This window comes from Hordeum vulgare, chromosome 1H (assembly GCF_904849725.1).
Source record: "Hordeum vulgare subsp. vulgare chromosome 1H, MorexV3_pseudomolecules_assembly, whole genome shotgun sequence".
Taxonomy (NCBI): Eukaryota; Viridiplantae; Streptophyta; class Magnoliopsida; order Poales; family Poaceae; genus Hordeum; species Hordeum vulgare.
The window spans coordinates 493,172,223-493,244,311 of NC_058518.1; the positions used below are offsets into that span (position 1 = coordinate 493,172,223).

Consider the following 72,089-nt stretch of genomic DNA (forward strand, 5'->3'; position numbering starts at 1 on the left):
GTGAGGGACTCGGGAGGGCTACGAGTCTATGACGGTACTATGAAAACGTCTGTGGCAATTTTGCCAATCTAAAGTTAATGTGCCGGCTCAGTCTTTCATAAGTACTCATAAAGCTATGGTGTAAGTTCATAAAGATGAATGTATTTATCTTTTAGAAAAACTTATATATATATATATATATATATATATATATATATATATATACATATATGTCTTTTGTTTTGGTTGTACTTGGTAGTGGACTATTCCTCCGTGTACCTTGTTCTGTATCTTTAATATATATATGCACTCCTCCTACATGCATGGTTTAAAGAATTTTTTTGGCCGAAAACAGAAAGGAAGCAATAATGTAAGATTGTGTCCCATGGACTGGCGTGGGTATTTGAATATTCCTATGCAGAAATTCTACCATGAGACCTTCCTTGGTTCATAAGAATTTAGTAATTGTGAAGGATATGAACTTTGTAGATTTTCTTTAGCTAGCCTTTGATTTGTAGGAATGGATTCATATTACTATATAGGATGGGGGTCAATCCTTCACGTTCCAGGGGTAAAAAACATTAATCTAGACTCAATGAAAAAAAATACTATCCTATGCATCAATGACATCTCCCTATAGGAATTAAGATGCATGTCATTTCACTTCCTACGATTTTCATATTCCTATGCAATTTCTATCCTATGAACCAAATGAGTCATGAACTTTAATTGTGCAAGTCTTAGCCGTTTCTCAGTTATATCCTTCACAACACCTACACGTGCAAGTATATAATTTTGAGAAAGGATGAATTTTATTGTCTCGAAAGGAAGCATCAAGAGATAGAAACATAATGAACACACCCGACCTTTGTATAGCTAGCTAGGATGCATACAATCAACACGAACACACGCACACGGAAAACACATCAGCGAATAGCAAAGTCATGTAAGACCAAAGTTATGCATATGCCCAAAAAGCAAAAAAAAATAGATTCACCATGGGCAAACTACATTAATCACCATATCCGCAATATCTCGTGAAACCACATAGATGTCAACGTTTTTCAACATCAACGCCTTCAGAAAGGAAAAACTCGAGAAAAGTACGCGTTAGAAATAGAGATTGCAAAGATGGTGATGGTTTCCCGAGAGTCGGTAGTTGGTGCTATCCTACTACTCATTGCTGGAGGTTCGCACATAGAATCCTATTGTGCAAAAGGATCACAATAGCGCCACCCACAAAGAGCCCGCAAAGTGCATGCCAACTTATTCCACCATGACTTGCTACAAAGGTTAATACTTTGGGTTTTATCTTGCATGAACAAAGCGATCACCGGGCTTCATACAAACTCTTGATTACTTCACAAACTATGAAGGCTCTCAAGTGATTCCTAATCATCTTGGAGGTGCACACCGTACAAAAGTAAAAAACAAAACAAAGTCACTTAGATGAACTTCTCTATAAACTTTCAGTAAATCTCTTTCAAGAACCCATATGACGACAAAGATATGTTTCAAGTGTGTGGTTGAAGAAAGCGATGGTGTTGGACTTTAAAACACTCAATCATCTGCTCTCTTGACTTTGGCAAAGTCTCACACAAACTCTTAAAACAAGCTCACTGCTAGTCCCCATCCTCCCAAGGGGTTTGTGTGAGTGTGTGTGTGTGTGGGGGGGGGGGGGTCTATTTACCGAGGAAGCATAAATTTGGCTCCTACTATGAAAAAGTACTAGTCTCGGTGCTACCGGACATTGAACTATCAGAAGGGAAATACACATTCCTGGAAAGGCAAACACTTGGAGGGTACCAAGATGCCCATTAAGTCTCTAAGAATTCAAATACCAAGGTATATCGGAAAGAAAACAGCTCCGATGTGCTAGACAAACTAGGTAGCTCATTTTCGCGAAATACAAGAAGCACTGGAGAAAATGTTCGGAGGTGTGTGATCGAAAAAAAGATGGTTTCATAGGAAGGCAACTCGGTGATACCAGAGAAAAATTCCCGGCAGTTCTGAAGTGAACAAAGAACAGACTGCGCATAGATAGAAACACACATTCCTCACAGGATTAGTAGTATCAGGTAGAGATTCTCAAAATTGGCAAAAACAAAGGACTTTGAGTGGAGATAGTTGAAAACTTGGTAATTTTGGTTGAGGATCTTAATTTAGAGTTCACCCAAGATATTATTCTTGTTCCCCTCTTTGCAGTATGGTTTTCCTTAAACTCATGGTTAATTTTGGATTCACCTGAAGCATACAAAGATGCAAGCTATGAGGTCAAGGACCCTCTTAATTACCTGCAAAAGAGGGCCCTCTTAACTTCATTACCATTAATGGCCACAACCCAATGGAGGTATACGATTCACTCTGAATCTCCCCTTTTTGGTGGTTGATCACAACACAATTAGGGCATGTTTGGGACTGCTCTACTCCACAAAAATCAGCTCCGCTCTAGAAAACATAAGCCAAACGGGGTAGCTTCACGATGTACAACTTCACAAAAAAAACTAGAATCTGGGGTCCAACTTCTTGTTTTTTATGAAGCTAGCTCTCTAGGAGGTGCTCCATAAAATTGTAGAAGCTGGAGTTGGACCAAAATTACCCACCACTGCCATCAGTAAGTGGATACCCCTTCGTTTCTCCCCTCTCATCCAATCAAATAGATCCTTTTCATCAAAATTTTCATTCGTGAAGTTGGAGCTGGATAAAAGCCAAACATTCTCTTTAAAAAGACCTACAACTCCTATATAAAACTGCTCCAAAATGAATTTGGTGGAACGGAGCTATTTTTGATGGAGCGGAGCGGTCCCAAACAAGGCCTTAGATTAGCAATGTGAAAGTTCAGGTGCTTATTATATGTTTTGAGCTCCCCTATTTGTTGGCACTACTATTTTTTTGGGGGGAATGCAAGTGTTACATATTACTCTTTTCATAATATGTGCATAGATTTTTTGTAAGGTCAAACTTTGTAAACTTTGATCAAGTTTATAAAAAAAACTATTTATATCTACAATACTAAATGTATAAAATGTGAAACTACATCTTATGATAAATCTAATAGTAATCCCTCCGTGTCGAATTACTAGTTGCAAAAATGAATGTATCTAGACTTATTTTTAGTTCTAGCTAGATACATCTATTCCTATCCATTTACGCGACAAGTAATTTGAGACGGATGGAGTATATGCTTAGCTTTCTAGATATAAATGTTTTTCTTCATAAACTTGATCAAAATTTAAGAGGCTTGACTTTTGAGAAAAAAAATAAAAATGCACTATATTATAAAACACATGGAAAGTGTGTGAACAACACACATATGACGCATTCCTTGGGGTGCAGCGGTACGTCTATGGCGGTTGATTCTGGATTTTGTTAGCAAATAACAATCCCATTTTATAAGAAGCGGTAATGTTCATAGCAATAGTTACAATATCATGCGGCATCATTAGCCACACCACACATGTCGGCCTAAATCAAGGGACAAAGCATGTTTTGCCAAATTATGGGCGTCATACTTATTGTTCCGGCCTTCATGGACATAACTGCATTCATCAAACTTCAAAGCTTTGGCTGGCATTGATCTTTCAGTTGAGGCGATTCTGGAGGGCCCATCTGAGATTGGGAATGTATTTCTTCCGGCCCGCTAGAGATGTGCCGCCGGTGATCATGACCCGTTCTGTTTAAGCGAGGGTTCTTTTGGACGAGAGAATAGGCTTTGGGTTTTGTGTCATAGCTTGTTTCAGTTATTGTCATTGTAACACTCTAGAATGAGGCAAAGGTTTTGCCTCCACTTTGAAAAAACAGCTTTGCTAAAAGTCAGTTGACTGAGACTTCGATACTATAGTCCGTTGATTTTGCATTAAGATTCATGCAAATAATTTTTTCTCAGTTTTTTTCTTTTTGCATACTATATTACTTGACTTAGACTTCACAACCTAGACACTCCCTTGAAAAAATTCCACCTGTCAAAACATTACCTGACCTTAGCGTGTCTCTAAATGTGATGCGTGGGTAGTTAAATAATAGGAACCGACGAAGTGCCATTGCCACTAATCCAAAGGTCGTTGGCTTAATGAAATCGAGCAATTGATCTGTTTATCCCTTTATACTTTCTCTCTATAACATGTGAACACGTCTATTTTTTGGCGAGCAAGGACGCAGTAGGCATGAACCCGTCGGTGAGTACAGTCGTTTCTGATATGATCAGAACGTGGGACACGCAGCCGAGCTCAACAAACGTTATCATGGGCATGCCGTCCACCCAGCCTGCTTTTTCTATGGGTTGTGACTTGTGACACTTGCAGTTTCAGAGCTAATGCATGTGGCTTTGTTGTGCTAGTACTTGAGTTGCTTTCGGCGTGACCATTATGTCAGTTCACCATTAATTTGTAGTAGTGCGTGGACCCATTAATTTCCGTTCCATCATCATCATGTTTTCCATAAACGCACACTTGTACTGCACTACCCAATGCCATTTGGCCCGTAGGTGCCTGGACTCTCTTGACCGAACGTCCATAAATAACACCAATCTCACCCCCTAACACCCACACCATCCAAAACCATCTTTGCACAAGCCACTAGCTCACTAGTCACTACTCACTACTACCAGCCGATCTACATTTCTTCGTCAGAGTTCCAGAGACGCCATGAAGTACTTGGGGCAGCTGGTGGTGGCACTCCTGGCCTTCTCGGCGGTGGTGCTGATGATGGCGCCGGCCGGAGCCGAGGCAGCGACCTGCAACGCGCTGCAGCTCACCCCGTGCGCGGGGGCTATCATCGGGAACGCGGCGCCCACGGCGTCGTGCTGCAGCAAGATGAGGGAGCAGAGGCCGTGCATGTGCCAGTACGCGCGCGACCCCAACCTGAAGCAGTACGTCAACTCCCCCAACGGCAAGAAGGTCCTGGCCGCCTGCAAGGTGCCCGTGCCATCCTGTTAAATCGACGCATATGGTCAGAGATGAGAGAGCAGAGCTGGTGGCCTCCCTCTCTGGACGCTGCATGTGTTGATGTGTGAGTGTGTTCGGTTGCCGTGTGTGTAGCTACCCCGACGTATCTGTATCTGAAATTCTGAATAAATGCAGTAATAATGATGTGTGTTGTTTGTTTAAGGTGTCATCGTGTTTTTTTTTTTTTTTTGGTTCCTCTCGGATGGTGCTAATGTGAGAAGATGAGGAACCACGATTTCTGAAAGCCTCGGGCTAAACCTAAGCATTTATAAAAACGCCAAATACCACTAATGGAAAACGGGGCTTTAGTCCCGGTTCGTAAGGACCTTTAGTCCCGGTTATTCAATCGACGCTACTACATATAGCAATGAAGGAAAGAAGTGACTTCTTTCTTCATGTTTGGTCGAACATTAGTATAAATTATGGAAGAACAATATCCAACATCAGTACAAATTAGATCGATGCAAGAGGCCAGGTTAAATTAGAGGAAAATACGATGTTGCGATTCACAACATCGTATTTTCCTCTAATTCAACCTGGCCTCTTGCATCCATCTAATTTGTAAACATCGTATTTTCCTTTAATTTAACCTGGCCTCTTGCATCCATCTAATTTTATTAGTATACATCATATAAAAACTCATCATCATGTTATGAACTCCTCGTCATTCTAGTTGTTATCACACTAGATAGTTAAACAACTCTTCATCATTGTAGATAAAATAACATAAAAAAATGAACTCCTCATCATTCTAGTTATTATTATACTAGCAAGTACCAAGTTATCACAAGTTAGAAACACTAACTATTGTTCTCTCCTAGGTAAAATAGCATAAAAAAGGGGAACTCCTTCATCTTCACATTGAAGAATACAAATCAACCTATCTCCAACTTGTAGCATGCACAAGTTATCGTCTCCAAGTGGTTGCGTGGATGCTTTTACCGCATTGCTTCATCCTTTGATTTTCAAGGTATCTTCACTTCGAGATATTCTATATTTACCAGGGTAACCCATCCAAATTGGGCGTAAGCTAACCATATGCAAATCACCATTGGTAAACATCGATTTTGGCACGGTCTCTGGCGCAGTACCTGTTAGAGAACATAAGTAATAATAACATAGTTAGCAAATAAGGTTTGCTTAAGAACAATATATGAAAAAGATGGACTAGTGACGCAATGGTAAAAAAATTCTTAGAAAGTTGTCTGAAGTGATGTTATAAGGGTTCAAGTGGAGCACTAGTGGCACATATCCATGATAAATGCTGCCAGACGTGTAATATTTAGCATGATTCTGAACATCATGAATAAATGATATCAAATGATTTTTCTCCAACCAAATAAGCTCGGAGCCATAACTGTAGTAGGTCCGATCTATTATCTACTGAGTAGTTCTTGTAGCAGAGAAATAAGCTGATAATTTAAAATAAAAAAGTTTAGTCGGGATGAGTACCAAATGCTTTCCAATAATAAATATAAATTGCCTAACAAATCTATTGACAAACTCACCTGAGGTAGAACTGAAAACAAATCATCCGCATGCACCTAAATTTCTATATTATTATCACAAACATCATCATTATCAAGATCTAAGGTAATGTTCATGTCCTCATCCAACCCATAAGCCTTGCAAAATGATCTCCAATTAAAACAACCAAAATATTCTGATCTTCTTCATTTTTTACCTTAACAACAAAACTGCAATGCTTTGTTCTTAGGTCAGCTATCTTAGGTTGGGTGCTATCCTTCTCTCTGAAATGGAACTTGTCCGAGACAGCGAATCTTGCATGGTAGGAAATGCAATAGTTGAATTATACAAAAGAAAATTAAAAGTTAATTAAAGCAAAAAACACACCTCATACTTCATTAACAAAGAATACATGTCGTCTTATACAATTTTAATATAAAAGTCATCTTTTACCTTGATGGTGAAGGACATATCGTTGTCTAGGTGAGGATAACAGTCGCATATACCCCTACCATCCCAGCACAAATGGCACTCAGGGATCGTCCCCTCATCGTGAGACGATGAGATTTCCGTGTACATGATTCTAAGATTAAAAATCGACGGCAATTATACAAGGAACTATTCAGCATGGGACTCCTCACCGGCGATCCTCGGGGACTCCTCACCGGCGATCCTCGGGGATTCCTTTGGCGATCCTCGGGGACTCTTCAATCGGCGACCGTCGGGGATTCCTTCGGCGATCGTCGTGGACTCCTCACCAGCAATCGTCGGGGACTCCTACGACGATCGTCGAGGACTCTCACCATCGATCGTCCGGACTCTTCCGGCGATCATCGAGACTCCTCACCGGCTATCGTCGAGCACTCCTCCGCCGATCGTCGGGGACTCCTCCGACGATATGAAATGTAATTTTAGACGATAAATATTTATGATTTATATATATCTCATAAATACAAACATATACATAGTATTTGTATACCAGAAATAATTTTAGCATTGAAAACTTTCTAAAAACTTGGAATATATTGGGTTGTCGACTTTTATAGTAAATGAAGATGATGGCAAACACTATTTTAATAGGTAAGATGGTTGGCTCATAAACTTCTATATTAGCATATATAGGAGCAAATCAAAATTTCACGATATATGTTGGCTTATTAAAGAACATACAAATTAGGATACATACAAGGTTTTATTATATTTTTTTGATGTCGAAACAAAAAAGAATTCAAAAATGAGAGAGGGAGAGAGAGAGAGACGCATTTCCGAGCATTCGAGCTCCTCTCTCCCACTACCTCGCACGGCTCTTCGCAGCCGCCACGTACGGCGGCCGATTTTGGAGGCCACCGACGGGGCCGAAATCCAACAACACTTCCTCGTTTCGCTCCTCCCTCTTCTCCATCCGCCACGCATGCCCGCCTCCCGTGGCTAGGGTTTCGGGCTTTCGGCCAACGCTTCGCCGCGTGGCTGCGGTGACTCAGTTTGGTCCCTCACTCCTCGTCGTCACCCCCGCTCATCTCTTCCTCACATCGTCTCCCCTCCCTTCCCAGAACCAACACGAATCGTTGCTCGAGCACCAAGACGCCATGGACGGGAAGGCTGCTTCCTCCCATGCCCCGACACCATAGAGCAGTAGTAGCAACAATAGCGAATTCGGTGGTCGGCGAGGAGGCGGACGAGGGCCTCACAATGACTTTCCATTAGGGCAGGTCCTCTAGGACTTTCCAATAGGGCAGGCCCCAAAATATAAATTTCTTCTTCCACATGTGCGCATGTCCGGTAGCGTCGTCATTCGGAATAGATTGACCTCCAGGACCATTTCCAAAGATTACTTTTAAATCCTTGACCATATCAAATATGTCATCAGCATTACAGTGGTGAGGCTTCTTCTAGTATTCCGCCTCACCTTTGAAATGCTTGCCTTTCTTTCATACGAGATGCTTGATCGGAAGAAATTGATGATGCCCGAGATACACAACTTTCTTAAATTTATCCAAATATGCATCTTCGGTCTCATCTAAACAGTGCGTGCATGACATGTATCCCTTGTTTGTCTGTCTTAAAAGGTTACTAAGAGCAGGTCAATCATTGATGGTTACGAAAAGCAATGCTCGTAGGTCAAATTCCTTTTATTTATGCTCATCCCACACACGTACACCTTTTTTATTCCATAACTGTAAAAGTTCTTCAACTAATGGCGTTAGGTACACATCAATGTTGTTGTCGGGTTGCTTAGGGCCTAGGATGGGCACTGACATCATAATGATATTCTGTTTCATGCACAACCAAGGAAGAAGGTTATAGATACATAGAGTCACACGCCAGGTGCGATGGTTGCAGCTCTGCTCCCCAAAAGGATTCATGCCATCTGTACTTAGAGCAAACCATAAGTTACTTGCGTCAACTGCAAAATCCAGGAACTCCCTCTCGATTTTCTCCACTTTGACCCATCAAGGGTACTCTCAACATCACGTCTTTCTTACGGTCTCCTTTTTGCCATCACAACAACTTGGCATGCTCTTTATTTTGGAACAAAAGTTTTAACCGTGGTATTATAGCAGCATACCACATCACCTTGGCCGGAACCCTCTTCCTGGGGCACTCGCCCTCAACATCACCAGGGTCATCGCGACTGATCTTATAGCGCAATTTATCGCATACCGAGCATGCATTCAAATTCTCATACTCCTCACCGCGGAAGAGGATGCAGTCATTTATGCATGCAAGTATCTTCTACACCTCTAATCCTAGAGGACAGAGAACCTTCTTTGCTTCGTACGTATTGTCAGGCAAGTCGTTATCCTTTGAAAGCTTCTCATTCATTATTTTCATTAACTTCTCAAATCCCTTGTCAGATAAACCATTCTATGCCTTCCATTGCAGCCATTCCAGTGTGGTACCGAGCTTTGTGTTTTATCCTTGCAATTTGGGTACAACATTTTTTTATGATCCTCTAACATGCGCTCCAACTTAAACTTCTCATTTTCACTTTCGCATTTTCTCTGTGCATCAACAATGGCCCGACAAAGATCATCAGCGGACACATTTGGGGCCTCTTGATCTTCAGCTTCCCCGTTGCAGTATCACCGTATTCACGGAACATAAGGTAGTTGTCATCCTCCTCTTCTTCTTCATTGTCTTTCGTCATAACCCATCTTTCTCCGTGCTTGGTCCAACAATTATAGCTTGGCATGAAACCGGACCGGAGCAGGTGGGTGTGAAAGATTTTCGAGGAAGAGTAATCCTTCTTATTCTCATAATCAACGCATGGGCAACGCATATAACCATTCAGACTGTTTGCCTGAGCCACAACGATAATATTATGCAGGGCCGAAATGTACTCGGCAGTGCATCGGTCATCGTACATCCATTGCCGGTTCATCTGCATTGTATAATTAAGTATATCAAAAACCATTACAGAACATCATGAATAGAGAAATGACCAAATTAATACAAGTTCATCAGATTAAAATCAAAGTACAGTAGTGATCAAATGTTATTACTGTAAATATAAATACATAAAATTCCTATATAGTTTGTCAAACTAACATACATTGAAACTAACATACAACTATGTAAAACATAAAAATGTAACAACAAATGCGATCAAAATCGCAACTAGGGCAATAATTGATCCAACATCATAATGATACCAAGCCTCTTTAAGCGCATTGCATCCATCTGGATCTTGTGTAGATCGACGATATCGACAACATGCAACTCCAATTACAACTTCTCTTCTTCAATATTCTTTTCAATATTTCTTTCAAAAAATTGTTCTCTTTTTCAACTACCTTTAACCTCTCGACAAGAGTGTCGGTTGGAATTTCTTGTTCACATACCTCTTAGATAAAAATATCTATGTCAAGTTGGTCGGCATAATTGTCATAAACACTAAATGAAACAAATAGTTATAAAAGATAATATACCACATTCGAATCATAGACCGAACGAGAGCCAACGGGGCGGATATCAAAACCATGTTACTATAAAATAACAAATAATAATACAAGCAAGAAAATTATATAAGTAACTATCTGAATCATACAAGTAAGATTTTTTTTAAAGATAAGAGCAAGATGCTCACCACGGTGGCGACAGCGACGAGATTTGCGCGGACGATCGACTGGGGTGAGGACGGAGACGAACGGCACCCTAAACTAAATCTACTCATATGCAAAGAAAGAGAAGTAAGCTGAAGTGTGATTCGACACCTCATATCATGTTTGTTTTGCGTGAACTCAAGTGACATCATGCTCTCACGCATTTCATCGAGCACCTCTTGTGTATAAGGAGAAAAAACAAAAGATATGATGAGCAGATCGAGTATATGTAGACAACCTTTTTGTCTCAGTTGGTGTTTAAAACCGAAACTGAAGACAAACCTTTAGTTCTGGTTGAAGACACCAACCGAGACTAAAGGGTATTGCTCCTGCCGCAACCCCTTTAGTTCCGGTTGGTATCACCAACCGAGGCTAAAGGTGTCAAACCAACCGAGACTAAAGGGTATTGCTTCTGCCGCAACCCCTTTAGTCCCGGTTGGTATCGCTAAAGGTCCCAAGCCAATTGGGACTAAAGATGGCCGTGCCCCCCGTCCGCTCCCAGATTTGAACCGGGACTAATGCTCACATCACTCCCGATTCATAACACGACCAGAATTATTGCTCTGATCCGGTTAGAACGAAAACCGTGTTTTCTACTAGTGGCAGCTGGTTGTTAATCAGTGACATGCTTCTTTTCTCTCTCCTTTAAATCATTAAAAATATAATATTTAAAATATTACAACCTGGCTATATCATTCTGTTGTACTTTCTTTAATGTGATACACGTGTATGTAGCTAAATAAGAAGTGCTGACGCAGTGACATTGCTAACTACCGAGAGGTTGATGCTTAATCGAACGTAGCACCTGATCTGCCACCCTTTCAATTTCCTTTTAATAACCTTTGAACACGTTTATTTGTTCTGTGAGAAAGGATACACTATTTGTTGTCCAAGAACTCTATTTATTTTGCCAATGTGTACAATTTCTCTATATCTATATCTATACCTAATAATAAAGCGGTTATTGCTTTCGTCGAAAAATCCACCACTGTATTTTTATAAAAAAAACCCCTGTAATTTTTGTTATTCAACCCGCGCTCTATCATTTATCTGCAACGCAAAAGGAAAAAACGATTCGCTGCAAAAATTATACCCGTACGCATCGCCTCCTCCCATCGACCCTGGGCCACCCTGGCCTGTGCCCAGGCCACCGCCGCACCACTCGCCGCCGCGGCCGACCTCAACCGCCACCGCTGTCGATCTCAACCCACCCGCCTCCGCGGTTGTACCTCTCCCCGCTCACTGCCCCCATTGCGGCGCTCGAGCGCATCGCGTCGACCCTGGTCCACCCTGGCATGTGCCCAGGCCGCTGCCACACCACTCGCCGCCGCGGCCGACCTCAACCACCACTGCTGTCGATCTCAACCCACCCGCCTCCGCGGTCGTACCTCTGCCCGCTTGCTGCCCCCGTTTCGGCGCTCGAGCACAGCTTCTGGATCAAATCAACGCGACAGCTACAGCGACTTGGGATGATGCGTCTGCTCGATGCAGAACGGCGGCGGCGCGCGGATAAGGCGCGGCGGAGCGAAGTACTTGCAGGTGGAGGCGGGCCTGCATGGCTCACACGGGGAACTCCGAGGTTATGGCGCGGCAACGGCGACTCCTTATGGCCAGATAGAGGCGCCTAACCCTTGCTCCCCTCATTGTATCCCTCCTCCGGCAGGAACTCATCATCTGGTGAGATCCCCTCCCCATGCCTCCAACCTCGTGCCAAGCACCGGTAAGAAATTTTGTTTTGTGGGAATTTATTTGCTGATGAATGAATGTATTGACTGTAAGATTGCATTGTTGTAGAGAGAGAGAATGGAACACCATCTTCAATTTGTCATCTGATCCCACATTCTCTACCCCATGAGTGAAATAAGATAACAGTCCATTGATCAATTCACGTAGCCTCTTTGTTTTGCTTTGCTTGTCCCACTCAATTTTTCATCATGGTGGAATTAAAAATGGACGGGCTGATTTCTCAACAAAATAGGATAGGACTGACTACATTAGTTAGTTAGCTTATTATTGTAATAAATCAAAATAATTATAAAAAGATTAAAACCATGTGGTATTTTTCTCTCCCGTTACAACGCACGGGCCCTTTTGCTAGTTACTCCTAAACATAGCATACTACTGTACTGCACAGGGCAGGTATCGACGTATACAGCTAGCTGAGTTGCTTTCCGTAACAGATTCCAGTAAAAAAGAGGATGATAATAGACGATTATAAGAACAAGCGCGTTCATGCATGACACAATAATTTGAGAATGCACGCGCTATGGAATCGTAATCTTATTTTTCAACTCTGAGGGATTTGAGAGGCGTGATTCAGGATCATGGTTCAACCGAACTTATGCTTCAGGTCGTACGATTCAACATCCTTCTACATGTGGATGCACGTCATGCATGCCAACTTCATTTAACACTTTGTGTCATGCATTGTTTAACTTGCAAAACATCTTTCCTCATGCATTTTTTAATCAACCATGTATAGATCCACATGAACAGTGTTGAGAGATCAATGGTTTCAAACATAGGTTTGGCTGAACTGTGGTCCAGAAAAACATTTTCGAGGACATTTTTAACTGATTCCTTAAATGTTAGTGGAATAAAATTGGAGTAAAATTTTACTCCATTAACAGTGAGCGCACCTATCCGATCCCCAATAGTTAGCCGAGCAAAATCAAATTTATGGTTGTTTTGCATACTAGCTGCACAAACACATACACAACACATATCTTTAAATCATTCAAATTAAAACATGGATAGCAATAATCGTCATAACATAAAGTTTCATCACCGCGTTTTTCAAATTTAAACATGCGAAGTTCATCCAAAAAACATCACTTGAAACACAATGTTTGATTCAAAATCACCAGAAACATAGCATGTATATGTTATGGATCGAGCCAACCTTTGGCATGCACCACCACCCTCCCGGCCACCACCACTCAAATGAGGTCATCGGCAAAGAAATCAACGTTGGCATCCTCTCGGTGCAGCCTGGTTCACTTGGTCGATGCAACCGGACCATCTGTTGCATTGATCATGGATGGTGCTTCAACGATGCCCAAGCGAACCTTGTGTACGGCTTGATTGCACGTCCAGGAAGGTGTTGTGCATGGTCTTAGTTTGATCCGTTCTGGTCGTTGCATCCATGGAGATGGCACACAAAGTGTCGCAAAGCACAATGTCCTCCTTTTGATTGTAGTTTTGGGTGCGGTCCTTGAAGCCTTGATGCTTCCTTCGGCCACATCCACCACCACCTCTTGGACCTCCTCCTCGACTTCCTCCATGTCTTGGTGGACGAATGATCCCAAAACGATGGAGAAGATCTATACAATCTCATGCAACTACATAAACTATGCATACACCTCATACGACTATTATATACAACATGCCATTGGACTATCAAAATTTGACATGTTTGACTATGATGGGGAAGATCATCCCCGACCGCCCTTGCCCTTCCCAGTGCCATTGCCGTCCTTCTCGCGGCAGTACCGGTCGAAGATACAATACGGATTAAGCCACATTTGCTCCTCTCCGGAGCTGTCCTCATCGTCGTTGTCCTTCTTCTGTTGCTTTGGTGACAGTCCGATCATTTTATGGATCGCACAATTTTGTTCTCGGACGAGGGCACATGTATTCCTCCGCTACCCCTTCTTCATAATGCGGATGCAGATGGTTTCCTCTGCGTTCGCAGCGCCGCCGCAGTCGCCGCCATGTTCGCAGCTAGTCGGGCCTTAGCGGCCCTTATCCTCTCCTTCCTACGACAGGCACACCGGTCCAGGTGGGACTCCTGCTCCGCCCAACCGATGATGGGGAAGGAGAGATTTGAAGGCAGCCGGTTGAGTCGACGCTATGAAGTCGTGGCGGACAGATCCTGTTGTCGGCCAGGCATTGTCCTCTAGGAAGCGACAGAGTGCAATGCTGAGGGCCATTGCCTCCTTCAACTGCACATGATGACAACCCAGTCGATGGATCTGGACTGGTCAGAGTCAGATCCGCTGCCTGCCATGTCGGGGAAGACCGGAGATCACCGGAGGTGAGCTCGACTGGCGTAGGGGAGTGGAGTGAAGGGAACTGAAGTGGTTAGGGTTTGGTCCGGCGAGCGAATGAGGAGGAATATATATGGGGTCGGGTGGGCCACCGTGGGCCGGGTCCAACGTGGCGGACGCGCCCGGACGTCTCATATCTGCCTTATATTTGCGATGGATAGGAGGGATGTCGGTCAACCTGAATGTTTGAGACTCGTTTGAGACACCCATTTGGATCATTTTTTTTATGTCTGGTCAGTGATCGGACGACCTCTTTGGACTTTTGAGAAGTGTTTGAGAGGTCGTGGTGTAGATGCTCTAAACAAACTACGAGTGTTCTCGACCTTCTGATGTTTTTTAATAGTCATCAGTTAAGAGATTGATATGGTCAGAACATATCAAGGGCAGTCTACCTACCCTGATTTTTTTCGGTTGTGACACTATTTTTTAGATAAACAAGGTTATGACACTTGCAGTTTTAGAGCTAGTTCGTGCAGTTTTCAGCGCGACAAAAATTGCAGATGCTCTCCTCCTTTAGTTCTCCATCTAGTAGCAGTCGGTGGATTATTTTAGTTGATCACCATGTCTTCCATGAGCGCATCGTGCTCCTGAGAAGAAGGCACATATTAAATTCAGGCAACTTCTACGTTGCACACCAGTATGTACTGCACTAATCATGGCCATTTGGCCCATGTTTGCACTGCCTTGATGGAAAGCCTATAAACACCACTGCTCTCATCACATTTCACAAACGCTAAAACAATCCAAAGTCATCCTTGCACACACGCCACTGCTGCTAGTCGATCAGTCTGTTTCTCCCGTCCAGGTTTCAGGGGGAGGCGCCATGAAGTACTTGGGGCAGCTGGTGGTGGCGCTCCTGGCCTTCTCGGCGGTGGTGCTGATGATGGCGCCGGCGGGCGCGGACGCGGCGACCTGCAACGCGCTGCAGCTGACCCCGTGCGCGGGGGCAATCATCGGGAACGCGGCGCCCACGGCGTCGTGCTGCAGCAAGATGAGGGAGCAGAGGCCGTGCATGTGCCAGTACGCGCGCGACCCCAACCTGAAGCAGTACGTCAACTCCCCCAACGGCAAGAAGGTCCTGGCTGCCTGCAAGGTGCCCGTGCCATCCTGTTAAATCGACGTATATGGTCAGAGATGAGAGAGCAGAGCTGCATGTGTTCATGTGTGAGTGTGTTTGGTTGCCGTGTGTAGCTACCCCGATGTATCTGTATCTGAAATTCTGAATAAATACAGTAACAATGATGTGTGTTGTTTTTCCCTGTAAAAAAAAGTGTGTTGTTGGTTTAAGGTGTCATCGTGCGTTATGTGACCGACTTCGATTGTACTCTGCTCAAAAAAAGTCTCATCTTGCGTTATGTTCGGATGGTGCTAGTGTGAGCACCACTAGATAAGAGATGGGCGTTGACTGGAGAAATAACTGTTCGTTCAAAAGGCCGGCCATCATATATGGCATATGTTTTTCTCAAACAGGCATGTAAGAGGTGGGCGTTGTAATTCATGTTTTTTTCTAAAAAAAGGATAAGCCCGGCCTCTACATCATTAAAATGCATATAACTATATTTATTAAAACATAAGTATCATCATTCCATACACTCAAACCAACAAAAGTAGATACAGTGACAACTGAGTGAAAAATTGAAAAAATATGTATACAGTTTAACCTCAATTTGACCATGTATTTTAGGATTCCTATATATTTTTCTATTCCCACGAATCAAACAAGCACTTGTTAACATTCTTGTGTTAACACAATCATATGTTTTGCTCATTCTTGTGCTTTCATAATCATCTGTTTGCGCATGTCAGTCTGCAACGATGGACTAATGATGGACCATCTAGAAGCAAGCGGCGTCAGAATTTAGACAATGAGGTGAATTTATCTTCTGGTCTCAACTTTCTCTTATGTTTGCTCTGGTGCTTGGTTATGGAGATATGGACATACTATGTTGTGCTCCAGACATGGAGCCAGTGATGTAATGCTTGTGTTTGCTATGGGACCATCTTATAATTCTCATGTGGATATGATAGTTGGTAATTGGTTATTTGATTACTAGTATTCCATATTGAATGTGTTGAGTTTTACTTGATGCTCTTAAATGTTCTTAGTACGAAGAACACCTTACTGTTGTTGCAGTCCAATATCTTGCAAGCGAAAAAAAACCTCGCTCTCGCGACCGCGTCGCCCGCCGCGCCTAGGCCTTCCTCCTCCAGCTCTCCCCCACCCCTCCCTCCTCGCCATCATCGCCGGCACCCGCTGCCGGGCCTGGCCCGGGCGACGCTGACGGCGGCGGCCCCTGGCCATTCCCCTCTCAGTTGCTCTTCGGCGCCGGGCGGAGCGGCGCCAGAGGGTGTTCCTAGGCGGCAGCGGTCCGGCATGGCGGCGGGGTATCCTAGTGCAACGCGGGAGATCAGATGGGCGGCGGCGCCCGCTCGGCCCAGATTTGGGCCCTTCTGGGCCCCATCTGGGTCTGGGCGGGCCGACAGCGGGGCGAGTCGACGGCGTGGCTTTCGGGAGACGGGGGAGCGTCTATGGGCTGTGGGGTGCCGGCGGTGCCCTTTTGCAGCGTACCCGGCGGGGTTTAGCAGGCCCGATTCAGGCCTGGGCGGGCCAGAGGTGGCCTGGTTTGCCTTGCTGCTGGGTCCGATAGACGACCGCGACGGTGCCGAAGGCAGGGGCTTTCCGCACGACGACGGTGGAGGTGGTTCCCTCCCGCGCGGCTACGGTGATGCTACTCCCGTCGCCAAGCGCTCCTCTCTTCGTCCTCTTGGCCTCGTGGTGGTGATCTCAGTGAGGCAGCGTGGGTGGCGTCACGACCGCGGTGGTGCATGCCGGTGGGTGGCGAGTTGGATGGTTGGCTCTGGTCCGGTTGGGCGGTGGTGGAGTGCGGGAGAAATCCTTGTCGGTTCTTCCGGCTCCGATGTGGTGACGCCTGCGGGTGCCACCATTCCTTCCTGGAGGGTGTGGTGGTCTCCATCCCCCACTCCCCTCCGCGTACTGGGGAAACCTAGGACATGTCCGGGCAGCAGCGTCATCGCATCCCTTGTTGGAGGTGTTGCTTGGTACGCGGAGGACCGGAGCCTTGGATCGTGCTGGGTCGATTCCGGAGGGTGCGGCGGTTGCGGTTCACCCATGCTTTGTCCAGTTGTCGGTGTTGACATCGTTTCTTTTTTCTTTTGGCTTGATGTGCTGATCGCCACATCGTTTGCTCTGTAACCGGTGTTGATTGCTTTGTAATACAAAACGAAAAAAACCCTTTTTTGATAATATTCTTAGTACTATGTACTAGGCTCTGTTGATATGTACACATACAAATTTACTGCTGGGCATTTGTCATTGTAGATTTTGTAATGGTATGTAATGATGTGGGATTAATCTAATATAGATTCTATACTTGAGCTGAAGTGCGATCATATTGTGCACACACCTAAAAACATAGGCACGGTTGTCATATTTGATTTTCAAACCAAGAAAATTTTAATAGGTTGGACTCGATGATTTTTTATTCCGGATGAAATTGCCAGCAAGCGCACCATAAGATATCTTTTTATCCAATGCTACAAAGGAAACAATATTTATAAGAAAAACTCATAAAATTTTAAATTATGTACAATTCCTTGACCTAAAATCACTCAAAATGTGATGGCTTAATTGTGAAACTGATGACCCATGCTCACACTAGTCATACCGCATCAAGCCCCTGATAGTCCATGAACCAGGAGGCTCGATCGATTCTCTTCCTTAATCATCTGCGTCCCAAAGGATACGACCTGTGAACCGACGCGCGCGCATGGGCACGGCTAGCCGAGCGCCCCTCTACACTGTATTTTTATTTCAAAAGTACGCAAAATGCATATCATACCTTTATAGAAGAATAACAAAATTATACATACAAGACCATTCACTAGTAGAAAACAGGGCATTAGAACCGGTTGGTAAGGGCCTTTGGACCCGGATACACATCCGGTGCTACGTATCCGGGACTAAAGGCCCCCCACTTTAGCACCGGTCTCTTACAAACCGGTGGTAAAGGCATCCACGTGGGCGCCGCAGAGTGCGCGTAGGGAAGGACCTTTAGAACCGGTTGGTAACACCAACCGGTCCTAATGCTTTTTTTTTTCTTTTTTTTTCCTTTTCTTTTCAGGGTTTCCGATTTCGTATTTCGGTGTTTCCGTGTTCGTATTTTCCGTATTTCCGTTTACGTGTTTCCGGTTCCGTATTTCCGTTTACGTCTTTCCGATTCCGTGTGTCCGTGTTCCGTTTTTTACGAACACAGAATCGGAAACACGTAATCGGAAACACGTATCCGGAAACACCGATTCCATGTTTGCGGTTAAGTGTTTCCGATTCCGTGTTTGCGGTTAAATGTTGATGCACCAAATAAAATTTCATATATATATGTAACACGAAGTACTCGACCGATTATCATTACATAATTTGAAGTTCGTTTCCTATAGCTGTATACTTGCATAGAGAAGGGAGCTGGCTATTGGTTCATAGGATGGAAAAATTCTCCGCCTTTATCTATGACTTGCGTGTAGAGAAATCCTGCCAATTCCTCTGCAACTGCCTTGCAACGTTGGATTGGTCTGAGCATCGCCCGCTTTCGTTGCAGCTTTAAAAGAAGTAGATGAAAACAATTAAGTTATGAACAAAACTAAACATAATTGATGGCAACATAAATAAAGTTGTGAAGATCCGGTTACGTACCTCTAGATTTCTGGAAGTACGGAATTTCTCATTGATAATCCTGTGAATGTACTCGCAAATGTAGTATCCACAATAATCAGTGCCCCGTGGTTGTTGCGGGACGCTCTATATACGAGAACATAATTCAGTCAAATTAATAATAATCAAGAGAATGGTAATGGTATTGAAACCAGGGTACGTAGTACTACTTACTTTGTTAATCTGAAAGTGGAGCTTGTCTGCCCATGTACCGGGTTCTTCCTTGATGAACATTTGCCAAACCCTGGCCGACAAAGAAAAATGAATACAAGAGTTAATTATTACTTATTTGATATCAGGAAATGAACGAAAAAAAGGCCGATGAACGAAAGAGGCCGATATATATATACCTTTGAAGCATCTGACGCGCGCTCTTCCATGTGTCAGCGTCCCAGGTTAACGAGTCCCAGACTTCAACTTGTCCTTGATCGATTCTAATGATGAACAATATGAAGTGGGACCTGCGCACGTGTACACACGCAGTCATGCATACTCATCAATTACACTTAACATCAGGTAAGCAAAATGGAATGTGTACAAGAGAGTAACACTCACTTGAATCCGTAGGGCCAAAGTATTTCTTTTTTGGTACTTTGTCGCTTCAAAAACCTTAGCAAATCATCCGGTGTATCCTTGTTGAACTTTTCTATTGTATCTTGATGAAACGAATACGGGTCAATGAACCCAAAGTCCCAGATTCCTGCCAGCCTGCATTCACGAATCTTCATTCTACATAGTAGCGTACAAAAAAAATGCCTCGTGAATAATAATTATACGGGCAATGAACACGAGCTTAACTAAATAATTAAATTACACAAATAAATCACTTACAAACAGTAGCAGCTGATGATAGCTTTGTCGAGGGCACGTTGATTGTACATCTGGAAAAAATCATCGAACCCAATCTCCACACCGTACTCTCCGAAGTAGTGTTGATCCTGAACTGCCGCCATGATACAGTCTCTCTTTTGCCTTGCGGCCTCCAAGTACCAAACATGTAAATTCCATAGTTGGGTTGTTAGAGCACTAGGATTTTCGACCAGAGGGTGCTCGGGCTTATATTTATATACCACATCAGCAATAGCGTAACCTACGTCGCCCATGCGTGGACTGGACACTGAAGCCTGGTCAGATAACACCTTGAGCGGGGCAATTGACTGTGCTTCTTGTTGTCCGAGCTGGGGAACTTGTTTCCCGCATTTCGTCTGCTCCGCCTGCTTCATCTGCTCCGCCTCCTTCATCTGTGCGGTGTGCATCTTTTCAATGTACCGTTCATAGTCTGAAAGTTCCGGCGGTGGCGGCGGTTCAGGATAATATAAGTTGTCGATGGTGCGCTCAACTTTCCACTTTGGTATGTTCTTCAGAGTTTCTTTCCAGATGTCTGGAGGGGGCTTCAGGGGAAACCGTGCGAACCATGCTTTGTTTTTGGCTTTCACGGCCTCGTCTAGTTCCTCCGGAGTCATCAGGCCTGGTAACTTCGGGGGAGTCTTGACTTTCTTCGGTTTCCTTTCTCTCTTCTTGGGAGGAGTCCCGTTTCTTCTGAACTGCAGCTTCCGCTTTGCCGTACCCGTAGTGGGCGCATCCGTCGGCTCACTGGAGTGCACAGGCGATGGACTCTCGGCCTCGGGCTCCCAATCTTCGTTGTGGGGTGGACTTGGAGGTGCGTTGGGGGGTGGACTTGGAGGTCGTGCATTCTCTGTACGAAAGTGAAAAAACTATTAAAAATAGGCTTACATGTGGTGCAACATTCAGTAATTGTTGGAGGTGGTGCATTTGTACCTGGAGGAGTCGGTGGCCTTGGCGCCGCGTTAGGAAACACGATGTGTTTCTTCTTCCACAAGATGATACCAAGCTCCATTTCTCCCAGTGTCTTCTCGCCTTCACCTCCAGGAATATCAAGCTCAATTGACTGGCATCCCGGCGTAATTGTTGATAACCCGACACGAGCATGGGATGCTGGAATCTGACCACCATGGTAGGTTGCTCCAGGTTGATTCGGTAAAGCATAGCTTGACGCCACCATGAAGGATATGTTCCCCATTGGCATATGTATCTCACAGTTTGTCTTCTCCGTGACATCATCCACGGGGTAGTGAGGCGCCGACGGTTCGACTGCAGGACCGTCTTCTAGCTGCAGCTGCGTGGAACCCACGCTGCTTCTATGCTAAGATGGGACGGGATCTGCTACAGGATCGTCTTCTAATTGCTGGTGATCAGCGTCAGGTGCAGGATCTTCTTCCTCCTCTTCAGTGTCAGGTACAGGGTGTCCCCCTTTCTTCAAGAGAAACGCCACCTTTTCTTCTAATGTCGATATCCGTTCCAGCGCCTTCCTCTTGCTTCTACTACGGCTTCTGTAAGTGCCAAGGTCCGCCGGAAACCCTTGGTTCCACGGGGTAGTGGCTCCAAAGCCTCGTGTTCGTCCCCACTTTTCGGGGTTCCCGAGTGCCTTCGTCAACTCGTCGTTCTCTCTATCGGGAACAAAAGTTCCTTTTCGAACAGCTTCTATTGCCTTCTCTAGATCTGATACGACTTGTCTTATTTTTTCCGCCCATGGTCCCTCCGAAACAATCATCCCAGTCTCAGCGTCCAACGTTGCCCCATGCGCGAACAACCAGAACTTGGACCTATCGGGCCAGTCATGTGTCTGTGGAATGATATTTCTTTTCAGAAGCGCATCTTCATAGCTTCGCCACCTAGGCAGGGCAGTCATGTAGCCACCTGACCCCAAAATATGGTGATATTTCTTCTTCTTCGCATTCTCCGTATTTGTGGCTGATCGGGATGTAAAGACACCCGATTTCTTGTACGCCTTAAAATCAGGCCAAGCGTCTCTTATCTTCACTAGGTTCCCAGTGAAAACTGGATCTTCGTCCTTATATTTCTTCCACAAGTCTTTCTTCCACCTCTGGAATTGTGTGGCCATCTTCTTCAAAGCCCACTCCTTGACTTTCTTCTTCCTATCTTCCGCTACGCTGAAATTTAGCCAGACCGTGTCGCAAAGCACTCTTTTCAATCTGTCATCGACATAAGTAGCTCCAACGTTGGCGCCGGTCTTCGGCTTATTCCATTCTATTAAGTTGATCGGGACCAGGTCTCTTACAACAACTCCGCACTGATTTACAAATTTGCGATAAGTTTCTGGGGGTTCCAGTGGTTTGCCATTAGCAGCAACTTTATCGATCGAGTACCTTGCAGTATCTTTCAACCTTGCGGCCGGGCCTCGTTTCGACTTTGTCTCAGTACTTGCGCTAGCTGTTCCGGAGGGCGCCTAAATGGAAAAATAATGATTCGTTAGTAAGTGAAATACAAATTAATTGTTGCGTCAACAGTGACTTGAGATATACATTGGCAGAGTTTGTTCCGGAGGGCACTTATGCATCTACTACATGTTCTATATTCTCAGCTCCGTCACCGGAGTCGTTCAAAAATTGATTGCTAAACGCCTCTCCACCGTCGTCATCATGATATATGGCCGTTGCATCTTCAAAAATCATCTGGCACATGTATCTTTCCTTCTCCGCCTCACCCATTCCCGCGAGCTGATCGACGTGCTGATCATGTGGTTCTTGGGGATCCATAGCTCAACACCTGCTAGTAACAAGAATTTAACTTAGCAAAATATATGTTTTCATGCAACTGTTTCACCAATTTATCTTCACTAGTAAGCTTGCACGTGCAACGCACGATAACCAAACAAAATCTCATTCATCCACTTATGAATAAACAAAAAAACATCATACATAAATTTTCACATGCAAGATTCAACTGAATAGTTGGAGAGAAAATATTCCGGTAAGATTTTTGAAGCTCTCTAGTTGCAAAATCCAATGCATAATCAAAGAAGTACAATGAGAGAAAATATTCCGGTAAGAATATATTCACGTGATGCAGGCACAATGTTTTGTTTTGTCATAAAGAAGTACAATATTCCATTAACAAAATCCTTAAGTATGCACACATATTGGAATCAACTACATCCAAATTACACCGCAAAATCAAGTATTTCTGTAGTACATCTTAAAGAAAGTACACTCATTGTAGCTTCTTAGAACAAAGGAATTGGAAAACATGGAACTACATAGGATTATGAAAACATAGAAATAGGAAAAATACATAGGAAATCATCAAAATTAGACTGGAAAGAAATGCTTCATTAAGCAGAGTGCTTAATTTTTAAAATGGTTCCTATTTTTGACTTCTGGAAATCCTCTCATACTTCTTATTCATGTATTTGGTTACTAATGTAGTTAGTCATTGTAAACTTGTCCCTTCCCACCCCGTGTTGAAGGTTCTATTTCTTGGCAAGAGAAAGAACATTTGCTTATAAATCAGAAAGGCACAGAAAGAGAACAACCAGCATTACTGTGGCAAGAGAAAGAACATTTGCACAAAGACTCTATCATTTAGAAAACATAGAATATATAATATTAGTAAATAAACCAGTAATCTGTTTTGATGCTTATAAATCGGTAATATGATTAGCCTACTATGGTTTATCAAGAAGTAATTTCATTTCAACAAAAAATAGTATACTCCAATGGAAATTGCACACTCAGTTCAGTTCAGCCCTGTTCTTAAGAATATAAAGGTGGTTCCACTTCCACCATCAAAATCATACCAACATCAGTAGTTCAGTACTAACTGTAAATCAAACAATGCATCACGTCAATTCAACATAGCATTGAGTGAGTTTTTTCTGGAGAAGGTGGAATAACCATGAATGAAAATTCACAACAAGAAAAGGTCCTTGTTACAGATCAGTTTAGTGGACGAGAAAGATAGAAAAATCAAAGAACAAGATATGAAGATTAAATAACTCAGTATAAACTAGGCATACTACATATATAGATGATGTGTTTGATGCTTCCGTAGAATCCATTGGCTTGCTAAAGGCAGTGTGCCGCCGGCCAGTTCTACAACTCATAAGAGAACTCTTATATATGGATATTCATGATGCTATTGCTGACCTTGACTGGCTTACTCGTGAGTCAATTGTCTGCTCCATACTAAAGGCACATACTCATATCACAAAGTGTTTGATTTCATGGATGATGAAGCCTTGTTGTGTGATTTCGTCTTGGTGAAGAAATGTTTTGTCGGGTCTTTGTATGTGTATACTGAAGTTTGGTGAATCCGTAAGAAGAACCAAACCCTCATTTCTATCTTAAATGCAAAGTGTTAGCTATGTTAAATGTTATTTCAGTCTCATGTTTAAAAATGTGACTGATTAGAAATTGTGCGTGGTAAGCATATATATGTAAAGAGAAATCTTTACTGATTTTTGATTAAAAGGGTTTGCATTGGTACCCTAAGTGGTTGCTCACCGCTAGAGTTACTAACACAAATGCAATTATATTGAAAGCAATCATGGTTTTGAATGTGACTCTGCCATTTGGTTCAACCGGTCATCTAGTATAATACAAAGCAGCGAGATAACCAAAGTAATTGAGAATTTGAGATAAAGATGTAACTGGAAATTCACGTTCTCAAGGGAATGCTAATCTGTGTCAAAGAGGTAAATTCAAACGAATGCCCTCAATGACAACTGTTGTCTCACCCTTCTTCTCCCAGAGCGCCGACCAACCCATGACGGGGCTCCCTTCGGCACGGGTAGTTCTTATGGAAAACTCCAAACCCTCACAACAGGATGAAGGGAGGCTTACCTTGGCGGCGGAGACAACCGGAGCAGAGCAGATCACCGCCGCCGGAGACGGGCAACCAGAGCAAAGGAGGAGGAGACGCGGATGTGGAGGCAGTGGAGGCGACGGCGGCGACGGCGGAAGTGGAGGCGACGGCGGCAGTGGAGGCGACGGCGGGAGTCGCCGGAGTCGCCGGAGGCAGTGGAGGCGACGGCGGGAGTGGAGGCGACGGCGACGACGCAAAATCGGAGCAGGGCTTCGCCCGGGAAGGAGAGAAGACGCGCGCGCAAAGGATTTTCGGCAAAGGGACTAAAAGCACCGCTGAACAACCCTTTAGCACCGGTTGTTAACACCAACCGGTGCTAAAGACCCTTTAGAACCGGTTGGTGTTAACAACCGGTGCTAAAGGTCCTTTTTCTGATTTCTTTTATATTTCTTTTCTGTTTCCCTTTTCTGATTTCTTTTATATTTCTTTTCTGTTTTCCCTTTTCTGATTTCTTTTGTGTTTCCCTTTTCTGTTGTCTTTTATTTTTCTTTTCTGTTTCCCTTTTCTGTTTTCTTTTATATTTATTTATAAAATCAAAGTAGACTCAAAAAATTATAAAATCAAATATTTATGAAAACATATTTATATTTTCTGATATTTTGCGTAAAAATTGTCTAAATGTCATTTAAAACAATAAAAAAATAAAAAATAAGATATTTATCAAACTAATTTGAAAATATAAAGATATTTTTTTGTTTCCTTTTTCTTTTTCCTGTTTCTTCTTTTATTTTTCTTTTTTGTTTCCTTTTTCTGTTTTCTTTTACATTTATTTATAAAATCAAAGTAGACTCAAAAAATTGTAAAATCAAATATTTATAAAAACATATTTATATTTTCTCATATTTTGTGTAAAAATTGTCTAAATGTCATTTAAAACAATAAAAAAATAAAAAATAAGATATTTATCAAACTAATTTGAAAATATAAAGATATTTTTTTGTTTCCTTTTTCTTTTTCCTGTTTCTTCTTTTATTTTTCTTTTCTGTTTCCCTTTTCTTTTTTCTTTTACATTTATTTATAAAATCAAAGTAGACTCAAATTTGTTTACAAATTGTCTAAATGTTATTTTAACACTTAAAAAATAAAAATGATAATTATCAAAATGGTCAAATTTAGTGGAAACTGGTCAAATTTTTAATATTTATCAAAATGGTCAACACAATTACATAAAAGGTTTAATACATTATTACACATCACCAACAACACCCCCTATCTATTTTTCTTCTTGCCTTTCTTCTGATTGCGCCGTAACCATGGAGTATCTTCATCATTTAACGGGATGCTTGGATCATCTTTGACTTTGAAGGGAGGAATTTCATCAAATTTATTGTAATCTTGTGACATGTCTGTCTTGTCCTCGACTCCCACGATGTTTCTTTTCCCTGAAAGAACTATGTGGCGCCTTGGCTCATCGTCTGATGTATTCGCTTCCTTATCTTTTCTTTTTCTCGGTCTGCTGGACATGTCCTTCACATAGAAAACCTGAGCCACATCATTGGCTAGGACGAATTGATCATTGCCGTACCCAAGATTCTTCTGATCCACTGTTGTCATTCCGTACTTCGGGTCTACCTTCACGCCTGACAGGTTGAACCATTTGCACCAGAACAAAGGGACCTTAAAGGAAGGTCCGTAGTCAAGTTCCCATATCTGCTCTATGAAACCATAGTATGTGACCCTTTGCCCGTTGTCGTCTTTTGCATCAAACCGGACGCCACTGTTTTGGTTGGTGCTCTTTTTATCTTGGTCTGCCGTGTAAAATGTGTTACCATTTATCTCGTACCCTTTAAAGGTCAATACAGTCGAAGATGGTTGCTTGGCCAACAAGTATAGCTCATCTTCAACAATGTTGTCATTAATGAGACGTCTTTGCAACCAACCGCCGAAAGTCTTCGCGTGTTCTTTAGCAATGAAATCTTCAGGTTGCTCCGGGTATTCCGAGCGTAAAATATCCTTGTGTTCCTGGATATATGGAGCCGCCAAGCTGGAATTAACTAGAACTGTGTAGTGTGCTTGAGTGAAAGATTGCTCGTCCATACATGTTGTTGATTTCTTTCCTAGCGTGCCTTTTCCACGCAGTCTCCCCTCATGGCGCGACTGAGGAACACCGATCGGGTTCATGTCAGGAATAAAGTCAACACAAAACTCAATGACCTCCTCTGTTCCATAGCCCTTGACCATGCTTCCTTCTGGCCTAGCACGGTTTTTAACATAATTCTTCAAGACTCCCATGAACCTCTCAAAGGGGAACATATTGTGTAAGAATACAGGACCGAGAACGGAAATCTCTTGGACTAGGTGAACTATGAGGTGCGTCATAATATTGAAGAAGGTTGGTGGGAACTCCAACTCGAAGCTGACAAGACATTGGACCACGTCCTTCTGTAAACTTGGTAGAGTTGCTGGATCGATTGCCTTCTGAGAAATTGCGTTGAGGAATGCACATAGCTTCACAATGGGTACTCGCACGTTTTCTGGCAGAAGCCCCCTCAATGCAATCGGAAGTAACTGGGTCATGATCACGTGGCAGTCATGAGACTTTAGGTTTTGGAACTTTTTCTCTTCCAGGTTTAGTATTCCTTTTATGTTCGACGAGTAGCCAGACGGGACCTTGATACTGCTCAGGACTTGGAAAAAGATCTCCTTCTCTTCCTTGGTAAGAGCGTAGCTGGCAGGACCTTTGAAATTCTCTGGATTCATCAGGTCGTCTCGTTCGTGCATACGTTGGTGGTGCAGTCATGCTTTTGGTGTATCTCTCGACTTCTTCCCATGCACGCCCAATAAGTTTAGCAGGTTCACGCAAATATTTTTCGTCACGTGCATCACGTCGATCGCAGAGCGAACCTCTAGGAATTTCCAATAGGGTAGTTCCCAGAATATAGATTTCTTCTTCCACATGGCTACGTGGTTGTCGGCGTCATTCGGAAGAGATTGTGCGCCAGGACCCTTACCAAAGATTACTTTTATATCTTTGACCATGTCATATATATCAGTACCTTTAGGGAGGGTTGGCTTCCTCCGTGTATCTGCCTCGCCTTTGAAATGCTTTCCTTTCTTTCTTATGGGATGCCTGTCTGGAAGAAATCGACGATGCCCCGTGTACACATTCTTGCCTATATGTATACTTTCAGTCTCGCCTAAACAGTGTGTGCATGCGTTGTATCCCTTGTTTGACTGTCCTGAGATGTTACTAAGAGCGGGCCAATCATTGATGGTTACAAACAGCAACCCTCGTAGGTCAAATTCCTCATGTTTGTACTCGTCCCACACACGTACACCTTCGTCAGCCCACAACTCTAAAAGTTCATCAACCAGTGACCTCAGGTACACATCAATGTTGTTGCCGGGTTGCGACGGGCCTGGGATAAGCACTGGCATCATAATGAACTTACGCTTCATGCATAACCAAGGAGGAAGGTTATAGATACATAGAGTCACGGGCCAGGTGCTATGACTGCTACTCTGCTCCCCAAACGGATTCAGGCCATCTGTACTTAGACCAAACCTTAAGTTTCTTGCGTCACGTGCAAAGTCCTTGTACTTATCGTCGATGTTTCTCCACTGCGACCCATCAGCGGGTTGTCTCAGCATATCGTCTTCCTTACGGTCTTCTTTGTGCCATCGCAGCAACTTGGCATGCTCTTTGTTTCGGAACAAACGTTTCAACCGTGGTATTACAGAAGCATGCCACATCACCTTGGCAGGAACCCTGTTCCTGGGGCGATCGTCGCCCTCAACATCACCAGGGTCATCTCGCCTGATCTTATACCGAAATGCACCGCATACCGGGCAGGCATTTAAATTCTCGCGTTGACCGCGGTAGAGGATGCAGTCATTGATGCATGCATGTATCTTATGCACTTCCAATCCTAGAGGGGAGACAACCTTCTTTGCTTCGTACGTACTGCAGGTCAGCACGTTATCTCTTGGAAGCATCTTCTTCATTATTTTCAGCAGCTTTTCAAATCCCTTGTCAGATATTCCATTCTCTGCCTTCCATTGCAGCAATTCCAGGGTGGTGCCCAGCGTTTTCTGGTCATCTTCGCAATTTGGGTACAACAATTTTTTGTGATCTTCTAACATGCGCTCCAACTTTAACCTATCGTTTTCACTTGCGCAGTTTATTTGTTCTTCACGAATGACCTGACGAAGATCATCATCAGACTCATCAACAATGTCCTCAAGTTCAGGCTCGTCTTCCCCCATTTCAGTATCACCGTGTTCACCGAACATAGGATAGTTATCATTATCCTCTTCTTCTTCATTGTCTTCCATTACAACCCCTCTTTCTCCGTGCTTGGTCCAAGAAAAATAACTGGGCATGAAGCCTTCTTGCAACAGGTGGGTGTGTATGGTTCTTGAGTTAGGGAAATTCCTCTTATTCTGGCATTTTTTACATGGACAAAAAATAAATCCATTCTGCCTGTTTTTCTCAGCCACATTGAGAAAACTATGCATGCCATTAAGGAATTCGGGACGACGTCGATCACTGTACATCCATTGCCGGTTCATCTGCATTATATAAATTTATCAAAAACCATTATGCTAAATCATCATGACTAAATTAATTAATTAATACAAAAAGTTCATCACACGTTAAAACCAAAGTAGCGTAGTGACCATACATATATAGTTCTCATAAAAATACACACTGAAACCAACCATAAAAACTCTCTCTAATTAATGCATTTAAAAACAACAACAAATGCGATCAAAATCGCAACAAAGGTAAAAATTGACCCGATGGCATAATGATACCAAGCCTCTTTACTAATTGCATATTTTCTAATCTTTCTAATCTTCAGGCGCATTGCGTCCATATCGCTCTTGTGATCATCGACGACACCGGCAAGAACCTTTTCCAAGGTCATCTTCTCTCTTTCAGTTTTTTCCAACCTTTCTTCAGTTTTTTTCAATCTTTCTTTCAGGCCAACATTTTCTTGTTCAACTAAGTGTAACTTCTCAACAATAGGGTCGATTGGCATTTCCGGTTTCACTACCTCCTAGATAAAAATATCTATGTCAAGTTGGTCGGCGTAATTAATTGTCATATAATCAGGAAATGAAAATATGTAGTTATAAAAGATAATATACCACATCCGAATCATAGACTGGACGAGGGCCAACGGGGACGGATATCAAAACCATGGCGCTATACAAATAAAAATAATCTTACACAATAAGAAAATTATATACAAGTAAATATGTAAATCATACAAATCAAAATTTGTTTTGGTAAATAAAAACAATAGGCTCACCAAGGTTGTGTCGGTGACGGGGCGATCGACGGCGGTGAGGAAGGGGACAAGGCGCGCGACACTAAAAAAACAACAAATCATAATTAAATTTGAGCTCAAATTGCATATGTATACATAACAAATGATGAACTCTCTCTAGCTTAGGCATTTCATCAAACACCTAGCTAGCACAACAAAAATGAAATGAGCAAGAAAACGAGCAAAACTTGCAATGCCGGAAGAGGGAATGTTGATGCTAACCGTAGGACCGATGGGTGCCAACAATCTTGACAAATGGTGAAGAAAAATGGGGATGGATTAGAGCTCCCAAGAGGAAGGAGAGAACAAAAATGGAGTTGAGCTCGAGCTGGAAAAAATGGAGCTGAGCTGAGCTCGGGGGTGGAATATAGGGGAGGGCTTTAGGACCGGTTTGTGTTCAAAACCGGTGCTAAAGGGTCTGACAGCGGGGGCCCGCAGTTGCTGCAAAAATGAGAAAACCTTTAGCACCGGTTTGTGATACAAACCGGTTCTAAAGGTCTGTCCACTGGGCCCCCCTCCCTGCAGCAAACGGTCCAAAGTCCTTTAGGACCGGTTCGTGTTACAAACCGGTCCTAAAGGCCTTGCGGCCATTTGCTGCAGGGAGTGGGCCCAGCGGACAGACCCTTTAGAACCGGTTTATATCCAATCCGGGTCGAATATGGTTGGCTCAATGCCCTGTTTTCTACTAGTGATTACAACTTGCTCCAAAAGTAAGTGTAGCAGTAGTACTCACTTCACATCTGGCTATTTTAAAGACAACCATCATTAACCACGCAACTACAAAGCAAAGAGCTTGCCTAAAACAAAAAACCTCACAGCATCTCAATCAACGTCGCCACCTTCTAAGAACAGTAGCTCCCGTTAAGCTTTGCTTGTTGACGCACCATCCCTCTTAATGTCTAAAAGGAGGAGACAAGAGGATGGCAGGACTCCACCGACTCGAAGACTTCTGGATTCATCAGCGACGACCGTACATTGCGTCGCAGAAGAATAATCGTGGGCAACGACGAGCATGGAGAAGCACCACACATACACATGACTCCGTGCCATGTATCCCGACACGATGCTTTCAACAGACGGACGACGTCGAAGACGCCGTCATCGTACCAATCCTGCATGGATTCCAGGCTTTTGCCCGGAGACAACTGCCCCTCTACGTGTAACTCAGCAGGCAGCAGGGCACACGGCCGAGACTTTCCTTGAACGTTTCGGCACGCTCATGATAGGTTCCACTGACCCACTGAGATCTTCCGGGCGCCCCCATGTTCACACAGGGAAAAGCGCAACACGTCAACACGTCACCCCGGTCGGCACCGTCCGATGCGCCACGCGCCGTGTCGATCGGCCGCTAGTGGAGCTCTGTGCCCGCGTGCATGTCGGTAGTGCACGCATGCTTGATACTTCCGCGTTCCGCACCATCACCGCCCGTGTCGCGCGCCACACCTACTACCCGCTGCACACGGGCTATAAAACGCATCATCGATCACTCCCATTCTACACAACCCAGGCATCAGCCAGCTCCACACACACTACGCGAGAGCAGCTTCACTACTTCCCTCTCCCATCCGAACCCAAGAAGCAACAATGGCGGCGACGGAGGCGACCCTCGTCTGCTTCATGATCGTGGCGCTGCTGGCGGCGCCTGGCACGGTGGAGGCGGCGACGTGCAGCCCGACGCAGCTGACCCCGTGCGCGCCGGCGATCATCGGGAACGCGGCGCCCAGCGCGGCGTGCTGCGGGAAGCTGAAGGCGCACCCGGCGAGCTGCCTCTGCAAGTACAAGAAGGACCCCAACCTGCAGCGCTACGTCAACTCCCCCAACGGCAAGAAGGTCTTCGCCGCATGCAAGGCCCGCCTGCCAAGGTGCTGAACTAGCTAGTGCCACGAGCTTCATCGATCTCCCTCAAGCGTTGCACGTACACTACGTACATTTGGCGATGTGATGGCCGTTCGAGTGCCTGCCGAGTATGTGAGATAATAAAACGAGGGGAGTGCTAGGAGTACTTTATTTTCAGCATCAATGAATTGACAGCGCTGTACTATATTGGTACGGTGTGCCAGTTATGTCCATGTGTCATGTATACTCATGCCATGTCCTGTGTTATGTCAGCAGATATATGTCCTTGAAACTCCGTATTAATAAAGATTCTAGTAGTGCAGTAATAATCATAAATATTTTGTTATGTTCCCTGTTCGCTCTAAAAAGAAAGTAATCTTAAAAAAAAATAGAAGAAATACTATAGTAACTGGAACTAGAATATGTGAGAATAACACCCCTCCACATCCTTACCATATATCAAGAGACTCTATGGCTTAATATATTTCAGTTATAAAATACATTCTATGAGCTGGACAGCGCCTTGAGTGTCTCGCGTAGTACATGACGCTGAAACGTAACGCACAAAGCGAGGCGGGGAGCTATTGGCCCTGTTTGGATACTCTAACCTGGTTAGAGTTAGAGTTAGATTCTAACTTTTGAACTAACCTGAACTAACTCTAACGCTAAAGGTGTTTGGATGGGAGGGTTAGATGGACAATAAATGCTCTTTTTTAATCATTTGGTTACTTTGGACCTCTCTCTTTCTCTGGACCCCACCTACTCTAACCCAAAAAAGCACTTCTTGGGTGGGTTAGAGTTTTTGAGTGGGTTAGATGCATCTAACCAACTCTAACCCACCTGTTTGGATCTTTGAGGATTAGATGGTTCAAATCTAACCCACTCTAACTCTAACCCTAGGATCCAAACAGGACCAAGATCAATTAGCTTCCTACTACGTTAGTACGTGCACGTAGAAAGAAAAGAACTGATTGATCCCTTCCCATTCGTTTCTAGGTTAGCACGCGCGTATTCAGGGAGCGACTCCCAATTTTCTAGCTGCCGCCGAGGATCCGTCTCTTCGCAACTACACTCACGGCGGAGCTCCTGTCCCCTTTTCTCCTAAAAATCGAATTTACGTCTCTAGTCTAGACCGCCGCAGATTATAATCCCCAGGCAACTGTCGCTACCCCGCTTTGCTCTTTGTCCATCAATGATTCGACCATCCAAGGTACTTCCTCTGTAAACAAATATATAATAGTGTTTAGATCACTACCTTAGTGATCTAAACGCTCTTATATATATTTACGGAGAGAATATGTCTTATACTCATATTGCGGTTCCTAGTCTCCTAGACCAATAATCATCACATCGACAGTCTTAAACAATTATCAATTGATGCAAATATATATATATATATATATATATATATATATATATATATATATATATATATATATATATATATATATATATATTCAGCATTATGTCTTATCATGTCATCCGAAAGGAAGTATAAATCTGGTAGTGATAAAAGGTAAAAGGAAAAAAACATTGGATGATTTGGTACAACCACAACACGTAAATATTCATATATTGTTTAAGAGTACTACTGTACATCCACTACTTCAATAAACCCAACTAATCGGAATTCAAAATCTGATCAGCAAGAAAATAATGTTGACACCATATTGTGGTTCTTAGAATGTAGCTAATTCATCTGATGCACATGCACAGTCCGCTAGGGTTGATGAACAAGAAGTTTATACTACTAATATTTACCGTCCAAGAAGTCGGGATAATCTTGGTAATAAAACAAGGCACATCTTAGTTGAGAAAGGGCCTATGAGAGAGAACAAACAAATGGACTACCATCTAGATGATGAAAGACGATGTTTTTCATATTCTCATTATGACAGGAAATTAAGTAATGGAAAAGAACAGTGAGTCAAAAGAGGTTACATGGTTTGGTAACATTATGCACCGAGAAGAAATTATTGGATTATCTTGACATCGATTCAATCATAAGTAATTTCGCATCGAGGAATGTTAGAACAAACTTTTAGGCGAATACGTATGAATTATTTCATATATATGTATATTCATTTTCATTGTTATGAAGTCTACATTAAGGGCCCCGAGTTTTAGTTTCACACCGGGCCCCCAAAATCTCAGGACCGGACATGTGTAAAAGCACGAGGCAATTGTTGTGGACGAAGCTCTTGTCGACCAGGTTGGCCTGACTTCTTCCGTCGTTCATTGCAATTGGACCTTGATAGTACATCTTCGGTGTGCACAGATCAGGGATGCTCACACTTAACCTCTTCTCCAAGACATTATTGGGGAGTATACATCAAGTGATAAAAGCATTAACATAATACTAAGAATGGATAAATTCACGAAAATGATAAATCTGGAACGTCCAGATTTCAAGCATGGCAACCCGAACATTTTCCATGGCAACCTTAGTTCACGTGATGTTGGCAAACATGGCAATTTTCTGACAAAAAGAATTGGGGCAAAGTTACCATGCTTTAACAACTAAAGTTACCACCATGCGTCAACTAAAGTTGCCATGAAAAAAGTTTGGGATGACATGCTTAAAAATCTGAATGTCAGAAATTATCGGGTCCTAAATTTAAAAAGGGAAAGGAAGGTGACATGTGCACTTGAAGGAGCTTTGTAAGCCTGAGACTTGAAAACCTTTACCAAGAAGATAACCAGAAGCAGTGCTTAAAAGAGTCGCACTAGCATTGTCAATGGGCCTCACAAACTGAGGCCTTGCACAATAGAACAACATTATCATTTTTCTTAGGGTTCATCTACTAGCTGGCCATTGAAAGATGATGCAAATTAACAAGTGTTGTCGGCATTGACGAAAGGTCGTATTACACCGAGATAACATTGCAAACCTAAATCTCATTGGATTATTTCATTCCTCCACTTTGAGGTGGTATGCAAACACCATCAAACAAACATTCCGTCAAACAACCGGTACCTTGACCACTAAATCCACCATGGGGACAATACTATGCTTTGTAAAAAAATGAGGATGTCCACCTACAGTGTTGAAATGCGCATATAATATCAACCGAGACCCCACCAGAAACACGAAGCTCATAGCATTACCAATGACCATCACCATTGGACGAAGTCGAGCATGGGTCGCGGTACATGACCAGCTTGAGGAGGAGAGATGGAAGCACTATGATGCGATGCGATGTCACTATCGAACTAGTCATCAACACATCGGCTGATGAACGTAATAAACCCACTGTAATGCCAAGCATAAGCACTAACAACAGTTATGGGTGACTAGTCATCGAGCTTTCTCCTAGAACCACGGACGTTTCAAGATGGGGCAAAGCAGGGGCACCCCTTGCCAATGTTTCGATTTTACTTAATTATTACTAGCACTAGATTGGATCATTAATACCCCACCCCCTTCCCCGGAAGTAACCTAAGGCCTATGCCAATGCATCATTTGTTAGCACGTTATCATAGGAGCATTAATAAATTAAGACTACTAGCCCAATTCATTGTTTCTTAGAGGTTGTCTTTAAATTTGATGATTTGGTGCTCATGCATAAATGTGATTGGGCTATTAACCATTTTTACCTACGGTTGTGTGCAAATGTTGTACTATCTTAGCTAAGAACAATCCTACTCTCTCTCATCATTAACTAGTGTGACACATCAGTGAAACGTCTATGAATCCGCGCTAAGAAACCTCCAATGTCACAGGCTTAAAATATACTGAATATCTCCTTGGTTGAACCCTTTAGTCGACTACCTGAGGCAGGTCCAATATATAAAAAGTGGCCCGATCAGGACACCTTAGCTCATATAAAAAAGAAAGAGGACAAATTATAATATTTGTTGTTTTATTACAGTAACTAGAGTACACAAAGATGGTGGCGTGAGGCGATCTGTGACACTTGCATGAATTATTACAGTGCACATAAATTTCTATATAATGTTGCATATATTGTAATATCCTTAAATATCTACTTTTGATCAGGTATATATCCTTTAAAATTTTGGTACATATCTTCAAGTGTAGGATCAATATGTTGCTACAGGTTTCTAGTGTATGACTATGTGTGCACAAATAAATAATAGGACTGTATACATGATATTTATGAGGAGCTTGTCATTGAATAGTTGGCATCGTTAGTTTACTCATTTTTCATGGTAGGATGTGTTCTATATATTTTTTGAGTTCGGTAATGAGCTGACTATATAATACATGTGCATGCTCCATAGATATGAAATCCAAAGAACATGGCCTCTAACCAACACAAAAAAATATATTATTATAGTAGGTTTTTCTTTCTTTGTCCATAATTAGCATAAAACTGCAATTTAATATTGAAGTAATTTTGTCTTGCACCCCTTAACCTGCTCAATACTAGCCCAACTGAGTAGAACTTACGCATTCATCGTGTTGACTTAAATTTAGCTATAACAAACTAAATACATGATTTAAAATATAGACTAGTAATACCATGCAAAACGTATAAAATTTTGGTATAAATATCATTTAGGTTTTTAATAGATATTCCTCAAATGCTTAGGGATAACCCTTTTTAGGCGTTTGGTTCCTTGAGAAGGTGCGATTTTCAGGGATATGGACAGCCAAGGTTCCTGAAATATACTCGAAATGTGGTTGAGCGGAGCCGTGAAAATCTGACGGATATAACAACCACCCCACACGGATGAAATGTTTTTCCTTCTATTTTGCTTACCAACTATTTCCCCCATCTTGTCTCTTCCATGACCTGGTGTGACGGCACAAACCGTGGGCGACGGCGGTCGAACCAATGAAAACGACGGTGACGCGTCATGGAAGAGAGTGACAACTGAATTTAAGCATGAGCGGTGTTGAACATGTCCATGTTTTTGACCCCATGGAACGGGTTGCCTCCATGGTGCGGGCAGTGGAGCCAACCATGGCTTGTAATACTCCGACCATGGCACGGTTTATACCGTGGGTACGTTCATCTGGGCACCGCAGCCTCTGCCGCGACGTCTGCCACGCCCGTCACAACGACAAAGTCTGACGCCACCACCACGCCCACAGGCGGCCAACAACTTCTTTAGATTTTCCTCCTTTCTGACCTTCGTTTTGATGTAATGAGCTTGCCGCATAGCTGAGCTGATATTTTGAGCGAGCAGCATGATCGGATACTCCGGCACCTCTGCCACCTCCATCTTCATAGGTTCTGCTCTGGTTCGATGAATCGGTGGCGGAAGGAAGGAGAGGGCAAGCAATATGAGATAAAATTGATGGAGATCGTCGTGGAATGGAAGAAGGGGGTGGGGGATTTTGGCGCAGAAACAGTGTTGGTCACTACAAAAGCACATGGTCCGCCTTTCTTTTGGATGGGGCAGGGTGATTATAGGCAGACGTTTCTCGTGTTCGGACTCCCGCAACCCCCTCTACCAACGTATGTTCTGGTTTGCGGGACAATTATGATCTGAAGTGTGCTGCAGACGGATGCATGACCGCGTTGCATGGTTTTCAAAGTTCAAACTGTGCGGTCCGGATGAATGCGGACGGTTTGAGGTTCGGCATTGGAGATGCCCTTAGGTGCAATCATATTATGCACAAACCTAAAAAAAGACATGTCTCTCTTATTGTCATATTTGATTTTGAAACCAAGGAAATTTTAATAGGTTGGACACGATGGATTGTTTTTGTTGAAATTGCTAGCAAGCACACCATAAGTTTTTTTTCGTGAATCCAATGCTACAAAGGAACAATATTTAATTATTTATAAGAAAAAATTCTACAATTTTCAATCATGTTCAATTCCTTGACCTAAAGTCACTCAAAATGTGATGACTTAATCGTGGAAATGATGACCCATGCTCACACTGTCATACTGCCTCAAGTCCTCGACAGTCCATGAAGCTCGATCGATTCTCTTCCTCAATCATCGCCGTCCCAAAAGGATACGACCAGTGCGCATCTAGCCGAACACCCCTCTACGTGTAACTCAGCAGTGCATAGAGCCGAGACTTTCCTTGATCGTTTCGGCACGATCATGATGTGTTCCACTGACCCACCGTGATCATCAGGCTGCCCATGTTCACATAGGAAAAAGCGCAACACGTCACCCCGATCCGCACCGTCCGATGCGACACGCGCCGTCTCGATCGGTCCCTATTGCAGCTCTGTGTCCGCGCGCATGTTGATCGGTAGTGCACGCATGCTTGATGCTTCCGCGTTGCACACCGTCACCGTATCGCGCACCGCACCTACTACGTGCTGCGGCGGCCTATAAAACGCACCATCGACCACGCCCATTCTCCACAACCCAGCCATCACTCAACTCCTCACGTACGCACAGTCGCGCACACACTACTTCCCTTTCCATCCGAGCCCAAGAAGCAACCATGGCGGCATCGAAGGCCACCCTCGTCTGCTTCATGATCGTGGCGCTGGCGGCCGCGCTGCTGGCGGCGCCTGGCACGGTGGAGGCGGCGACGTGCAGCCCGACGCAGCTGACCCCATGCGCGCCGGCGATCATCGGGAACGCGGCGCCCAGCGCGGCGTGCTGCGGGAAGCTGAAGGCGCACCCGGCGAGCTGCCTCTGCAAGTACAAGAAGGATCCCAACCTGCAGCGCTACGTCAACTCCCCCAACGGCAAGAAGGTCTTCGCCGCATGCAAGGCCCGCCTGCCAAGGTGCTGAGCGATTGATTCACGACCGTTGCACGTACACTACTCGTGTGGTATAGCATGGTTTTGCGATGTCAGGTGAGGTAATAAATTCGCACGAGAATGAGAGATATTTACGTCGTTATACTGAGTGAAAATAAATCACACTGACCGACCGGGATGTACTTCGGTAATGAGCTACTACTCATCTGGACTTATGTTAGTGTGCCATGTGTACTCTGTGAGGTAGCATGTGGTTATTACAGCAATAAATATCATGTTCTAAACTTTAGCTCTGGGTGACCGGTTTATTTGTAGTTGATCCGTCAAACTGGGAAAATGAGTCGTAGAGAAATGAGCAGCCGATAAATCGAGCAATCACACAATATAACATTCAGTGATATAAAAATCAAGGTAAAGAGATAAGTACAATTTTCCGAATAAAAAATGGATTTTATTGACTCAAATGGAAGCATTAAGGGTATAGAAGCACTGAATCGATGACCCAACGACGATCCGGACAACACATGGACATCGCCACGCACACTGAAAACCATGCACACACCAAGCAAACAGCCCAGCCAACAAGAGTCGTACTCTGCGGAACAAAATCCGTCGATGCAGGTGTGAGGCAGTACGTCGATCAAGCGACGAGAGAAAATGTTACTGTCAAAATCCCACATCAGGGACCCTCGTGATCCCAGTCCTCCATCTTATAGTGCATGTAGGTAATAAATTTTGGCATGGTCACTGTCCCCTATGTTAGAAGGGACGGACCACGGCTGTGGGCCGTGGTCGACGGAAGCTGCGCGAGGAGCTACATCGTCTAGGGGCGGAAAGAAGCTCCTTTCATCTCGTTTTCTAGGTGGACGGTGACCGGCGGCTTGGCTGGGTTTAGGGCAGCGAGATCTCGGATGCCGGGCTGGCAGCCCTGGAAGGCGAACTGCACAGTTGTCTCTTTGGGGAGCGACGTTGTGGTGGTGGTGGCGTTTCTCCTCGGTTGCGTGGGCAGCGAGGAGCGAGGCAGTGCATTGCTTCGGCAGTGGACTCGACCAGATCGTGGTGTGAAGGCCTGTTTTGGTGACGGCGGACGTGGACCGTGGTACTTTCACGCAAGAGATTCTCCGGGTGAAAGCTCAACGCTCCGACGTCGATGACGGCGATGCCCGTGTGTCATGTCCCTCTTGAGGGCGCCGTTCATCTCTCCCGCGTCGGGGCTCCGGCTGAAATCCTTGGTCGTATCTTCGGTCTCGGTGATGGCCGCGTATTGGGTCGTCACCCTTTTGGGGCCGTCATCAGGGATCCTAGGTACCTTCCGGCTATGTTTCTTCGAAATCGGCTGGCGAGATCGGATCCTATCTCAAAACTCATTTGGCTCTGTCTTGAGACGGTCTTGTAGCCTTCCTATCTTTTACACGTGACGTCGTGGGCATCGCACTCGGTCCTTGTTGTGTAAAGGCAGGATCGGTGCTCCATAGTCTAGAGCGAGAGGGCAGGGGTGCCCTCTCCAGCAACAATTTGGTGTGTGTGTTGCTTTGAAGTCTGGTGGTTTCTCTCAGAGGTGCGGTCTTTCTTCTAGTTAGTAGCCTTGGGTGTGTCTTGATGGAGTGTGGGCACTCTTGTAATCTTGTTTTATCTTTGATCTGCTTTGTAAGAGGTTTCCCTCATCACTTTGTATCGGTTCAGCCGTGTTTCTTTATATATAAAGGGGGGCGAAAGCCTTTTTCGGTATGTTAGAAGGGATAGAGAGGGATTGGTGCAGAATATGATGGTTGTTGTATTGAGCCTCATGGGAGAGTAGGAGTACAGGCTTAGCGGGCAAGAAGTTCTCCTAGAGATAAGGTAGAAAACGGATTACAAATCCTAGACTACCAAATACATGTACACCAAATATACCTCGAACATCCCCTCGCATTCGTAGTGGTAGTGTTGCGAACAATAGGAGAGAATAACAACCGACGGCTGACATCCCCCCGCGGTCGCGGCGGGAGCGTCGGAGATAGTGCCGCGTTGCGGATGCTGTGGATTGTAGAGGAAGCTGATGACTTTCTCAAGCGAGGTGATATCCCTTTGTGCCGTTGTAGAGGTAGTCGAGAGCATAGGGTGGTGTAGCCATGGTCGAGAAAGCCATGCAAGGAACACCGACATCGAGTTGGGGTAACCGGTGTTGAAGAAGTCGCCTGGAGCCGCGGGTGCAATGAGGCGTCTAGTTAGTCATAGGCGTAGTGATGTTAAAGTAGTGGTGTGCCGGGAAGAAGATGTTGTTAAAGATGCGCCGCGTCAGGTTTGCCAAGCCCGAGGGCACTTTGTGGATGAAGGCACGCATCGGTGTTGTGAGCAATGGGCATGCGTAGACGGACGAAGGCGATGTCGATGATGCGCTGCTCCAGGTTTGCCTAGTCAGGGAACATACCGGGGACGAAGGCACGCGTTTGTGGTGCCAGCACCGGGCATGCATAGACGAGGACCTGCACAAACTAGTATGCCATGTGGAGGAGGCTAGCGGAGAAGGACTCGACGATGGTTCCAGCAAAAATAGGAGAGGGGCCAATGTCGTCATCGGCGGTCGGAGTAGACGAAGTGATCGGGGAAGACGACGATCACGCTGGTGATGTGCTGGTGCTGGACGAAGAAGAACGGGTGGACGGGCGACGTGGCTCGGCTGAGCGAGCTGGAGCGGCGCTGAATAAGAGCGGCGACCGCGGCCTCACGTAGGAGGTGGTGGCGATGCTCGATTTTGGCGAGGAAGAACCCAACAACGTAGCGAAGACTGGCACGGACGATGGTGTTCCCGCACCGAGGGAGGCGGCACGGCTCATACCACAGGAAGTTGACGTGCGGGGGATGGTGGGATGGACCGCGTGTCGTGGTGCTGCGGCCCGGCCCAAAGGGACGACGAAGCGGCAGGGCGTGGGTCGGAGCGGCGACATGGACTGCGTGCCGCGACGGCGGCTAGATGGGGCGTCGTAGCGGTGGTGCGCGGTGTGGTGCGGCCACGGGGACGGCCTCGGGCGACGATGGGGACCGCGTGTTGCGGCACTTCAGCCCAAAGGGACGGTATAGCAGCGACTCGCGAGTCACGGGAACCTCGTGTTACGACACTACGGTCCAAAGGGATGACGTAGCGGAAAAGGCGAGCCGGTGCAGCCGCGTGGAGAACCACGAGGCGGCGGCACGATGGCTTGACGTGGCGACGTTGCGGCAGCCTCAACTTTGCTTCCTTGCACACTGTTTAGACCTAAACAAGCATCTTTTTTATAAGACGGTGATAATGCAACCTGACTACCTGACTGACTTGAGTGTTTTTTTTGTCTACACCGAGGATAATAAAACAATTAATACATTTCACCGTTCTCAAATTGGTTAGGACCAGAAAAGGAAATCAAGGCCAACTGCAGGAGCATCTCGCTATTATTGGCAACATCTTTCTTGTGCTTATGCATGGTTTGTTTCACCAAGGATAGAAAAATAGTTCAATGTGTAGACTAATAATTCTACACAAAAAGTAAAGTTGAGGCTGGTACTTTTCAACTCTAGCTCAGGAATAGGCGAATTAAATATTATGTATATAATTGTCTGAATATGTGAAGATAAGAGAATTAAACAGTGACTACTATAGCAGACTATTTTTCTAATTTCTTAGAGAAGTATTGACAGCTTGATGCTTGTTGGCTATAATTACTTGACACTGGTAGAAAAAATCTTATAGATAGAAGCCTAGTAGTAACGCTGGAATATAGCACGCGAGTAGCGTTGGCTCTGCCAAGCGCTACTGATAATGGCCTTTGCAGTAACACTTGATATGTAAAAAGCGCTACTGCTAAATGTGTGCCCCAACGAGGCCACTGACGGTAGCAGTAGTAGCAGCGTGCGCATTAAAACGCGCTACTGCTAAGTTTAATAGCAGTAGTGCTTGTCTGAAAGCAGCGCTACTGCTATTGGGCCCCACTTAGCAGTAGCGCTACTTTAGAAAAAGCGCTACGGGTACGCGTGGCTATGGGCAGCTTTCACCCCCACACACACCCCTCTCCCCCTTCCTCCCCCTTTGCCCTATCCCCTCTTTTCTCCTCTCCTTCCTTTAAGGCCCTGTCTGGAACCATTCAGATTATATAATCCAGTTTTTATAATCTATTATGTCTCCAAACATGACAGGTTATGATGTAGATTATAAAAACTAGATGGACAGATTATTAAAAACTCACAATCTAATCTACCCGAGCTAAAATGAGAATATGGATTGCTAATGATCCATTACCCTTGTAAAGTTGGAGATAATTCCATTCCTATCACCGACACCCTCCTCTTTTTAAAAAAACAAAGGGCAGATAGGTCGTTATCCAATGTAAAACCAGGATTACAGTTTATATAATATGGCCTCCAAATATGCCCATCTAGATTGTTTTTATAAACCAGATTATATAATCTATCTTCATAATCCAGATTATCATAATCTATTGTGGTTCCAAACAGGGCCTAAGTTACTTCTCCACTATTCTTGCTCTTCTTCTCTCTTCATTCTACCTCTCTTCTCTCCCCATTAATGCCCCCTTCACCCTAATTCTCCTTCATAAATGGTCTCTTCTACTCCATCCATCACAGTTTAGAAGGCATGCACATGTACCTAGGTCGTCAATTTTACTTATATAAAATATATTGTTTAGTATAAAAATTATATCATTAGAAAATAGGACATCTAAAGTTTCTAATGATATATTTTTTGTAATATATGTCTCTCATTAAGTTGGTCAAATTGACGACCTACGTACATGTGCCGGACTTGTAAACTGAGACGGAGGAAGTAACTCTACCTTCAACATTTATTTGGCTCTCCCTCCTTCCATACATATAGATCTAGCTATCTAGGTCATCTCTCTTCCTCTCCACTAGTTAGCTAGAGTCATCTCTCCTCACAACAACTAGATCTAGCTATTTATTTAGTCATGCATAATCTCTTTCGGGATATAGGTGAGTAAAAAGTTGTGCATTTCAATAATGGGAATATGTGTGTTTGTGATATGAAGGGATTTGTGTGAGTGACATGCCCCGTGAGTTACTTATGTTTTGCCGAAATGTCGATTTATTTCCTTCTCGGCGAATTTCGAGCAAACTCGATATGTCCTATTTGTAGGCAAGGTCATGCCAAATTTTTATATGACTTTGATGCATGCATGCATTTTGTTTATAACCCTTTTGCTTGTTATACCGTGCAGTCATGAAGGTGAGTTGAAGGAAGGTGGAGCAATACTTGCAATCCGCGGTGATGGACATGTATGCAAATAAACGGACTGGGACTAGATGTCCGTGTACAAAATGCAAAGAAGGACTAATTTTGAACCTTTTTTATGGTGACAGTTTGAAGGCCCACTTGTTGATCAATGGTTTCATGGATGGCTATACTTGGTGGATAAGTGAAGATGATGATGAGGACGTCCACATGGCAGGGAATAATGACATGGGATTAGAAGAAGGGATGACCGATCGACACGAAGACGATGGCGCCGGAGACGGCGGCGGTGAAGAGTCCAAACACGGAGGCGTGGAAGAGTCCGGACATGGCGGAGGAGAAAATTCTGGATACGACAAAGAGGCAGAGTCCGGACATGGCGGAGAAGAGGCGACGGACACGCAACAGACTTCCACGCTACTAAGTTCAGTCGTGCAGGACCCTCATGTTCAAGACCTTCTTCGCAAGAGTGTGACTAACGATAGAGTTGCTTCTAGAGAGGAGGCCAAGGTGGCGCAACTTGAAGTAGACTTGAAGACTCCATTATATGACGGTTGTGATCCCGAGGTTACCCGCTTGAATTTCATGCTCAAATTTCTAAAGATGAAGGCCAAAAACAAATGGACAAACAAAAGCCTCGATGAGCATTTAAAGTATCTACATAATAAAGTTCTTCCCGCGGGGAACGTGTGTCCTACTAGTGTCGATGAGGCCAAGAAAATCTTTTGCCCTCTTGATCTCCTGCACATCAGATACCACGCATGCATCAACAATTGCATCATTTATCAGGGGCAGCACGTGAAAAAATCAGGTGTCCAGTGTGCAATGCTTCTCTATACAAGAAGGCAGGAAAGAAAGTTCCTTAGAAAGTTCTATGGTACTTTCCAATCACTCCCCGTTTGCAGTGGTATTTCTTAGATCCTAAGGAAGCAAAGCTCATGCGCTGGCACGCGGAGAGGAAGAAGCCCGATGATGGAGATGATCCGAAGATGAGACACCTCGCAGATGCTAGCCAGTGGAGAACATTCCACGCCGAATATCGATTTTTGGAGAGGATGCAAGGAACACCGTGCTTGGTGCGTGTACCGATGGCATGAATCCGTTTGGAAACCACAGCACCAACCACAACACATGGCATGTCTTTGTATGGATGTACAACCTCTCCCCATGGAAGTGCATGAAGACAAAGTATACACTTGAGAATGCTTATTCAAGGGCCGAAACAATCATAAAATATTATTAACCTGTATATGGGGCTTCTCAAAGAGGAGCTAGACACGTTATGGAAATCGTCGGTCAAGACATGGGACGCCAGCACAAGAGAATATTTCTATACGAGAGTTGCGCTGATGAGGACGGTGCACGACTATCTCGGTTACGGGTACACCTTAGGCCACGTGTGCCACGGATACTGCGGATGCATAAGGTGCATTGATGATACAACGTCTCAACAGCTTATGTCAATGAAAGATGGCAGGTCTGGGAAAATCGTATACATGCGCATCATAGATGGCTCGAAAAGGATGACCCATGGAGAAAACGTGGAGATATATTCAATGGTTTGGCTGAGCATCGGGGACCTCCACCTTCATTAGTTGTCCCGCCGCGAGTACGAGAGGGACAAGACAAAAAAACTTTCTCCACAGATCGAAATGGGCCTCACAGCCCAGAAACATCTCGCAAAGGGCGATGAATCTTGAGATATGGAGAATGGATCTAGGGGTGCAGTGGTGGAGTTCAATCCTGTAAAATTCTAGCAAACCCCTTAAAAGGGATGGATGGGAAAGCCCAAGCCTCGTAAGAGGAAGGGAACGAAACATACCCTCTCCTCCTTGCGGGGAGTAGGGAATTTCTCCGCAAAAGCTTCGCCGTTCGCGGATGCTAATCCGGAATGGGAAGGCGCCAGATCTGAGGGAGGGAGGTATCCCTGCACCTCCAGTTTACGGGAAACACAACAGCTCGCCCAGTCATCTGGGAGAGGGCCATGAGGGCGCGGGGAGGAGCTTGGAGCACTCGCCATGTCTCTGGTCTCTCGGATGCTTTTTCCGATGGATGAGGGAGCGGGGTGTGTTGCTAGAAGCACGCCTGGACTATTTAATAAGTAGTTTTCCCCTTATGCGTGAAAAGTTTTCTTTGAAAGGATTATTGGAAGTGCCTATCTCTTATTGGCGCATAGAAACCGAGCGGTGTCGTCAACCCTGCAGTAGAAAGGTTAATTTTGTGGGCCATGTGACGCTTCGACAAACGGGAGTGCAATGCAAGCTAAGTTGGATTCGCCGAACATAGAGGATGTGGGGAACTCGCCCCGGAAGCCGAAGACTTTGGATATGTGAAGATGCTAGATCAAGACTGTGGCATTGGAGGTCAGTTCGGGGGCTATTGATGGAGTCCTGGACTAAGGGGTCCTCAAGCCGCTTACTTATTTCCATGAGCTAGACTCGTGGGCCGTCCAATAATTATCACTGAGGTCCGGATTATAAGAAGATGTTGTGTTTGGAACGGACTCTTTCGAAGACTTGATGTGTGCTCCAAGGCAAGATGATAGTCGACGTATTTTCTCCTTGATGTAATCGACATTGTGTAATCTTAGTATTCATGTTATCTATGTAAACGAGAGGGTTCTAGTCCGAAGAGGCAAGTTAAGTTCATTACTCCTAGGGTTTTATACCACAACATACGGTCTCGAGCTAGATCAACTCTATATTCGATATTCCACCATCAATATAAACAAGAGCAGGACGTAGGATTTTACCTCTATCAAAAGGACCCGAATCTGGATAAACACTGTCTCCTTCCTCTCTAGTTACCCATCTACGACCCAAACTTGAGGGAGCCAACTGTTGTTGATACGGCACGTTTGCTGATGATGAATTCTAACAAGAGATTACCGGGAATGCTTGATAGCATAAACTTTATGCACTGAAAGTGGAAAAAACCGTCCTTGTGTTTGATAGCATAGACTGAATGCTCTAATTATTTTCCTAACGAGCGTGCATGTGACAGAAGACTCACGTCATGGGTCTGTTGACCGTCTCTTGCACTCCGTGTCGATCACAGGGGTACTCGACGTGCAAGTTTTAAGAAACATAGATGATCTTTCATTTGGCACTTCTCCAGGACCTGGACTCTTGGACTTGACCAGCCGAAACTCACGAACCCACTGTGTTTTTCCTTAGCTAGGAGGACAACCCGAAACGCTAAAACAACGAACTATCGTGGTCGCGGAGACGTCAGCTTCATTAATAACTACTCCAAATCAAGTTCACTGTCGTCTCTCCGTGGGAGTTGCCAGTCGCCGGGCGATGGCGTATGCCGCATGCAAGGAAACGGCGTTAGTTTTTGTTTAACTGACGATCGAGCGTGTTCATTTTTGTCTCTCTCCCCTTGCGCAAAGAAAGAACATTCTATTCGTTGATTATTAGACGAGGAAACGTGTTTTTATTAAAGGTGTTCGACAATGTTAAAAATGGATGTGACAACAACTGTAGTAGACAAGAAAAGGAAATGTGCATGCACAAGCAGCCGTCGAGATTCGAGAGGGACTCCGCACCGGAGACGCCATGCAGATGCAGCCATCGAGACGGAGTCCCCACCGGACAAGCGGACAAACACTGCCGCAGGGAAAATTCACAGATGAGATGAGGTCGTCGGCCGGTAGCGTGGACCATCAACCGGCGACTCACCTGCCCCAAACATATAACCAAATAATCTAGGATGCTCGTCACGTACGCACCCGCCCACCATTTCCCAGCCTCCACCAACCTTCACGGTGTATCAAATGTATCGAGCAGCTACCCACCCCTACCAGCGTGCCGGGCCAGCGTGCTGCTAGGCTGCAATCTTCCCCGACCAACCGCCATGCCGCTGCTCATCCACCTCCGCGTCCTCCTCGTGGCCGCCGGGCTCGCCGTCTGCCGGGGCTACCCGACGGACGGCGCCGGCGACGCACGCGCGTACAACTCGAGCATGTGCCAGAGGTCCTTCCCGTGCGGGGGGCTGAACATCCACTACCCCTTGTACCTCTCCAACGAGTCCAAGGTGGTCGACGGGGTGGCCTACTCCTACTGCGGCTACCCCGGCATGGCCGTGCTCTGCGACGATAGCCGCGCCACGCTCCAGCTCGCCTGGGGCACCAACTACACCGTCCTCGGCATCGACTACGACAACCACACCATCACCCTCGCCGACGCCGACATACTGGCGTCTAACGGCGGCTGCCCGAGGCCCCGGCACAACGTCACCATCCCGCGCGAGGCGTGGCTCAACTTCACGCCCACCGGCAACACCACCATCTCCTTCTTCCTCAACTGCAGCCTCGCCGCCCCTCCGCCGCCGGACGTCGTCCCGATCAACTGCACCGGCTTCGACCCAGGGCGCGGGTCGTTCCTCGCCCCGCAGCTCGGCGCGCCGGACTTTGACCCGTCGGTGGCATGCAATGAGGTTTACGTGGCGCCCGTGCTGACCGGCGAGTGGCTGACGAGCCCGGAGCACCGCCGCCGGCTCGGGGACGGCGGGTACGGCGACGTGCTGCGCCGCGGGTTCCGGCTGAGCTGGGACCCCAGCGCCGGCCCGTGCTTCAGGTGTGAGCTGTCCGGTGGGCGGTGCAGCTACAACCAGCTCGGCGGGTTCCTCGGCTGCCTCTGCTCCGACGGCCGCGTGCGCACCACGGACTGCGGTAAGACTCAGAACTCTCTGTTTTTGGTCCTGCACGAGTCGTGGTTACTTTCAGAAGCAGAGCAATTTGTGTGCATTTCGATACCTTTTTTCTTGATAGAGAACATTTTATATATCGAGATGATACAATCACATTGAAAAAGTCCTCCATAACGCAGTGCATACAGTCAACAAATCCAACCAACCTGAAAATAAATATCGTTTTAGAGCAAAAATAAATCAGACTAGCCTAGGGTGAGAGAAATGTTAGGTTGATCTCTCGTTCTATGGGCCCAACGGCCCATTGGAACCTTGACCACGCCCTGATCGGGGGCGTCCAGCCCAAACAAGGCTGGTGGGCCCCTGTCGCGCAGTGCTATATAGAGGAGGTGGGGACCATGGCACATGACACGAGGTTCGCCGTCGTCACTGGTTCCCCACTCTCAACCCTAATCCGATCCAGAGGGTAGCACTGAAGCGATGGGAAGTCCATCACAGCCGCTACCGCATCTCTCTCTCCTTCCCCACCGTCGTCACCACCTCACGACGGTAGCCAGAGGAAGCTCATCGAGCACGCTACAAGGTATTAATCTACTACTATCACCGAACACATCTAGCCTAAGATTCACGGGATCTATCAACAAATCCTATCCGGAGATTATACCGTCATCCATGATATCCCTTGTCGAATACTTCACCTGTATAGATGTCATCATAAAAAGATCTCTGTCCTTCGACCTCTGTAGGATAGGTCAAGTATGGAGTCATCTGTATATCCATCAATAATTTGCACAGTCGGTAAAATACATATATTATTAAAAGTCACATCATTCATGTTAGCCTTAATGGCCAATATATGGCAGTCGTCCCCACGATTAAATATATAAAAAATTGTTTATCAATACTCCGCAACTAATTGCGAAACATGTTACATGCACTATGTAGCGGATATAAATTTAAAACTACTTAAACTATGGACGCGGGTAAAATTAACTCAAAAAATAAGTGTTTAGTGGATTCATCTTGTTGGCAAAAGGCACATGTCGTGTTGCCTTGCCAGTTACGGCATGCCAATTATCTCCAATTAAGATGACCATCTGTTTAGAAATCAAATAAATATTTTCACTCCTAAAGGAATTTTGAGCTTTCATAATTTCTTGTTATCGACGAGAACATCATTATGAACAATGCATCATATAATGATTTCACTAAAAAGCTACCGTTCTGATGCAAATTTCATCAAAACTTGTTCGATTCGCTTGACAACTAAATGGCCTCCGCACGAATGAGTAATTCATTCCATGCTACTAGGCGAGCCCTAAAAAGGTCCCTTCAAAAACAATATCAGGATCTTCTTGTCCCAAAACTTGTTTGATCGTGACGAATTTATCTCTCACAATCCTATACAAACTAGGGTATTGCGCCATAAGTGGAGTGACCCCAGCCAGATGTCTTTTTAGAATCGAATCTGAGAAACATCCCTAACCGATGAACTACTTAATTGGAAAAATAAATATTGAGCTCCATAACGCCGGTCAAAAAATGTGAACCACTGGGTTTTCAAACAATTTGAGAAATGGCTTCGGACCACTCGTACTTGTTATGAATATTTTTCCGCCACACTTCATTTTGAATAAGTGGTTTGTATACCCATTTACTCAGAAGAGCGATGTTTTTAATCCCAAGATCCTGAATACCAAGGCCCCTTCACTTTTAGGTCGGCAAATAATACTCCATTAAGCCAGCCGATATTTATTGGAATCATTATTATACTGTTAGAAAAATATGGATATAGCAACGTTTAAGAATCTTTTTCGATAAGTCAAAAGTGAAATAATAACCGAAAATGCACACCCTGTTTTTGAAAACCCTAAAATTCATCAAAATTCATATTTTTACATTTCAAAAAAATCTGGAAAAAATCTGGATATACATGAAGGCATAACACACATTTGTGCAAATTTTTAAAATAAAATAAGTTGAAACGAGGTCTGTGGGAAAAAAAACAAATTTGTGGCTTTTAAACACATGATAGTACTAATCCCAAAAGTTCATGAATTTGTTTTTTGTTTTGCACAGATCACATCTTAAAATATTTTATCCTGAATTTTTGCACACATATATATTTCGTCATTGTGTACTTGCATATTTTTCAGTTTTTTTAAAAACGAAATTTTTAATTTTGAATTTAAAAAAATAAAAGGTGCCATGGAGACGGAGCTCCAAAACGCCCTACTGTATAGAAAATTCTTGATTTTGAATTTCAAAAATAAAAATAAAAGGTGTCATGAAGCCCGAGCTCTAAAACGCCCTACTGTATAGAAATATGTTGCTAAGGACGGAGTTGATAAGAATCAACCGTCTCCATATGATACATGTTTAGCCTTCCAACCAGCTAAACATTTCTCAAGCCTTTCTTTCACGTGCTTCCACTTAGCATTTCGGTACTATCTGTATCTGGTATAGAACACAGCGCAGCAGACAGCCGGTCATCGTCGGCGGGCGATGCACGACGTACCTAACGTGAACGATGGCCGTCACCAATTCCTTTCCACGTCTAGACCCAGTCTTGTCGCGTGCCACGGGACCAAAACGCCCAGAGAACCAGTCCGCCGCTGCCTCCACGAGATGCGCCCGAAACTTTTGACTTGAACCTCGGCTTCTACATGAATTTCCTCTGGTCGAGCCGTCAAGGCGGGACGAACACGAACCGGGCCCGGAAGTAAAATACCCCCCGTCCAGCTGACCCCCGACACCTGCCACCACGTCCCTGTTTCCAGAACACTACCAGTCACTGTACTCGGCCGTCCTCCCTTGACCTGACACCATGGACCATGACCGTTGCAGAGGAATGCATGACCATCTCAAGCACCAGGACACTACAAACTCTGCTCGCACACACATACATTTCGTTTGTGCACACGCATTGCTAGCCCCTTTGCCATTTTGAGCCTAGCGCGGGAACCAGTCGACCAAATGCGTCGCCTGCATTCCGTGCCGCTCCTCGTCGCCATGCTGGCCCTCTCGACGGCGGCACGAGCCGCGACGCAGCCACCGCCCGACCCCGGTGCCTACTTCCGGTACACCAACTGCACCCCGGCGCCATACCAGTGCGGGCAAGTCGAGTTCGATCTGAACTACCCGTTCGCCGTCGACGGCGTGGCCCGGCCGGACTACTGCTCCTCCCCGGGCCACCGCCTCTTCTGCGTGAACAACACGCTGACGATCGACCTGAGCACCGGCGCGTCCTTCCAGGTCACCGGCGTCGACTACGGCAACCAGGCGCTCGCGGTGATCGACCAGAGCCTGGCACACGAGCCGGCGTGCCCGCACGCGTACCGCAACACCACCATCGACGCCGCCGCGTTCGCGTACACCGACCGGGACCGGTTCCTGACCGCCTACGTGAACTGCACCGGCGACACCAGATCGTCGTTGCCGCCGGTGCACGACGCCTTCGCCTGTGTCGCCGGCGGGCGGTCGTATTTCATGCTGGACAACGGCACGTCGGCGCCGGAGGACGTGCTCGGCCTGGGCCTGGGGGTTGAGTGCAGCTCGATTTTGGTCGTCCCGTATGACTCGGCCATGGCGGACGCGTTGGCCACCGGGAACGCCACCCTCGGCGGCGCCGTCCGGGCCGGGTTCACGGTGCGGTGGAAGGCCGGCGACGGGTGGTGCGGGGGCTGCCAGGCCTCCGGCGGGCGCTGCGGGCATGATAGCAGAGCGCCGGGCGATCACACGTGTTTCTGCCCTGGTGGTCAGGTTATCGGATCGTGTCCTTCAAGTTCAGGTATCCAGTATTTTTTTCTGAGGTGTAACTGTTTGGCCAACTATGTTTGATTCGTCCAAATTCTTCTGGTCATGCAAATTCATGGACATGGTTCTAGATGACATCGAGAATTGAGTTACGACTACTTGCAAGAGTCTAAGCAACCTTGCAATGGATCTCCTAATTCCTGACTAGTATATTTACTGGTCATGGAAGACTTCTCTTCTTGGACTTTGAAAGTTTGACACTTCATCCACAAGCATGTACTATGACTCTTTGACCATAGGAGATCAGGACGAACTATGACATAGGCATAAACCAGGTAGTACTATGAACTAGACCATTCCCTGAAATGCCCCACATTTAGCATGTTCTCTGTTCCATTTCTCCATATGTTTCGTCAAAATTTAGTTTCATTGTATGCACACGTTGTTTAAATCTAAGCCATGTCTGACTAGAGTTAGAACTTGTCGGTTCCATCTTCCTTGCTTTCCTTTTGTCCATATCCATATACTTCCTCCGTACAAGTGTGTTGGGCGCATAAGGAAATCCAGGAAATTCAAAAGTATTAGACACGATACAATTAAACTCTCCCTCGTTTCCATCATTCGGTTGATACGGCCACCTCTCTTTTCCTCGTTTGCCTCACCAAGAAAATCGTTCGCTGGCAAGACCCAATGCATGCAGAGAAGACGAACGCTGTTTAGAAAAGAAAGTGCAGCTGAAACGGCCATGCATTAATGACGGGATTTATTCCCTAACTCTGTTTCGTTTTTAGGAAAAGTCTTGCATGGTCGTCCAATCCTCTTTTGCCTAAATGGTAGATCTTCTCGTTAGAGCAAGTACAATAGAGCTGAGTCAGCCGGATATAAGGAATAAATTAATATATTTTTATTTAGTTAAAAGAAAGAGAAGAAGAGAAAGAAGGTAAGCGGGCATTTAGCTAAGAGTCAGTTCTAGCACGTGCTCATAAGCATTTTATGAGTATGAAAGGTGGACCATATAATAAAGAAGTAGTACACTTTTGCAATGAACTATTGTACATGTTGGCTATAAGACGGGCTATAGATGATATGTCAATGGCTTATAGCCAGCAGCTGGCTATACTATTGTACTTGCTCTTAAACGCCCAATACACCTGCACGGAGGAAGTAGTTGAAAAAGGCGAGCCTAGTCTAGGCACGCTTAACGCGTGACTTTTGCCCTATGCGCTCAAAAAGCGGCTGGGGAGCTCCTTGGACGAGGTGTCGTGTTTATCAGGCGAGAAATCAATCTCCGATGCAAGGATTTGATCACTTTAGCAAGGATCCATCCTTGTCGACGAGGATTCAACTACTATGATGGTAAATTGGGGATCAAGCTTCTTCGACGAGAAATGAAGCTTGAGTAGCTAGTTCCACATCAATGTAGCAAGGGAGAGAGGAAGAGGCGATATCATACAACAAGGGCGAGAGGACAGGGGCAGAGGAGGCGTAAGGAGGATACCTAGATATTTTATCGACTGTACACATACACAAATTTTAGTAGGAGAATTAAAAAAGGGACTAATCTGCGCCGGCGCGCCGGCCCAAACTTTCAGCCAGCCACGCGCGAGCCGCGGGATCCATCAACCCCGCGTCGTCCGCACCGTTGGATCCGCATGCAATATTTTTTTCTCTATGCAGCAAAATTTCGATGTGATGCAACAATTTTTTCAACGGTTGCAACAAAAAACAAAAATTATAGCAAAAAATATCTACGTGATCGTAGAAAAAAACGAAGCTGATGGTACGTGGTAGCAAAAGTCAAACGCCGGTTGTAACAAATATTTACGTAACGTGTATACAACTTTTTTAGTGAACGGTTGTAACAAAACATGATGCCGGTTGTAGCAAAAATTAACACGGTTGTAGCAAAAATAAAAAACATCGATTGTAACGAAAAATCCGACAAACTAGAGTTGCAACCAAACGTATATGAAGTTTTTTTACTGGGACAAAAATAGTAAAAAACGCTTGCAGCAAAAATGACGCTAGTTGCAACATATTTAGACGAAAAATGTTGCATCCATTGACCAGAGAAGCGCGCGGGTAGGAAAAATGCTGCAAGGGCCCGCGCGCGCGAGGGTGCGACCGACGCGTCGGTTCGGCGGGCGCGCGGGTGGGAAGCGATTCCCATTAAAAAATGAACATGTCGTTTAATGAGTTAGGCCAACACATCTAGCTTATTTCTTCATGCTACAATAGTAACGAATAATTTCTCAGAGGAAAAACTGACGCCTAATTGCGTTTTCACCTAAAAAAGCCCATGGTGATCAAACACATAATTAATGCCTACCACTTTTTTAAACTTCAATTTTGTCATAGAACGAATTTTGACATTGATTCTTGACCTTGCAGGACCAAAGAAAGTGAGCAAGAAAACAATAACAGCAATAGGTAAGTACCGAAACCCATCGTGCACACGAATCAATTCAAGCATTTCGACCCCTTCTCTTACAAACTCGCAAATTCAAGCACCAAGCTGAATGTTCTTTCCTCACCAATTTAATCGTCATTTGCAATTGCAACTCCAGGATCCTCCGCAGCAGCTCTGGTCCTGTTCCTGCTTCTCGTCGTGGTGTCGTTCCTGTACATCCGCAAGAGGAGGCAGTACAAGATGACCTCGTCGTCCAGGCTCCTCAAGTACAGCAACTCCGGCGGGACGCCCCGCTCCAGAGGCGGCAGCGACCTGGAGTCCGACAGCGTCCACAACCTGCAGACGCACCACTTCGCCTACGAGGAGCTGGAGGAGGCCACCGGCGGCTTCTGCGACACCCGCGAGCTCGGCGACGGCGGCTTCGGCACCGTGTACAAGGGCCAACTCCGGGACGGCCGCGTGGTGGCCGTCAAGCGGCTGTACAACAACGGCTGCCGGCACGTGGAGCAGTTCGTGAACGAGGCGGCCATCCTGTCGCGGCTGCGCCACCCGAACCTCGTCACCTTCTACGGCTGCACGTCCAGCCGCAGCCGGGAGCTGCTGCTGGTGTACGAGTACGTGCCCAACGGCACCGTCGCCGACCACCTGCACGGTCACCGCGCGGGTGAGCGGGCGCTGCCGTGGCCGCTCCGCCTCAACGTCGCCGTCGAAGCCGCCGCGGCGCTCGCCTACCTTCACGCCATCGAGCCGTCCGTGGTGCACCGGGACGTGAAGACCACCAACATCCTCCTCGACGCCGACTTCCACGTCAAGGTCGCCGACTTCGGCCTCTCCCGGCTCTTCCCGCTGGACGGCGCCACGCACGTGTCCACGGCGCCGCAGGGCACCCCGGGGTACGTGGACCCGGAGTACCACCAATGCTACCAACTCACCGACCGGAGCGACGTGTACAGCTTCGGCGTGGTGCTCGCGGAGCTCATCTCGTCCAAGCCCGCCGTAGACGTCACCCGGGACCGCGACGAGATCAACCTGGCCGCCATGGCCGTCGGCAGGATCCAGCGGTCGGAGCTGGAGCAGCTGGTGGACGCCGAGCTCGGGTATGGCTTCGACGAGGCCACGACGAAGGCGATGACGATGGTGGCGGAGCTGGCGTTCCGGTGCCTGCAGCAGAACAGTGAGATGCGGCCGCCGATCAGGGAGGTGCTCGACGGTCTCAGGGGAATACAGGAGGGCGGTGCGAGGGAGAAGAAATACGATGTTGTGGTCGTGCCCCGCTCCCCGAACACCGTGCACGCTCCTTGGGACAGCATGAGCACTACGCCCAGCATTACCAGTAGCGCGTAGAAATCGATGGTCGGAGCTTCAAAATGTCAACTCCCCTCCCGTTGTTGCGAATCAGCAAAGATGAATGTAAATAGAAATGCGGGTTGTGTTATAGCAGCGAAAATTTGTAACTTATCCTAGTGTGTTGTTTCACTTTGCATCTGTCTCCTATACAAACACAAGAAAGACAGATCAAAATCACCATAGGAACCGTCTGATCTTAAAAGGGAGCGTGTGGACCTCAGTTGACTGAGACTTAATTTGGTCTCACTCAGCTGACATACGTACAGGTTAAACGTGGGTAATAGGCTCTGTTTGGTTCATGACTAACTTTGCCACAACTAATCTTAGGCAAAGTGTGGCTGTTATAAAAAATGTGGCTAACAAAATGAACACCACAAGTATGGTAAAATTTGGTAAAAAAATTAAGTCTATGACATGTGGACCATATACCTATAAAAGTGTGGCAAGTCACAAGTGTGATAATGAACCAAACACATGCTAAAGTATTGTGTCATGACTAAGGTTAGGCGTGGTAACCTTAGGCTGGGAACCAAACAGTCTCATAGTCTTGTGTGTTTTTCTTTTTTGCATATTTTAATATTTTGTGACTAAAACCTTCTACACTAAATTATTATAGATAAAAGGACAGTAAAATGAAAGGTTCAAATAACACTTCAAAAATTACAGTTGCAACTCAAAACTTGGGAAACTTTTTATTGCGACCCAGCAGAAAAACTTGAAGTTGCGACACGATTTTGAATAGTTGTTGTTGCAACCTGGCTTTGAATACTTATAGTTACGATCCGACTTTAAATACATGCACTTGCGACCAATCATTAAAAACTAGCTGTTGTGATCCGAGTTTGATTACTTGCAGTTGCGATCCAAGTTTGAATACATGCAGCTTTGATCGGACATTGAAAACTTGCATTCGCGACCAGACTATGAATACTTGTAGTTGAGACCCGACTTTGAAAACTTATATTTGCGACCTGACTTAGAATACATGCATTTACGACCAGACATTGAAAACTTGCAGTTACGACCCGACTTTGAATACTTGTAGTTGCGACCTAACTTTAAAAGCTTGAAGTTGCGACCCCATTTTAAATACATGCAGTTGTGATCGGACATTGAAAACTTGCGGTTGCGATCCGACTGTGAATACTTGCAGTTACAACCACATTTGAAACTTGCGACCCTACATGAAAACTTACAAATGCGACCCGTCTTGAAAACTTGTAATTTTGACCACATTTAAAAACTTGCAATTGTGACCCGACATTGAATACTGATGTCACTAGAATAAGCAAAACAAAACAAGGCACAAAAATAATAAACAAAAATCATGTAATAAAAAGTAAAACATAAATAAGATGAAAATAGAAATGAAAAATAATGAAAGATATTAACAGAAATATAATGAAAGCATAAATAGTCAATTTTTAATCCATGGTAAGAAATGCAAGATGATATTAACTATTACAGCATTTAGCGATAAAGTAAGCATTACATAGCCGATAAAGTAAGCATTACATAGCCCTTAATGAGTGACACGAATCATACAATAATGAAAGACAACCCTATGGCCCCTGTCGGTTGCCGTAGCATCGACACGCTAGTCGATATTAACTATTACAACATGATCGTCTCATACATCAAATATATATCATCATGTCTTTGACCATATCATATCACATACATACCCTACAAAAACAAGTTAGACGGTCTTTAATTTGTTGTTGCATGTTTTACGTGGCTGCTATGGGTATCTAGCAAGAACGCTTTTTACCTACGCAAAAAACTACAACGGTGATATGCAAGTTGCTATTTAACCTTCTACAAGGACCGCCTCTATCGAATCCGATTCAACTAAAGTAGAAGAGACAGACATCCGCCAGCCATCTTTATGCAACAAGTTGCATGTCAAACGATGGAACAGGTCTCTCGTACATGGATGAGTAAGGTTGGTCCGGGCCGCTTCATCAAACAATATCGCTGAATCAAGAAAAGACTAAGGAGGGAAGCAATCTGAATATCAACAGCCACAAACTCATTTGTGTTCTACTCGAGATGTCATCTACTCATAAACGTGGCTCATGATGCCACTGTTGGGGAATGTTGCATGGGTAACAAAAAATTTCCTGCGCATAAACAAGATCTATCCATCGTGATGACCATTTACGAGAGGAAAGATTGAATCTACATACCCTTGTAGACCTCTAAGCAGAAGCGTTCAAGAACGCGGTTGATGTAGTGGTACGTCTTCGCGATCCAATCACGAATCGACCCGCGATCTTCCGATCAAGTGCCGAACGGATGACACCTCCGCGTTCAACACACGTACAACTTGGTGACGCCTTCACCTCCTCGATCCAAGGAGCGATGGTGAAGTAGCAGTCCGAGTCCTCCGACAGCACGACGGCGTGGTGAGGTGTTGGTGGTGACAGCTCAGCAAGCTTTCGCCGTGGGTTATTTGGAGGAGAGAAACTGCGAGGGAGAGGAGGTGCAGCACCGCGGCAAGTTGTTGTTTGGCTGCCCTCTCTCTACCTCTCTATATAAAGGGGAAGGGAGAGGGGAGGGTGCCCTAGAGTTTCCCCTAGGGGCCGACGTCCAAGGGGGCGATGGCTAGGGTTGGTGGCCCCTCCTCTTGGGTGCCATGCCACCCAAGTTTGGGCTAGCGGTGCCCTAGGAGGAGGCCTCCTACCCTTCGACCGAAGTGGGCTGTGGTGACGGGCTGCGCCCAGCTGATGACGAGTTGATGTATATACTTCTCGCCCCTCGTTGGATACTCCAAGTGGAAGGTGGAGATGTAGTCAGCAGCAAATTTCCCTCACACAGAGACTGTAAGGTTTATCGAACCAGGAGGACTCCTAGGCTCAACAAGTAGGCGTCTCCTGTCCTGGTCAGCAGAATACGTGGACCTGCACACACAACAAATAACTTTGCTCCCAACGAATACAAAGAGGTTGTCAATCTCTCCGGCCTTGTAGTTTGCAAAGGATCAAAACACATGCGGAAAGGTAATAGTGATTGCAACGGAAAAGCAAATGAAATCGGTAAATGGTGGAGGTGTAAACAATGATGGTGATATGGACCGGAGTCACATGATGTTCACTAGTGATGTCTCTCTCAAAAAAGACGATAAACAACTATGCTAGGGTAAACTAATCACAGTTGGGCAATTGACAGAATTATGATCGCACCGCAATGCTAATTATGTTCCTTGATAGTATGAGGTTCAATAGTAATGGGCAGTACGTCAAGACAAGTAGACCGTTTATTCATCATCATCTACTTACTAATCATCCACCTTGAGATATATATCCAGAACATCTCTCCGGTATTAAGTTGCGAGCTCCACCCAAAGTGTAAACTCAAAGCAACGGACAACTGCATTAATGAACTATGCGTAAGGTAAACAATCCGTACAACCGTGGTCACAAGCACCGTTGTTTTCTCCCGGTGGCAACAAGCACATCCCCTAGTCTCATATTGTTAGAGCATATATCTCCATATGTGGTTTTGGTAATTGATGACAATTTCTGAGGACTAATGGTTGCCTTAAGTTATATTTATAGGATTTGTCCATAGGCACTTCTTGAAGTCCATATGTTATGTTCAAGGAGTTTATAGTATGACCAAGATGGTATTCAAGGTATTATCCAAAGAATGGTCATAGAGACACAAGGTTGATCAAGATCTCACACAAAGAGTAAATCAAGATGATCAACACACAAAGCGTACAAGATGTACCGAGAGGGATCAAGTGATCCCATGGTATGGTAAGAATTGTCCATTACGTGTTTGTGTACTAACCGATGGTCTTTGTGAGAGTTCTATGTGGGGTTAGGTGTGTCTCCATGGGCTTGCGTCTAGAAGAAGATCTCATACAAAGCGTACAAGATGTACCGAGAGGGATCAAGTGATCCCATGGTATGGTAAGCATTGTCCATTACGTGTTTGTGTACTAACCCATGGTCTTCGTGAGAGTTCTATGTGGGGTTAGGTGTGTCTCCATGGGCTTGCGTCTAGAGGAAGATCTCATACAACCCATGAAGGATGACGTCAAGTGGTGATCGTCATCAAGATTGCGGTGTGCAAGTTCAAGTGGATTAGCACGAAGATATCATGCTTGAAGCTTGCTGTCCATTGTGGTGGCAATGGACTTGTGAAGATATGGTGAAGAGTCGCTCACCCATAGTGAGTATGGGGGAGTGATACGTCTCCAACGTATCTATAATTTTTTATGGTTCCATGCTATTATCTTGTCAACTTTGGATGTTTTGTATGCATGAATATGCTATTTTATATCTTTTTGGGGACTAACCTATTAACTTAGTGCCAAGTGCCAGTTTCTGTGTTTTCCGTGTTTTTGACCTTTTTCACAGGAGAATATTCAATGGAGTCCAAACGGAATAAAACATGCGGCATGATTTTTTTCATAATAGAAGATACGCACGGGACTTGAGAACCAAGGCAAAGGACCCCGGGGGAGGTCACAAGCCCCCTAGCCGTGGCCTGGGGGGCGTGCCTAGCAGGCTTGTGGGCCCCCCTGTGGCTCCTTTGCCCTACTTCTTCCGCCTATAAATTCTCTAAAAATCCAAAACTGCCAGAGAGAGCCACAAAAATACTTTTCCGCCGCCGCAAGCATCTGTCTCTGCAAGATCCCATGTGGGGACCGTTCTGGTGCCCTGCCGGAGGGGGGATTCGGACACGGAGGGCTTCTCCATCAACACCATTGCCTCTCTGATGATGCGTGAGTAGTTCACCACAGACCTTCGGGTCCATAGCTAGTAGCTAGATGGCTTCTTCTCTCACTTGGATCTTCAATACAAAGTTCTCCATGATCTTCATGGAGATCTATCCGATGTAATCTTCTTTTGCGGTGTGTTTGTCGAGATCCGATGAATTGTGGATTTACGATCAGATTATCTATGAATATTATTTGAGTCTTCTATGCTCTCCTATATGCATGATTTCGTATCCTTGTAATTCTCTTTGAGTTGTGGGTTTCGTTTGGCCAACTTGATCTATAATTCTTGCAATGGGATAAGTGCTTGGTTTTGGGTTCATACCGTGCGGTGTCCTCACCTAGTGACAGAAGGGGTAGCGAGGCACGTATCGTGTTGTTGCCATCAAGGGTAAAAAGATGGGGTTTATATCTATTGCATGAATTTATCCCTCTACATCATGTCATCTTGCTTAAGGCGTTACTCCGTTTGTCATGAACTTAATACACTAGATGCATGTTGGATAGCTGTCGATGTGTGGAGTAATAGTAGTAGATGCAGACAGTATTGGTCTACTTGTTTCGGACGTGATGCCTATATGTATGATCATTGCCTTAGATATCATCTTGACTTTACGCGATTCTATCAATTGCTCGACAGTAATTCGTTCACCCATCGTAATACTTGCTATCATGAGAGAAGCCTCTAGTGAACACTATGGCCCCCGGGTCTACTTCACACCATATTTCAGCTCTACACTTTTACTTTGTTGTACTTTCCACCTTCATATCTCACCTTGCAATTAATCGTGAAGGGATTGACAACCCCTTTATAGCGTTGGGTGCAAGTTTGTTTGTTTTTGCGCAGGTACATTGGTGACTTGTCTTGATACTCCTACTGGATTGATACCTTGGTTCTCAAACTGAGGGAAATACTTACTGCTACTGTGCTACATCACCCTTTCCTCTTCAAGGGAAAAAACAACGCAAGCTCAAGAGGTAGCAGGGAGCAATCAACTAGTCTTCATCAAGCCAACGCAATCAAGAAAGGTGGTCCATCTTGAGGAAGCCAAGATCTAGATCAAGAGGACGAGGTGCAAGGTATAGGTTTTCCCTTGATAATTTTTCTGTTTTAGTATAGATTGTTGTACTGTCAAGGGGGGCTCTCAAGTGAGTAGCTTGATCGTATCGTTCGTCGAGAGCTCAAACCATTTGCATCCTTGCATCATACTTCTTGGTTCTTGTTTGGTGTTTCTCTTTGTTAGTTTTAGAGCTTATGGTCATCTTCATGACAAGCTCAAGTTCATCAAAAACAGAGTCCATATGCATCTTCTATGATGTTTTCGATGTTGGGAGTTTTTACCGGTCTTATTCGTAGAAGGGTTCTCACCATTTTATTATGGGCATTTTCTCTCTTGCTTCTTATTGATATTGCTATCAATATTGTGTTAGCCCATGTCGTTAGCTTTCCAACAAACTTTGTTTCGTTGAAATCAGAGTCCGTATGCGAAAGTTAGAGCAGATTCACTATCCAGCGGTAGTACCGCTCCTGGTGCCAGCGGCAGTACCGCCCCCGAAGCGGTAGTAATTTCTTACTGCCGCTCTCTAGCGATAGTACCGCTCTAGGAGCGGTAGTACCGCTCCGGGTGGACGGTAGTACCGCTTCGGGACGGTAGTACCTCTCTCTGAGCGGCTGTTCTTCGTCGGACTGTTTGCGAAGACTTTCTCTAGAGGTAGTACCGACAGGGCTAGTGGTAGTACCGCCAGGGGCTAGCGGTAGTACCGTTGTGCTCGGGCTGTAAGTGGGGGTAACGGTCTGATTTCTTCCCCCACTATATAAAGGGGGTTGATACGTCTCCAACGTATCTATAATTTTTGATGGTTTCATGCTATTATGTTATCATCTTGGGATGTTTTATATGCATGATTATGCTATTTTCTATAATTTTTGGGACTAACCTATTAACTCAGTGCCTCGTGCCAGTTTCTGTTTTTTTTTTCGTGTTTTTGACCTTTTTCAGAAAAGAATATTAAACGGGGTCCAAACGGAATAAAATCTGCGGGATGATTTTTTCCATAACAGAAGATACGCACGAGACTTGAGAACCAAGGCAAGAGGCCTCCTGGGAGGTCATGAGCCCCCTAGGCACGCCCTAGGGGGGCCGCACCTAGCAGGCTCGTGGGCCCCACGTGCCTCCTTTGCCCTACCTCTTTCGCCTATAAATTCCCAAAAATCCAGAAACCAACAGAGAGAGCCACGAAAATACTTTTCCGCCGCCGCAAGCTTCTGCCTCCGCAAGATCCCATCTGGGGACCGTTCTGCTGCCCTGTCGGAGGGGGATTCGGACACGGAAGGCTTCTTCATCAACACCATTGCCTCTCCGATGATGCCTGAGTAGTTCACCACAAACCTTCGGGTCCATAGCTAGTAGCTAGATGGCTTCTTCTCTCTCTTGGATCTTCAATACAAAGTTCTCCATGATCTTCATGGAGATCTATCCGATGTAAATTTCTTTTGCGGTGTGTTTGTCGAGATCCGATGAATTGTGGATTTATGATCAAATTATCTATAAATATTATTTGAGTCTCCTCTGATATCTTATATGCATGATTTCGTATCCTTGTAATTCTCTTCGAGTTATGGGTTTCGTTTGGCCAACTTGATTTATAATTTTTGCAATGGGATAAGTGCTTGGTTTTGGGTTCATACCGTGTGGTGTCCTCACCTAGTGAGAGAAGGGGTAGCGAGGCACCAATCGTGTTGTTGCCATCAAGGGTAAAAAGATGGGGTTTATATCATATTGCATGAATTTATCCCTCTACATCATGTCATCTTGCTTAAGGCATTACTCTGTTTGTTATGAACTCAATATACTAGATGCATGTTGGATAGCGGTTGATGTGTGGAGTAATAGTAGTATATGCAGACAGTATCGGTCTACTTGTCTCGGACGTGATGCCTATATGTATGATCATTGCCTTAGATATCGTCATGACTTAGCGCGATTCTATCAATTGCTCGACAGTAATTCATTCACCCACCGTAATACTTGCTATCATGAGAGAAGCCTCTAGTGAACACTATGCCCCCGGGTATATTTTACACATCATATATTCTGATCTACAAAAATACCAAAAATACTTTGTTGCACTTTTCACCTTTAGATCTCACCTTGCAAATAATTGTGAAGGGATTGACAACCCCTTTATCGTGTTGGGTGCAAGTTTGTTTGTTTTTACACAGGTTCATTGGAGCCTCATCTTGATACTGTTGGAATTATGCCCTAGAGGCAATAATAAGTATAGTTATTATTATAATTCATGTATCAAGATAATCGTTTATTATCCATGCTATAATTGTATTGAATGAAGACCCATTTACATGTGTGGATGCATAGACAAAACACTGTCCCTAGCAAGCCTCTAGTTGGCTAGCCAGTTGATCAAAGATAGTCAGTGTCTTCTGATTATGAACAAGGTGTTGTTGCTTGATAACTGGATCACGTCACATGTGATGGACTAGACCCAAACTAATAGACGTAGCATGTTGATCGTGTCATTTTGTTGCTACTGTTTTCTGCGTGTCAAGTATTTGTTCCTGTGACCATGAGATCATATAACTCACTAACACCGGAGGAATACTTTGTGTGTATCAAACGTCGCAACGTAACTGGGTGACTATAAAGATGCTCTACAGGTATCTCCGAAGGTGTTCGTTGAGTTAGTATGGATCGAGATTGGGATTTGTCACTCCGTGTGACGGAGAGGTATCTCGGGGCCCACTCGGTAATACAACATCACACACAAGCCTTGCAAGCAATGTGACTTAGTGTAAGTTGCGGGATCTTGTATTACGGAACGAGTAAAGAGACTTGCCGGTAAACGAGATTGTAATAGTTATGCGGATACTGACGATCGAATCTCGGGCAAGTAACATACCGAAGGACAAAGGGAATGACATACGGGATTATATGAATCCTTGGCACTGAGGTTCAAACGATAAGATCTTCGTAGAATATGTAAGATCCAATATAGGCATCCAGGTCCCGCTATTGGATATTGACCGAGGAGTCTCTCGGGTGATGTCTACATAGTTCTCGAACCCGCAGGGTCTACACACTTAAGGTTCGACGTTGTTTTATGCGTATTTGAGTTATATGGTTGGTTAACGAATGTTGTTCGGAGTCCCATATGAGATCATGGACGTCACGAGGGTTTCCGAAATGGTCCGGAAACGAAGATTGATATATAGGATGACCTCATTTGATTACCGGAAGGTTTTCGGAGTTACAGGGAATGTACCGGGAATGACGAATGGGTTCCGGGAGTTCACCGGGGGGGCAACCCACCCCGGAGAAGCCCATAGGCCTTGGGGGTGGCACACCAGCCCTTAGTGGGCTGGTGGGACAGCCCAAGAAGGCCCTATGCGCCATAGGAAGAAAATCAAAGAGAAAAAAAAGGAGGAGGTGGGAAAGGGAAGGACTCCACCTTCCAAACCAAGTTGGATTCGGTTTGGAAGGGGAGACCTTCCCCCCTTGGGTCGGCCGAAACCCTTAGGGGTCCTTGGACCCCAAGGCAAGGATCCACCTCTTCCCCCTATATATACGGAGGTTTTAGGGCTGATTTGAGACGATTTTGCCACGGCAGCCCGACCACATACCTCCACGGTTTTACCTCTAGATCGCGTTTCTGCGGAGCTCGGGCGGAACCCTGCCGAGACAAGATCATCACCAACCTCCAGAGCGCCGTCACGCTGGCGGAGAACTCTTCTACCTCTCCGTCTCTCTTGCTGGATCAAGAAGGCCGAGATCATCATCGAGCTGTACGTGTGCTGAACGCGGAGCTGCCGTCCGTTCGACACTAGATCGTGGGACTGATCGCGGGACGGTTCGCGGGGCGGATCGAGGGACGTGAGGACGTTCCACTACATCAATCGCGTTCACTAACACTTATGTTGTACGGTCTACAAGGGTACGTAGATCACACATCCCCTCTCATAGATGGACATCACCATGATAGGTCTTCGTGCGCGTAGGAAATTTTTTGTTTCCCATGCGACGTTCCCCAACAGTGGTATCAGAGCCAGGTTCATGCGTAGATGTCTTCTCGAGTAGAACACAAAAGTTTTTGTGGGCGGTGATGTGCGTTTTGCTGCCCTCCTTAGTCTTTTCTTGATTCCGCAGTATTGTTGGATCGAAGCAGCTCGGACCGACATTACTCGTACGTTTACGAGAGACTGGTTTCATCGCTACGAGTAACTCCGTTGCTCAAAGATGACTGGCGGGTGTCAGTTTCTTCAACTTTAGTTGAATCGGATTTGACCGAGGAGGTCCTTGGATGAGGTTAAATAGCAACTCATATATCTCCGTTGTGGTGTTTGCGTAAGTAAGATGCGATCCTACTAGATACCCATGGTCACCACGTAAAACATGCAACAACAAAATTAGAGGATGTCTAACTTGTTTTTGCAGGGTATGCTTGTGATGTGATATGGCCAACGATGTGATGTGATATATTGGGTGTATGAGATGATCATGTTGTAATAGATAATATCGACTTGCACGTCGATGGTACGGCAACCGGCAGGAGCCATAGGGTTGTCTTTATACTAATGTTTGTGCTTGCAGATGCGTTTACTATTTTGCTAGGATGTAGCTTTAGTAGTAATAGCGTGAGTAGCACGACAACCCCGATGGCAACACGTTGATGGAGATCATGGTGTGGCGCCGGTGACAAGAAGATCGTGCCGGTGCTTTGGTGATGGAGATCAAGGAGCACGTGATGATGGCCATATCATGTCACTTATGAATTGCATGTGATGTTAATCCTTTTATGCACCTTATTTTGCTTAGAACGAAGGTAGCATTATGAGGTGATCTCTCACTAAAATTTCAAGATGAAATTGTGTTCTCCCCGACTGTGCACCGTTGCTACAGTTCATCGTTTCGAGACACCACGTGATGATCGGGTGTGATAGACTCAACGTTCACATACAACGGGTGCAAAACAGTTGCGCACGTGGAACACTCGGGTTAAGCTTGACGAGCCTAGCATGTGCAGACATGGCATCGGAACACATGAGACCGAAAGGTCGATCATGAATCATATAGATGATATGATTAGCATAGGGATGCTTACCACTGAAACTATACTCAACTCACGTGATGATCGGACTTGAGCTAGTGTAAGTGGATCATGAACCACTCAAATGACTAGAGAGATGTACTTTTTGAATGGGAGTTTAGCGAATAATTTGATTAAGTTAAACTCTAATTATCTTGGACATAGTCTAAGTCCACTTTGAATATATTTGTGTTGTAGATCATGGCTCACGCGACTGTCACCCTGAATTTTAATACGTTCCTAGAGAAAGCTAAGTTGAAAGATGATGGAAGCAACTTTGTAGACTGGGCTCGTAATCTTAAGCTAATCTTACAAGCTGGGAAGAAGGATTATGTCCTTAATGCTGCGCTAGGAGATGAACCACCCGCTACGGCTGATCAGGATGTTAAGAACGCATGGTTAGCACGTAAGGAGGACTACTCAGTAGTTCAATGTGCAGTCTTGTATGGCTTAGAACCGGGACTTCAACGTCGCTTTGAGCGTCATGGAGCATTTGAGATGTTCCAGGAGTTGAAGTTTATCTTTCAAAAGAACGCCCGGATCGAGAGGTATGAGACCTCCGATAAATTCTATGCTTGCAAGATGGAGGAGAACTCGTCTGTCAGTGAACATGTGCTCAAAATGTCTGGGTACTCAAACCGTCTAGCTGAGCTGGGGATTGAGCTCCCGCAAGAAGCTATCACTGACAGAATCCTTCAATCACTGCCGCCAAGCTATAAAGGCTTTGTGTTGAACTACAACATGCAAGGGATGAACAAGTCACCCGGCGAGTTGTTTCCAATGCTGAAAGTCGCAGAGTCAAAACTCCGTAAAGAACATCAAGTGTTGATGGTGAATAGGACCACTAGTTTCAAGAGAAACGGCAAAGGCAAGAAGGGTAAATCAAAGAAGAGAGGCAAGCCTGTTGCCAATCCAATGAAGAAACCCAAAGCTGGACCTAAGCCTGAAACAGAGTGTTACTATTGCAAGGGTATGGGTCAGTGGAAGCGCAATTGCCCCAAGTATCTGGCTGATAAGAAGGCGGCCAAAGAAAAATCAGGTATATTCGATGTACATGTTATTGATGTGTACTTAACCGGCTCTCGTAGTAGTGCCTGGGTATTCGATACCGGTTCTGTTGCTCATATTTGCAACTCGAAAGAGGAACTGCGGAATAGACGAAGGCTGGCGAAAGATGAAGTGACGATGCGCGTAGGAAATGGTTCCAAGGTTAATGCAATCGCCGTCGGCACAGTTTCACTTCAGTTACCATCAGGATTAGTTATGAACTTGAATCATTGTTATTTAGTGCCTGCGTTGAGCATGAACATTATATCTGGATCTTGTTTATTGCGAGACGGTTACTCTTTTAAGTCAGAGAATAATGGTTGTTCTATTTCTATGAGTAACATCTTTTATGGTCATGCACCCAATGTGAGAGGATTGTTCATATTGAATCTTCATAGCGATACACACATACATAACATTGAGACCAAAAAGGTTAGAGTTAACAATGATAGCGCCATATTTTTGTGGTACTACCGCTTAGGTCATATTGGTGTAAAGCGCATGAAGAAACTCCATGCCGATGGACTTTTGGAGTCACTTGACTTTGATTCACTTGACACGTGCGAACCATGCCTCATGGGCAAGATGACTAAAACTCCGTTCTCCGGAACAATGGAGCGTGCAAGTGACTTGTTGGAAATCATACATACCGATGTGTGTGGTCCGATGAGCGTAGAGGCACGCGGCGGATATCGTTATTTTCTCACCTTCACTGACGATTTGAGTAGATATGGTTATGTTTACTTAATGAAGCACAAGTCTGAAACATTTGAAAAGTTCAAGCAATTTCAGAGTGAAGTTGAAAATCATCGTAACAAGAAGATCAAGTTCCTACGGTCTGATCGTGGGGGTGAATATCTAAGTTTCGAGTTTGGTGCTCACTAAAGACAATGTGGAATTGTTTCACGGTTGACACCGCCTGGAACACCACATCGTAATGGTGTGTCCGAACGTCGTAATCGTACTTTATTAGAGATGGTGCGATCTATGATGTCTCTTACCGATTTGTCGTTATCATTTTGGGGTTATGCATTAGAAACAGCTGCATTCACTTTAAATAGGGCACCATCAAAATCCGTTGAGACGACACCATACGAACTGTGGTATGGCAAAAGGCCAAAGTTGTCGTTTCTTAAAGTTTGGGGATGTGATGCTTATGTCAAAAAGCTTCAGCCTGAAAAGCTGGAACCCAAAGCGGAAAAGTGCATCTTCATAGGTTACCCAAAAGAGACAGTTGGGTACACCTTCTATCTCAAATCCGAGGGCAAAGTGTTTGTTGCTAAAAACAGAGCTTTTCTCGAGAAGGAGTTTCTCTCGAGAGAATTGAGTGGGAGGAAGATAGAACTTGACGAGGTTGTCGAACCTCTCATCCCTCTGGATGGTGGCGCAGGGCAAGGGGAAACCTCTATTGTTGCGACGCTGGTTGAGGAGGAAGTTAATGATGATGATGATGAAACTCCGGTTCAAGTTTCTGTCGAACCACGCAGGTCGACGAGACCACGTGCTGCTCCAGAGTGGTACGGTAATCCCGTCTTATCAATCATGTTGTTGGACAACAATGAACCTGCAAATTATGAAGAAGCAATGGTGGGCCCAGATTCCAACAAATGGCTAGAAGCCATGAAGTCCGAGATAGGATCCATGTATGAGAACAAAGTGTGGACTTTGGAAGTACTGCCTGAGGGTCGCAAGGCTATTCAAAACAAATGGATCTTTAAGAGGAAGACGGACGCTGACGGCAATGTGACCGTTTATAAAAGCTCGACTTGTGGCAAAGGGTTTTTCACAAGTTCAAGGAGTTGACTACGATGAGACATTCTCACCCGTAGCGATGCTTAAGTCCGTCAGAATCATGTTAGCAATAGCTGCATTTTTCGATTATGAAATCTGGCAGATGGATGTCAAAACGACGTTCCTTAACAATTTCCTTAAGGAAGAATTGTATATGATGCAACCCGAAGGTTTTGTCGATCCTAAGAATGCTAACAAGGTGTCCAAGCTCCAGCGATCCATTTATGGACTGGTGCAAGCATCTCGGAGTTGGAACAAACGCTTTGATGAGGTGATCAAAGCATTTGGGTTTATACAAGTGGTTGGAGAATCTTGTATTTACAAGAAAGTGAGTGGGAGCTCTGTGGCGTTTCTAATATTATATGTGGATGGCATATTGCTGATTGGAAACAACGTAGAGTTTTGGAGAGCATAAAGGATTACTTGAATAAAAGTTTCTCTATGAAGGACCTAGGAGAAGCTGCTTACATTCTAGGCATTAAGATCTACAGGGATAGATCAAAACGCCTGATAGGACTTTCACAAAGCACATACCTTGATAAAGTTTTGAAGAGGTTCAAAATGGAACAGTCCAAGAAAGGATTCTTGCCAGTTTTACAAGGTACGAGATTGAGTAAGACTCAGTGCCCAACAACGGATGAGGATAGAGAGCATATGCGCACCGTCCCCTATGCTTCAGCCATAGGTTCTATCATGTATGCAATGCTGTGCACTAGACCAGACGTTAGCCTGGCCATAAGTATGGCAGGTAGGTTCCAGAGTAATCCAGGAGTGGATCACTGGATAGCGGTCAAGAATATCCTGAAGTATCTGAAAAGGACTAAGGAGATGTTTCTCGTGTATGGAGGTGACGAAGAGCTCGCCGTAAAAGGTTACGTCGATGCAAGCTTTGACACAGATCCGGACGACTCTAAGTCGCAAACCGGATACATATTTATTCTTAATGGGGGTGCGGTAAGCTGGTGCAGTTCCAAGCAAAGCGTCGTAGCAGATTCTACATGTGAAGCGGAGTACATGGCTGCCTCGGAGGCGGCTAAGGAGGGTGTCTGGATGAAGCAATTCATGACGGATCTTGGAGTGGTGCCAAGCGCACTGAATCCAATAACCTTGTTCTGTGACAACACGGGTGCCATTGCCTTAGCAAAGGAACCACGGTTTCACCAGAAGTCCAGACACATCAAACGACGCTTCAACCTCATCCGCGACTACGTCGAAGGGGAGGACGTAAATATATGAAAAGTGCACACGGATCTGAATGTAGCAGACCCCCTGACTAAACCTCTTCCACGGGCAAAGCATGATCAACACCAGAACTGTATGGGTGTTAGATTTATTACAATGTAATTCGCATGATGATGTGAGGGCTAGATTATTGACTCTAGTGCAAGTGGGAGACTGTTGGAATTATGCCCTAGAGGCAATAATAAGTATAGTTATTATTATAATTCCTGTATCAAGATAATCGTTTATTATCCATGCTATAATTGTATTGAATGAAGACTCATTTACATGTGTGGATGCATAGACAAAACACTGTCCCTAGCAAGCCTCTAGTTGGCTAGCCAGTTGATCAAAGATAGTCACTGTCTTCTGATTATGAACAAGGTGTTGTTGCTTGATAACTGGATCACGTCATTAGGAGAATCACGTGATGGACTAGACCCAAACTAATAGACATAGCATGTTGATCGTGTCATTTTGTTGCTACTGTTTTCTGCGTGTCAAGTATTTGTTCCTATGACCATGAGATCATATAACTCACTAACACCGGAGGAATACTTTGTGTGTATCAAACATCGCAATGTAACTGGGTGACTATAAAGATGCTCTACAGGTATCTCCGAAGGTGTTCGTTGAGTTAGTATGGATCGAGACTGGGATTTGTCACTTCGTGTGACGGAGAGGTATCTCGGGGCCCACTCGGTAATACAACATCACACACAATCCTTGCAAGCAATGTGACTTAGTGTAAGTTGCGGGATCTTGTATTACGGAACGAGTAAAGAGACTTGCCGGTAAACGATATTGAAATAGGTATGCGGATACTGACGATCGAATCTCGGGCAAGTAACATACCGAAGGACAAAGGGAATGACATACGGGATTATATGAATCCTTGGCACTGAGGTTCAAACGATAAGATCTTCGTAGAATATGTAGGATCCAATATGGGCATCCAGGTCCCGCTACTGGATATTGACCGAGGAGTCTCTCGGGTCATGTCTACATAGTTCTCGAACCCGCAGGGTCTGCACACTTAAGGTTCGATATTGTTTTATGCGTATTTGAGTTATATGGTTGGTTACCGATTGTTGTTCG

General features: G+C 45.0%; 5 protein-coding genes across 7 annotated transcripts; all 5 read left to right on the top strand.

The window, feature by feature from the left end:
- Positions 1–4,504: 4,504 nt before the first annotated feature.
- On the top strand, positions 4,505–5,084 carry LOC123418229 (non-specific lipid-transfer protein 2-like). Its single transcript, XM_045106974.1, has one exon. It carries the CDS (start codon positions 4,623–4,625, stop codon positions 4,911–4,913), a length of 291 nt encoding a protein of 96 aa, XP_044962909.1. The 5' UTR covers positions 4,505–4,622; the 3' UTR covers positions 4,914–5,084.
- Positions 5,085–15,269: 10,185 nt separating this feature from the next.
- Positions 15,270–15,766, top strand: LOC123418245 (non-specific lipid-transfer protein 2-like). The gene has a single exon (XM_045106976.1). The coding sequence runs from the start codon at positions 15,365–15,367 to the stop codon at positions 15,653–15,655; it is 291 nt and encodes a 96-aa protein (XP_044962911.1). The 5' UTR covers positions 15,270–15,364; the 3' UTR covers positions 15,656–15,766.
- A 15,964-nt stretch (positions 15,767–31,730) lies between these two features.
- LOC123418277 (non-specific lipid-transfer protein 2-like) lies at positions 31,731–38,782 on the top strand. 2 transcript variants are annotated; one of them, XM_045106980.1, is made up of 2 exons: positions 31,731–32,090; positions 38,736–38,782. In XM_045106980.1, the coding sequence occupies exons 1-2, from the start codon at positions 31,813–31,815 to the stop codon at positions 38,740–38,742; spliced, it is 285 nt and encodes a 94-aa protein (XP_044962915.1). In that variant the 5' UTR covers positions 31,731–31,812; the 3' UTR covers positions 38,743–38,782. The 2 variants fall into 2 exon arrangements, with proteins under 2 accessions (XP_044962915.1, XP_044962913.1); XM_045106978.1 differs by lacking the exon at positions 38,736–38,782 and having other exon boundaries at positions 31,731–32,402.
- LOC123418261 (non-specific lipid-transfer protein 2-like) lies at positions 38,399–38,742 on the top strand. The gene has a single exon (XM_045106977.1). The coding sequence runs from the start codon at positions 38,446–38,448 to the stop codon at positions 38,740–38,742; it is 297 nt and encodes a 98-aa protein (XP_044962912.1). The 5' UTR covers positions 38,399–38,445.
- Positions 38,783–47,663: 8,881 nt separating the features above from the next.
- On the top strand, positions 47,664–56,227 carry LOC123449269 (LEAF RUST 10 DISEASE-RESISTANCE LOCUS RECEPTOR-LIKE PROTEIN KINASE-like 1.2). Of its 2 annotated transcripts, XM_045126429.1 has the most exons (4): positions 47,664–48,314; positions 51,573–52,375; positions 54,733–54,771; positions 54,909–56,227. In XM_045126429.1, exons 1-4 carry the CDS (start codon positions 47,791–47,793, stop codon positions 56,093–56,095), a joined length of 2,553 nt encoding a protein of 850 aa, XP_044982364.1. In that variant the 5' UTR covers positions 47,664–47,790; the 3' UTR covers positions 56,096–56,227. The 2 variants fall into 2 exon arrangements, with proteins under 2 accessions (XP_044982364.1, XP_044982355.1); XM_045126420.1 differs by lacking the exon at positions 51,573–52,375 and having other exon boundaries at positions 47,664–48,607.
- The last annotated feature ends 15,862 nt before the right edge of the window (positions 56,228–72,089 follow it).

Coding starts and splice junctions, on each gene's coding strand:
- LOC123418277 (XM_045106980.1), top strand. CDS start 31,813: ATGGCGGCGACGGAGGCGACCCTCGTCTGCTTCATGATCGTGGCGCTG.
- LOC123418245 (XM_045106976.1), top strand. CDS start 15,365: ATGAAGTACTTGGGGCAGCTGGTGGTGGCGCTCCTGGCCTTCTCGGCG.
- LOC123418261 (XM_045106977.1), top strand. CDS start 38,446: ATGGCGGCATCGAAGGCCACCCTCGTCTGCTTCATGATCGTGGCGCTG.
- LOC123418229 (XM_045106974.1), top strand. CDS start 4,623: ATGAAGTACTTGGGGCAGCTGGTGGTGGCACTCCTGGCCTTCTCGGCG.
- LOC123449269 (XM_045126429.1), top strand. CDS start 47,791: ATGCCGCTGCTCATCCACCTCCGCGTCCTCCTCGTGGCCGCCGGGCTC. Junction 48,315..51,572: donor TTCGACCCAGGGCGCGGGTC/GTTCCTCGCCCC, acceptor AATGCGTCGCCT/GCATTCCGTGCCGCTCCTCG. Junction 54,772..54,908: donor GAAAACAATAACAGCAATAG/GTAAGTACCGAA, acceptor TTGCAACTCCAG/GATCCTCCGCAGCAGCTCTG.